Source organism: Sceloporus occidentalis, unplaced genomic scaffold (genome assembly GCF_023333645.1).
Source record: "Sceloporus occidentalis isolate IW3139 unplaced genomic scaffold, rSceOcc1.0.p SCAF_25, whole genome shotgun sequence".
NCBI classification, from domain to species: domain Eukaryota; kingdom Metazoa; phylum Chordata; class Lepidosauria; order Squamata; family Phrynosomatidae; genus Sceloporus; species Sceloporus occidentalis.
In genome coordinates this window covers 3,135,913-3,208,001 of record NW_028317005.1, presented here as the reverse complement: position 1 = coordinate 3,208,001, position 72,089 = coordinate 3,135,913, and the positions used below count along the sequence as shown (strand labels likewise).

The following is a 72,089-nucleotide window of genomic DNA, read 5'->3' as shown; positions in this document are numbered from 1 at the left end:
CAGAATGGGGGAACGGAGCATTGGCCCACCCTGCTCTCCAATTGCTCCAAAAGCAAAAAGTAGATTTACTGTTTGAAGTATATCTGCCATGGAAGGTGTTTCAGCTTTCTGAGGGTTATAGAAATGTAGTTCACAAATAGCTAATGATCCATATTTGGACAGTCCTTTAAGCCATGTTTTCATTATGGCAATCATCACTAATAGAGTTAAAGTTAGCATTTATTTTTACAAAAAAAGATTTTAAAGTACAAGACCAGTAAGAACAGTAAGCTCATTTGAGCAGGGCCCTCCTCACTTGTTTCTATATGTCATCTTGTTATGTCCTGTCTATCCTTTGTACAGTGCTGCAAAATAACACAATAAATAATACAAATAAAAAATAAAAAAAATAAGGTACACATAATTTTAGAGTTAAAATATAGGATGCAAACAACTGAAATGCTGTCATCAGTCATTTAACAATTTTAGTATTCAGTATAAATTTGTTAGTTTGTTCCTTTTTGTCAATTAAATAGACATTACTGAAAAAATGTTTTTAGTTTAGTTGTTTGATATTAAATTCAATGCTGCTCCCCAGTGGAGGATTGAAGAATTGAAAATAATTATTCTCTGTTTTTTTGTGAAGGTATGTTTTACTCTAAAATTATATATATATTGTATATATAAACACTTAGTAATATAGTTTTCTGTTTTATGTTGAAACAGAGGAGGATTATATATCAAATCTGCCTCAAGTTAGAACTTACAATTTTTGACTGAATTGAACCATTGCATTGGCTGCTATGGAGATGTTATGTATATGTGTGTTGGTGTCGGTGTGACAGAGCCTGTCCTGGTGTGAGTCTGGGTGCCGGTGCGGCAGAACATGTCCTGATGTGTGTGTGTGTTTGGGTGTCTGTGTGGCAGAGCCTGTCTTGGTGTGTGTGTCTGGGTGTCAGTGTGGCAGATCCTGCCCTGGTGTGTGTGTTTGGGTGTCGGTGTGGCAGAGCCTGTCCTGGTGTGTGTTTGGGTGTCGGTGTGGCAGAGCCTGTCCTGGTATGTGTGTCTGGGTGTCGGTGTTTCAGAGCCTGTCCTGATGTATGTATATCTGGGTGTCGGTGTGGCAGAGCCTGTACTGGTGTGTCGGCGTTGCAGAGCTTGTGCGTTTGTTTGGGTGTCGGTGTGGCAGAACCTGTCCTGATGTGTATGTGTTTGGGTGTCTGTGTGGCAGAGCCTGTCCTGGTGTGTATGTCTGGGTGTCGGTGTGGCAGATCCTGCCCTGGTGTGTATGTTTGGGTGTCGGTGTGGCAGAGCCTGTCCTGGTGTGTGTCTGGGTGTCGGTGTGGCAGAGCCTGTCCTGGCATGTGTGTGTTTGGTTGTCGGTGTGGCAGAACCTGTCCCGATGTATGTATATCTGGGTTTCGGTTTGGCAAAGCCTGTCCTGGTGTGTATGTTAGGGTGTCGATGTGGCAGAGCCTGTCCTGGTGTGTGTGTTTGGTCATCTGTTTCCTGGCACTTTACTTACCGTATGAATAAAATGAACTATTTAATTTTTACTTATCCAGAGATAAAACACCCTCCTTAATTTGTAGTCACTTCAGAGGACAAAACATTATACGCCCTGAAATCAGTGAGAGGAAAAGTAAAGGTTTTGTGTTATTTACTCTATTTCAATCTGCCAATTTTATTAAAAAGGATTAATGGCACTAAATTGGGGCTTCAGGTGTATTATGACTTTTTTACAGTACTGATGTACTCTCAATTCCATCACATAAGATACTATCTTATACTATCTGCCTAGCACTGATGTTATCTTTATCCAGCACACATGGATGCAGAGGAGTTAAGATTCTGTCTATTCCCAGCAGTGGCATCGCTACAGGGGGGCAAGGGGGGGGAAATTGCCCCCCCTAGGTTATTCCTTGCCCCCCGTTGCCCCCCGCCGAATTTTTAACCACCCAGGAGAGTCCCGCAATGGGACTTTAACCCCTTGACTGCTAACGACGGCATGGTGCCGTCGCTAGCAGTCCCAGTCAGGTGCTAAAGACGGCACCATGCTGTCACTAGCACTACCTTACCTTGATGGAGGTCTGTGGACCACCTACCCCGGCGATCTGCCCCTCAAACTGAAGGGCATCACTGGGGCCACCCGATCTGCCCGGTGACGTCTTGCGCAATGACGCGATGACGTCACCGCGCAACTTTATTAATAACTGACAATTGTCAGTTAAAGAGGTATGGGGGCATGCTGCTTAGATGCCTGTATCTCAGGCATCTAAGCAGCTACATACCCCCAACATATACCGTTGGAAAGGAAATCGCCTCGCGATTGTAAAAAAATAATAAAAAATATTAAGTTAAAAAAATAAAAATGTAAAACAAATGATTTGGGGGTCTCTAAAGGCAGATAAAAAAGATCAAAATTGCCTAGAGACCCCCAAATTAAATTATTTAAACATAAAGTAGTTTAACTTTAAAAAAAAAAAGTTTAAAGTATTCTAGCTAAATGATCACTGTGGTAGCCAATGTTACCACAGCGATCATATAGCTAGAAAAAGTCACATTCCCTTTTTAAAAATGGCTGATACTAATTTTTAATCCTATGATCCCTTTGATCATGGGGTTAAATTTAGCCAACGGTAGATGGAGGCAATTTTTGAAATCCTGATGAACTGAAAATATTATTAAAATCAGCCATTTAGCCTGTGCGGTACGTGAGTAACCATATCATCCCTGGAGAGCCTTGCATTTTTACTGCAAAACTTATTTTTGCTGTAAAAGTGATTTTTTTTTCTCCCTTTACCATAATTTCTTTGGGATTGTAAGGGGAAATAATGGTGTGTGCTTCTGTGAGTGAATGTATTTAAAGTATGGTGTGTGTGCTTCTGCGAGTGAATGGAGATATGAAAGGCGTGTGAATGATCAGTAATTAGGGTTGAAGCCTTGACGTGGCATTACTGCTCACGTAGGAAGTTAAATTCTGGCACAAAAAGTACACATTTGCAAAAACTACATCCCTTGGCGCATCAAATGAGGGGCTGCATGTGTTTCTAGTACAAACCTGGAGTGTGCAAGACACAAATAAGCATGTCACTATGGTTAGAAAAAACATATTTTCAAGCCAAAGCGACATATTCCATCATTATTTGTGCACTCAACTTTTGTCCTAGAAATACATATAGCCCCTCATTTGAAGCTCCAAGGGGTGTAGTTTCTTAAAATGGATGAATTGTCTGAATGAGGGAGAGCATGAGTTAATATGTGGATGAATTGTCTGAATGAGGGAGAGCATGAGTTAATATGTGGATGAATTGTCTGAATGAGGGAGAGCATGAGTTAATATGTGGATGATTTGTCTGAATGAGGGAGAGCATGAGTTAATGTGATTGTGCGTATCATAGATGTATAATTGTGGAAGGGCAAAGATGGCACTAGCAGGATGTTTGAGCCTTGGGGACCAAGATGGCACAGGCAGGGTGTATATGGGACAAAGATGGCAAATCGTATGTGTGTTATCTGGGTGTGCAACCTGTGATCTATCCCTGTAATTTAGGGGGTTTTAAATATACCTTTAATGCCGTGTTTTTATGTGAATTCCAATTGATCTGTACCGGCAAAGCTTGGTTTGTGTGTTCTTCTGTAGATCCATTTCTGCTATGGTATGTTTCCATACATTATTTATGTATACCTGCAAATACAGGGTTTGTATGTCTTGTTCAGTTGATTAATACCTGCAATGCTGTTTCCATGTATTTATTTGATCTATACCTGCAATGCTACATTTCATATATTATTATTGTATACCTGCAAATACAGGATTTGTATGTCTGATTCTGTTTATTTGATATATACCTTCAGTGCTGAGATCACAAGTGAATTTCAATTGATCTATACATGCAAAGCTGGGTTTGTGTGTTAATGTGTCTAATATTTATATATATTTATATATATATCGGCAGCAGGGACTAATATTAATATATATATAACGGCAACTGGGGCTAATATTAATATATTTGGGCACCAGGGGCTAATATATATATATCAGCAGCAGGATCTAATATTAGGCCCTGAAATGATTTAGTGCAAAAGTTAAGGTATTGTGTTGTTTAAAGGATTTCAAGGATTAGTCTTACTAAATTGTGGCTTCAGGCTTCCCATGTTAAATAATCAAGTATTGTATTGTCCAATAACAAAAGTATCATTCCATAGCACATTACTTTTGGCAATATCCATATATATATATATATATATATATATATATATATATATATATATATATATATATATATATACAGGGGCGTACCTAGAGTATTTGGCATCTGGGGCGGATCCTGTATCTGGCACACACACTTTAAAACTGCATAGCGTCTACTGTTATATACCGGCGCAGACACTGAAGGTGGTACAGCATAACACTTACTGTTATCATTATATACTGAGGCAGACATTGACGGTGGTACAGCATAACACTTATCACTATATACTGAGGCAGACATTGACGGTTGTACAGCATAACACCTACCACTATATACTGAGGCAGACAATGACGGTGGTACAACATAACACCTATCACTATATACTGAGGCACACATTGACGGTGGTACAGCGTAATCCCTATCGCTATACATTGAGCCAGACATTTACAATAGTGCAGCATAACTCCTATCACTATATACTAACCCAAACGTTGATGTGGTGTAGGCCTACCACTTAATTAGTAGTAGGGATGCACCGAAACGAATTCTGGACTGAAAACGAAAATGCAGCATTTACCTGGCCGAAACCGAATATGACCCCCCCACACACCATAAAAAAAAATCTAACACTTTTATTTCAAGTAAGTAACACACCAAAATAGGACAAAACAATTAAATAACAATATTAATATATATATATATATATATATATATATATATATATATATGATTGTTAACAGCAATCACATTTCTATCATGCCCAGGCATACCCAGATTCCAGGATGTACTCGCAGACTTGGCATGATAGGAGTATGATTGCCCTATCTACCCCTTCTCACTCCCTTTTGTCCTACCTACACCTTCTCACTCCCTTTTGTCCTACCTACCCCTTCTCACTCCCTTCTCCCTATCTACCCCCTATCCCCCCGTCTCACTCCCTTCTCCCTATCTACCCCCTCCTAACTATCTACCCTCTCCCACTTTGAAGTTCACTTACCTTTCAGGAGTCCTGCGGTGGGGGTGCAAGGCCTCTGTCTCCCAGCTCTGCCACTGTATGGAACAGTATAGAGTGATGGGAGTTATGATGTACTAGAGCATAATTATATAATGAAAAATACATTGGAAATGGTACAGCATAACACCCATCACTCTCACACATTTACCAATCCGCACATATACCAATCCACACACACCAATCCACACACACACCAATCCACACACACACCAATCCGCACACACACACACCAATACACACATATACCAATCCACATATATACCAATCCACATATATACCAATCCACACATACCAATCCACACATATACCAATCCACACACATACCAATCCACATACATACCAACCCACACACATACCAATCCACACATATACCAATCCAGACATATACCAATCCAGACATATACCAATCCAGACATATACTAATCCACACATACCAATCCATATATACCAATCCACACATATACCAATCCACACATATACCAATCCACACATACCAATCCACACATATACTAATCCACACATATACTAATCCACACATACCAATCCACACATATACCAATCCACACATATACCAATCCACACATATACCAATCCACTCTCACTCACTGAATGCTTCCCTACCTTTCCTCTTTTCTCCTTACAGCTTCTTTTCCTCCTTCCTCCTTCCTCCTTCGCCAGTTCTTCTGTCTTCTTCCGGGTCAGAGGGCACGGACGGCAGTGGGCGCGGCTTCAGGGTTGTGCGCCGGGATCTGACAACAAATCCCGGCGCACAGCAGCTGTTGCCGCGCGGATTGCAAGGGAGCGATATCGGAGGTCTTTAACAGACCTCCGGCTCCCTTGAGTGGTTTTAAGCCGGGTTCAAGGGTTGAACCTGGCTTAAAATCACTCAAGGGAGCCGGAGGTCTGCTAAAGACCTCCGATATCGCTCCCTTGCGAGCCTGCTCCTCCAGCGGCGGACATTACTGTCCATCTCTGGAGGGGTGCCGGGTGCCGGCAAGTTGGCACTCCCCTGATGAGCGGTACCCGGGGCGGATTGCCCCCCCCCGCCCCCCGCTAGGTACGCTACTGTATATATATATGTGTGTGTGTGTTTTCAGTGGTATGATTTAATGGTGGAAATTATTAATGCCCCCCCAGTTTGACTGTGGTATCTTGTGTGCCCCCCCCAATATATTATTTCTAGAGTTGCCACTGATTCCCAGGTACTTATATGGGCGTTTTAACACTTTTTTGTTCCTGGGAATTTAATAATAATAATGTGGTATTCTGTTATCATAAAGCAACAATTTAATATAGTTTTAAAAATAATGATTTAAAGCTATTTGGAGGGTGAATAGTGTGGCTCAGGTAAGCATGCGTAAGGGGTGTGGCAAAAGGGCACAAGAGCTTGACCACTTAATACAATACATGGGGCTAGTGTAAAAATATTTCCAGGGCTGCTTTTCATTGCCAGTCCAGCCTTGGATATTGAATCTGTTTGGTCGCATTGCGGCCGTTCTCCTGTGTGTCTCCATGTTTGTTGTGCCTAACACTGCCTATTAGCCAAAAAAATAATAGCCTAAATTGAGATCCATACCAGTGACATCTATTGCGCCAAAATAGTCTAAACTGAGATCCAGACCAGGGACACCTATTAGGCCAAAATAGCCTAAATTGAGATCCAGACCAGTGACACCCATTGGGCCAAAGTAGCCTAAATATGGGGGTAGGTAATATATGTATATGTATATATATATATATATATATATATATATATATATACACACACACTGGCCACTTTATTAGGTACACCTGTTCAATTGCTTGTTAACAGAAATAGCTAATCAGCAACTCAATGCATTTAGGTATGATGCGTGATGCCATCATGACCATTTGGACCAAAATCTCTGAGGAATGTTTCCAACACCGTGTAGGCAGTTATGAAGGCAAATTGTGTTATGAAATGTTTATTAATAAAAAAAAATGTTCTGGTCTTTACTACAGTCTTTACATGAGTTGAACTAGCCTTACAACCATATGGATGGGCGTGATTTTTCTTTCTGCCCCGGGCGACTGCAATTCTGGTTACATTGGTCTGGAGCAACGCTAAATTATTCTTGAAAATGTGTGTTGTATTTACAAAATTTCTATAAATTTATGAGCATTTTTGCCACTTGGTGGCAGTACAAAGCTAAAATTTTTAATTGTTCTTTGAAATCACATATTCAAACAATTTAACAGTCAACAACATCAACAGAAGTGACTTATTGCTTCATGTGCAGTATAGAATAGAAAGTAGCATATGGAATAAAGCATGTCCTATCAAAGTAATGGAAATCAGATGTTATATTTGGAAAGTTATGAAGCTTCCAGCACTACAGTTACAAATTACATTGTTTTATGTATGAGTGAGATACAAAAGTATGTGACTGAACACGTTTTTATGGATTTGCTGACTACAGTATATTAATTAAAGGGCAAAGTTAAAAATATTCTCACACCCTCAGTGACATTATGCAACTAGCCTATTTATTCTTCATTCCCGCCCGCTGCTGCCACATATGTGGTCAATCACGCCCACCTCCTTACCTGATCCTGCTCCCTCACAACATCTCTTCTCTTGTTCTGCCCAGGCACACAGCGGAGTCACGGGAAGAGACGTCCCATCACGTGACTCCGCTGGGTTCCTGGGCGGAACAAGAGAAGAGACGCTGTGAGGGAGCAGCGCGAAGGCAGCCTTGCGGGACTGCGCGGGATTACCGGGACCCGCAGGTACAGTGTTTGACCACCTGCTCACGCCCGCAACAGCAGCAAGACCGCCCGCCCGTGCCCGTAAGTTTTTTTGGTGGGTCCTGCAGGACCTGCCCAGGACCTGCAGGACCTGTATCCCAATGCAGTCCTCTACTATGTACTATTATGTTAGTTAACACTCATTTATTAGGTTCATATGAGTTGCAATTTAAACAACATTTGCATATTTTGCCAATTCATGACCTCCCGGTTAACTTATATGTGCAACCTGGGTGCTGAACAATTCTTATTGATGCAACTTGTGTGCTGGGCAAGTCCTGGAATCTGGAATCCTACCAGAATGCATAGTGCCTACTGTAACATTTGGTGGATGAGGGATAATGGTCTGGGACTGTTTTTCAGGGTTTGGGTCAGGCCCTTTATTTCTATTGAAGGGTAATGTTAATGCTAATTCATAAATATTAGCATTTATGAGTGCAATCCAGGTGCTGGACAAGTCATTTGGATGCGATCTGGGCACTGGGCAAGTGATTCAGATGTAAGTTGTGTGCGGAGCAAGTCCTGTACATGCTATCTGGGGTTTAGTGATTGCCTTTGGGGTATGCGAATTGTGATCTTTGCCTGCTATATAGGTCAATGAATACTAACGTGCATTTTTCACTTGATCGCATTTTTCTGGGTTTTTATTTTTTACATACAAATTTATTTTGTTGATCTGTAATGAATCAATGTTCATATTCTTAATTTTGCATTCTGGTAGACCAGCCTTTTATAGTATCTTCTAGATCTAGCTGGTCCCTTTGTATATATAGATATGTATACTGGCTCTTCATAATGTATAATTATTGGACACATGTTTTACCTAAAGCAATGGCCCAGCGCATATAATTAAAAAGTGATATTAATATATTGATGTGATATTGGGGAGTTATGCTGCACCACTGTTAGTGTCTGGCTCAGACACTGTATATACAGTTAGGTCTGGAAATATTTGGCTCATTACGCCACCTCTTTCATTGGGGCTCAAGGCTACATGCAGGCCACTCAAGGCTACATGCAGGCCACTCAAGTTCCTCCACACCAATGTCCACTCATGTCTCTATGTACTTTGCTTTGTGCATAGCAGAGACATGCTTGAACAGGAAAATTACTTCTCCAAACTAGCGTCACAAAGTTACAAGTTTACAAAATATTTATATTATTATATTTATGCATTAGCATTAACATTACCCTTCAATAGAAATAAAGGGCCTGACCCAAACCCTGAAAAACAGTCCCAGACCATTATCCCTCATCCACCAAATGTTACAGTAGGCACTATGCATTCTGGTAGGAAGTGTTCTCCTGGCACCCAGATAGTGAATCATGATCTCATTAATTCATGAACTCTGCTGTGAGTAATGCTACAGAGGACAGATACATTGTATACACTACAGCCTCAGCACTTGGCAGCCCCACTCTGTAAGTGTACGTGGTCCACAGCTTTGGGGCTGAACTGTAGTTACTTCTAGACCAGGGGTGTCCAAGTTTTTTCTGCAGTGGGCCACTTCATCAGAATTGTATACGTGCGAGGGCCACACTCATTTTTCACTGAGAGAAAATATAGCCTTTAATAAGATATGCAGATTAAAATAAAGTAAATTACACAAAACCTTTACTTTTCCTCTCACTGATTTCTGGGATTTCTGGGCCTACAAATTCAGGATTCTGGATAAGTAAAAATAAAATAGTTCTATTTATTTTAGGGATGCACTAAAATGAAAATTCTGGACCAAAACCAAAAATTCAGGGTTCACTTAGCCGAAACTGAAAGTGACCCCCCACACACCAAAATTGTACAAAAAAAATATATATTACGATTGTTAACAGCAATGTCAGGCATACCCAGATTCCAGCATGTACTGGTTGGCTGGGCATTGTATTTTTTGTCCAATTTTAGTGTGTAACCACACTTTTATTAAAAGTAACACACCAAAATTGGACAAAAAAACCCAACAATATGACTTGGCATGATAGGAGTGTGATTGCTAACAGCAAACACACTCTTTTTCTACCCAGGCAACCAGTGAATGCTGGAACCTAGGCATGATGAGACTGTGATTGCTGTTAGCAGATTGCTGTTAGCTGTTAGCAATCACACTCCTATCATCCCAAATCAGCCAATACATGCTGGTACAGGGTGGCTGTGAGTGCAGACCCCATACTGCTGGCAGCCTCAATACACAAGGGGGGAAGCTAGCCAGGTTTCAGCATGTACTGGCTGACTTGGCATGATAGGAGTGTGATTGCTAACAGCAATCACAGTCCCATCATGCCTAGGTTCCAGGACTTACACATCCATGCTATCACACACACACAAATTCATTCATTCACAGATTAATTCCCTCAGTCAGACATACTCATTCACACAACCTACCCCACCCCCTTAACTGCTCTACAGCTCTCGATGCTGCTCACAGACTTCAGCAGGGGGCGCGGCCTCCCTCGTTCTCCCCACAGAGGAAGCAGGACTGAAGCAGAGAATAGACCCTCCCACAAGTAAGCAGCAGGGCTCTTATGATCCTGGCTGCCGATCTCACCCGGGCCGCACCTCGAGGTTCCGCGGGCCGCATTTGGCCAAGTCAGCCAGTACATGCTGAAACCTGGCTAGCTGCCCCCCTTGTGTATTGATGCTGCCAGTAGTATGGGGTCTGCACTTACAGCCACCCTGTACCAGCACGTATTGGCTGACTTGGGATGATAGGAGTGTGATTGCTAACAGCAATCTGCTAACAGCAATCACAGTCCCATCATGCCTAGGTTCCAGCATTTACTGGTTGTCTGGGTATAAAAAGAGTGTGTTTGCTGTTAGCAATCACACTCCTATCATGCCAAGTCAGCCAGTACATGCTGAAACCTGGCTAGCTGCCCCCCTTGTGTATTGAGGCTGCCAGCAGTATGGGGTCTGCACTCACAGCCACCCTGTACCAGAATGTATTGGCTGACTTGGGATGATAGGAGTGTGATTGCTAACAGCTAACAGCAATGTGCTAACAGCAATCACTGTCTCATCATGCCTAGGTTCCAGCATTCACTGGTTGCCTGGGTAAAAAAAGAGTGTGTTTGCTGTTAGCAATCACACTCCTATCATGCCAAGTCATATTGTTGATTTTTTTTGTCCAATTTTGGTGTGTTACTTTTAATAAAAGTGTGGTTACACACTAAAATTGGACAAAAAATACAATACCCAGCCAACTAGTACATGCTGGAATCTGGGTATGCCTAAGATTGCTGTTAACAATCATAATATATAATTTTTTTGTACAATTTTGGTGTGTAACTTACTTTTATTAAAAGTGTGTGTGGGGGGGTCACTTTCAGTTTTGGCTACGTGAACCCTGAATTTTTGGGTTTGGTCCAGAATTTTCATTTTAGTGCATCCCTAAAATAAATAGAACTATTTTATTTTTACTTATCCAGAATCCTGAATTTGTAGGCCCAGAAATCCCATAAATCAGTGAGAGGAAAAGTAAAGGTTTTGTGTCATTTACTTTATTTTAATCTGCATATTTTATTAAAGGCCATATTTTCTCTCAGTGAAAAATGAGTGCGGCCCTCGCACGTATACAATTCTGATGAAGTGGCCCACTGCAGAAAAAACTTGGACACCCCTGACATATATATTACATATCCCCTTGTAAACAGTTAAAAGTTTTACAAAAGTTAAAATATCCTGCATATTGTGGGAATCCTTAAACGTCTTGGCAGTAAAAAAACAAAATAGTTTGTGAAATGAACAGCTGTGTGGTTTGGAATGGTGCAGTGTTTTTTCTTCCAAACATGACTGCAGGCATTTAAATTGACCAGATTTAAACAAAGGGATTTTCAGAGAGCAATACATAGCAAGCAGTACACAATCCCAATGTCATTTATTACTAACAAACTGTTTTGCAAGCAGATATAAATTGTTCAAATACTAGCTTAATGAAGGACAATGTAAACAACACAAGGATATATTTGTGTAAGGTTTTCGTAAAATATAAATAATATATAATTGGATTGATTTATTTGCAAAAAATACTGCCCTATTCATTCTCCCTCCTCAGTACAGGTTGTGTTTGAATGGTTTCCCAGTAGTAGGTATGGGTTCTCTCATTGCTCCCTTGGTATGGAAAGCTCTAGGCTTTTTTTCACAATAGATCTGTTTTCCAAAAATGTAAGACTTTCCATGACTTTTTTTTTCTACAGAAATAAAGAAAGCAGAAATCAATTTTACTTTGGCACAAAACTACAGCAAAAAACACTTCTCTCTTTTTATGGATAGAAACACAAACACAGTCTAAATCTTAGCGGTTGGAATGATGGTTCATAGCCGAATTATTTTTTTTTATTAGACTTGGGCACCAGGGGGCTCTTCGTCTTCGTGCTCGTCTTCGGCCAAAAAAAATCTTCGTATTCCGCGAATATTCGCCCATTCCTGTCCCATCCCGGGCGAATATTCGTGGACATTCTTCGTTTTCGTTTTTTCGTCGTTTTTTCCGGTTAAGGGGTTAATACGGGGTTAACACGGCTCTGGCGCCAAGAGTTTAAATGTCCGTATGAGCAACTCTATTGGTTGCCATCAGGGGGCTTCCTGCTGGCGACCAATGAGAGACTACCATATATGGCTAATATATTCTCGGGCAGAATGCTGCCCTCTATTGGTAAGATACATTGAGTAGCATTGTTCCATATGCTTGAAATCCAAAGTTATTATGCTACTCAATGTATCTTACCAATAGAGGGCAGCATTCTGCCCGAAGTTATATTAGCCAAATATGGTAGTGTGATCATTTTCATTTATTAATTATTCAAATAAAATATATTCCCATGATCCGCTGGTCTCCCCGCTGCAACAGTTGCAAACTTTTTTTTTATTAATTTTGGGGGGGGTTTTGTATTAAACTGTTAGACTAAAGGATCATGGGAATATATTTTATTTGAATAAATGCAATCTTTGTGATCGTTTTCATGTTCGCCAGAAGACGAATGCACTAGTCTATTTTTTATTGACCCATGATATAGTCAAGCAATGGTGCATAGATGTATAGATTTAATATTTTAATATTAGGTGAAAATCTTTAAAGTGACACTCCAGCTCTCATTTTCATTTTAATATATATGATAGCTGATAAATTTTTTGGCACTCTCCCCTTAAAAAAATATGGGAGGTTATTAATGTAAGAAATTTTTCTTTTGTATGTTTAACTAATGTATACAAAAGTACTCACAAAGTACATTTAATGCACATTATTTTTGACTTTCTAGGACACTGGAATGTACCATTTAATGTATCCAAATGATATAGTGTAACATATAGACTTGTGCACTTGGATTCATACGAATTTTAATTTTAACAAAATTTGCCTGAATGTCTGAAAAGGACTACAAATTTGTTTGAATTTTGTTGGTTTCACATTGTCTATTTGTACTCCTTTAACCTAGAATCCCAGAGTGCTTCTGCAAAAGGGCAGAGTCTGTGTTCATATCCCCCCAAAGGCAGAATATTGGAGATATAGTTGCATAAAAAGGAAAAATTCAGACACAGTTCTCTTTCTCTGCCAATCTGAGAGGAGTGTTAAACTAGAGAGGATGATTTGAAGGTAGAGGAAGGAAGTTTGATAGGTAATGTGAGAAAATACTACTTTACAGAAAGAGTACTAGATACCTAGAATATTTTAGAAATACAAATGCATTACATGCTATTACACCATAATTTGGGTCATTTTTTTTCTCATGGAGCATAAATACAGTGACTTTCCCAGCTCAAATACCAAACTCAGCTGATTCCTTATAACAATTCTAGCAAAGTGTGTTTCTCCATAAACCTTTGTAAGTCAGAGCCTCTGACTTGGTGATTAAAACTAAGCCATTCTGTTTACCACAAGAATCAGGCTGCTTGTGTAGCTGAGATAACATAGCTAGTACAAATATATACAGCTAATATGCATTTGTCTGAAAACATTATATTATGCAAAAACTAGGACTGTTTAATAAAAGCACAATATATTGAAGTTAAAAATTGCATTTTTAACTTTCTAAGGAGGAGAAATCAATAAGGTGAAAGATGCCAGTCTGTGAATAGCAACATTAAAGAAATGGAAGTAGGTTATACTACGGTAGTTTCATAGTGGGTCTTAATGTAATGACTTTTTATTTTTTCTTCTCCTCAATTTTTAAGACACACTTAAATGTGAATATGACACCAAAATGGAAACGGATACATCAAATGGCATTTAGACACAACAGGTTTAGTTTGTAAATATTTCTTTTTTTCTGTGTTTTTCTTTTAATTAATTCCATAAGAGCATCATATTCAAAATATTCTGCTTTCATTGAAGAAGACAAAAACTAGGTTTAAATTAACATTTATTCATAAACATCTGACATCTCACCGACACATCAGAATGAGTTACTGAATATTTTGTTCAAGTACTGCAAAAAATACAGAAAAAATTACTGATCCCAATCAAAAATCATTTATATCTCTAATAATATAGAAGTCACTTCATCTGACAAACCCTTTACAAAAAAAAGTTCTCTACAAACAATTCAAGTCATCTTTATTCTTCAAAAATACATTTAGCCCATGAAATGTGAGAGGGCTTCACACAGTATTAAAAAAGCACCTGGCAAACAAAGGGTCAAATTGCACAATATATGCAGATGTTTATAAAATCTGACTGCCCTATTTCCATTGGAAAATCTCCCAAACATATAAAATAAATGTCCAGTTAAAAAAAGTCCCTTGTCATGTATACAATGAAATTATCCTTCCATAATGAAAGATATAAAAAAGCACATTTCTTCATAGCACTCCTTAAAAAATACTATTTACATAAATCATCAATCCTGATGGATTTGAATTGCTAAAAATCATAACAACTAAAACATACTTTCATATATGGAAGGAGTATTTGAAATGTTTGATTCTCTAGGACCGGTGAGTAGGGGGTTTGGGGAGTGGCACTTAGCTTTACTCACTTCGTAGATATTCCATGCTTTGAATATAATTTAAAGCAAAGGATTCATTTTACAATCTATAAGTCTGTAACATTATATAAGCATATCTGAGAACTTGGAGGCAGGCCCAGACTATTGAGCAAGCAGCCCGCTATATAAAAAGGTTTCAGTTTTGTTCAAAGATACATGAAAATGAATAGACTTTTGTTTTTCCCATGTTACTTTGGAAAGCCTGTACCACATTTAACTTTCTCCTCATTTTTTTAATAGAGCTATCTTGGTACTTTTTAAAAATGATACCCTTTTTGTGATAATAAGGTATAATTTGTGTGATCACATATGATAGGATGTTATACTGTAGATATACTAGCTCTTCAAAGTACAGATTCATTTGACACTAGATGTTTTATGTGTGTAGAGTGGGTCTGGATATATATATATATATATATATATATATATATATATATATATATATATATATATACACACATATTTATATAGGAAAACTTGAGTGCAGAAATTCTTGCTCAAAACACTTCTGCATCAATTCTCTTTATTATAATTTGTATAATTAGTATTAACTAAAAGCAGAGTGATTTACAGCAATTGAATACTACATGGGAATAGCTGCTAGGAGGGTTGGCCTCCTAAACATTCTATTTTGTGGGCCATGTGAGGGGCATAATACACAATGAATAGGGTTTTAACATATGATTAACAAAAAAATGACATTTAATTAGATTATTTGTAACAGTGATTTTCTTTTTAAGTATTTTATTTGCTGGATTAACACAGATTTTATTTTTTTTATTTAAAATTTAAACATTGACAAATATTTCGATTTGGTACAAATTCTATAAATAGACATCTGTCATAAAAAAGGTAATATCTTGGTCATCATGGGTCTGGAGTTTGTTATACAGAGGCTTAAGGGTCAATAAAAGATACTGCAATATATCGCGTTCCATTGGTAACAGGAAGTCCTTCATGCAAATGTGTGAGTCTTCCTGGGTGCATAAAGCTCCAGCCTTTCCTTGGTGACTCAATGGAGCAGTTGTATCTAGTGAATTTACATCCTCCTCCCTGCAAGAAGAGAGACAAATCTGCATCATTATTGTTCAACATTTTTTTCAACCAGTGAGTGGACATTTAATCCTTTAAAAGGTGAATGTGTAACTAGGCAAGTACAAGCCAAGATGCACATTCTCTAAAACAATATAAGTAAACTAAAAAAAACCCTAATGCCCTCAAGTACTGTCTAAATCGAGCCATAGTGGACCATGTGTATAAAAAAAAAATGGACCAATATTAAAAGAACAAAAAATGGCAAAGGCTATAAGGACACACAAAATTATATAATTTCCTAAACCTAACTCCAATGGCCAAGGAGCTGGTGGGAGATCCACCAAGGATCAAGACCTGATTAGGAGACATCCAGATCCTCCCAATTTGACAGACAAGTTGTCAAGGAGGGGAGAGTGTATCATTTCAGCATATACCAGCCTGCCTCTGGGCAGGGCAAAAAAAAAAAGACGACATAAGCTTTTGGTAAGCTAACATAGGTTATATCCCTAGGAAGTTAAAGGTAGAAAAGCAGTAAAAAATGTATGTCAAAAGGAACAATAAGAATGTAAAAGACATTTAAGGCCGTATGTACAAAATTACCAATCCTTGAACAATGCATAAGAGTTTTTCTACTAGTTAGTACTTTGCCCATTAATTGCTCCTGGTTGGTAACCTAAAGTAGTCAGCAAAAACTCCTAATTGATTGCTAATTGAATTGATCCAATTTTGATTTATATAGTTTTTATCCTATACAGATATGCCCCTTGATTTAAGAAAAAATAAAATATAAAACTACCTCCCCAGTATAGAAAGGGTCTTGCTGCCTAATGAAAATTAGAAAACTGTAAATTACTGACATAGTTCAGAACAATTATGTGTTGTAACAGCAGCTTTAAAATATACTTAAGTATGGGTAAACTGCTAACAGAAAACCACTTTATTGAACAACAGTCTAAGAAATAAAGTCATGTGCAGGTCTGGGTTATGAAACCCTAATAGTAACAGGGTAATTGCAAACTATACCACATAAGATACATTAAAATAAAGTTCAGATATGTGACATACCCAAAAGTCTGCATTCTTTTTGTTGAGGGCTATGTTGATGGTAAAGGTTGAAGCATCATGATGAGGACGTAGGTATGACTGACGATCTGGGGTATATTTGACCACAAAATTAAGCAAAGCATGTCCCTTAAAAAAAAAATAAAAAAATGTTGATACATCACAAGAGCAGAAGATTAGCAGTTGCATGGAAAGTTTGACAACAAGAAGCATTCTTACTTTGGTGTAATAGCCAGCAAATACTTTTAAAGTTACTGGAGCAATGTATTCTCTGATGAAATGAAGCCACTCTGTATCCATCCCGATCTGTCCCATGTGTATATCATCCGTTGGCACGTTCTCGTACCCACCAGCAATACGTTTATCCTAATTACAAGTAAAAGAATTAAAATGTAGGCATAACCAGAATTTCAAAACAAATCCTGTAATTAGGGTACTGTAAAAACTAAGTCTAAAATATTCAGAGATACAAGGCTAATGATAGTTTCACTGCTTAGCCAATACCAAGGACAAGTATGTTCTTTATTTCTGATCAATTAACAAACATGCCTCTTCATGCACATATGACTTCCATGTAATTATTTGTTATAACATGGATGATTCCTCAACCCAAATCACTGTCAATTGTTACCTTTATCTGTTTTTTTGGGTTTTTTTTAAATGCTTTGCTTACCGTATTTTTTGAACCAGACCATTGTCCAAAGTGCTCCATTTCCTGTACAAGTTCATCACAAGCTTTTTCAGAAAGCACGGGGAACCAAAACACATCTGGACAAGGCTACAAAAATAGGTATAATGAGGTGATTTATTCAAAACCTGCTGAAGTATTGTTTGGGCCATAGTTATGGCTATTTAAATGACAATAAATATAGGTATATGATCTGTGAGTTAAACTGTGTGTTATGTACATAGCTAGTTTAAACAGCAGATGGCAGAAAATAATTTGTTTCTACGTGTATGTTAAAGATGCTCTTTCACCTATTACTGATTGTAACTTTTTTGTAAATTAAATGTAGCATTAGTCATCATTCATAATAACCAAACCTTTCCTATAAATATTTCTGTGAATTTATTTGTGTAAAAATTACTTATTTGAGATTTTGTTGCCAGAGAAACTACAGAGAAATTACAAGATTTGTAAAACTTTTATGTGAGTAAACCTTTAGACAGAAGATTATAATGGCACGTGTGATAAAGTTTATTTGCTTAGCATACTAGAGTGCAATTAGTGTTATAACTTATGAGACTGTTGCCTAAATTCAGTAAAGGTGTTTCTAGGTCCTTTTGCATTTATTCACTAGCTTTACATAAATTGTTCTGATATCCAGCAAATTAGGAAAACATTTTTATTATAAACTTATGTCACAAATCAGAAGTTAGTTTCTTACTGGGATTGGCCTACTCAATAACTGCCTTAAATATGAAATAATCTTACCTGCTCAACTATGTTTTCAGTGAAGATCTTTGAGTAGTTTGGATTGATGTATTTTTCTTTCCAATCCTGGAAAATAGATTTAGGTTTTATTGTAGGTATACTGTTACTTATGATACTACATCAAAGAAGATACACAATGCATATACTGCTCAACATCTGAATGCAGCATGTGAAATTTAGTTTCTGTCAGTTCTAATAACACGCAAAAAATTTTTAAAAAAAAAACAAATATCTTAGTGCATGTGGGTATTTCTGTAAGAAAGATTATGTTGGGAACAGAAAAGGAATTCTCTATTATCACTGGGTTATAAACCCATCTTTTATAGTGGAAGCGATACACGGTAATAAATTATGGATAAATTTAATAGAAAAAACGTGCATAATAACAAATAATAAATTTAGGTATAATAAGCTACAGGTTAGGTATTGTAAATTAGACATCCAGAAAACATATCCTTACAGAGGAGTTGGCAGCTGAGTAGAAATTGTGCACGTACATGCATAAAAAAAAACATGCAATATGACGCCACCAAGTGCCTTCCTCACGGCTACAGTAACCTGCACAGCTACTGTTATTCAGCCGGAGGTGGTGTGTTGGCAGGTTATCCATTAAAGCACCAGGTCCTCTAGGGCTTGAAGTCTCCTAAGAATTTGACTAGTGTGCCCAGAGCCGGCCTTAGGCGTTGTGGCGCCCTGTGCGGACTACTCCTCTGGCGCCCCCCTCACTGCCCCTTCAAACTACCCCCCCATGCCCCTCAAACTACCCCTCCCCTCTGCCCCTTCAAACTACCCCCCCTGTCCATTCAAACTACACCCCCCTGTCCCTTCAAACTACACCCCCCCTCTGCCCCTTCAAACTACACCCCCCCCTCTGCCCCTTCAAACTACACCCTTCAAACTACACCCCCCCCCACTTACCTTGTTGCCGGAGTCCTGCGGTGAGAGCGGGAGGCATCCGTCTTCTCTCTCTGCCGCGGTGCCGGCATTTCATGTTGAGAGCCGGAATAGTCCGGCGCTCAACATGAGATGCCGGCACAGCGACGGAGTCACGGAGAGTAAGGGGCGCCGAGCGGTTGCCGAGAACTTCACGAGCAACCGCTCGGCGCCCCTGACCGGGACTTAGATTTAAGCATCGTTTTTTTTTTAAACTTTATTTAACATGAATGATGTTAAATAAAGTTTTAAAAAAAACACAAAAAAAAACAAAACGATGCTTTAATCTAAGTCCCAGTCAGGCGCCCCTGCAACCATGGCGCCCTGTGCGGTCGCACAGGTCGCACACCCCTAAGGCCGGCCCTGAGTGTGCCTAAGGGATGATGAACCACCGTGAGAGCATAAGTGTACTTTTTAAGGCTTGAAAGTTTTATTAGGTTACCCAGTCATTCCCCACATAATGGGATAAGAAACATTTTTTTCACCTGGTATTTTTTTTTTTTTGAGCATGCATACCTTTCATTACACCTAAAACAGTTGAAGAATACGTTTTCATTGCATAATTAGTGCTAAGTTGTTAACAGGTATTAATACTAGGCCTCAACTCACCCCTCGCCCAAAAACTGTACATTAGAACATTAGAACTCCCAACACTCGCTTTCTCTCCCTCTGACCGAATCTACTTTTTCACAGTTACTGTATTACATTATACAGACTTTCCTAACCAGATCCAATCCACTTACAAATTAGTGACAGAACGGCCAACAGACCAAAGGAGGTTCAATATTCCTACCAGAGGCTATTACATGTGATCCTCGCATACATGCAACTGCAATGTACATGTTCAATCAAGAGCACAGGAAACAAAACACAAAGGTTTTTGCTTAATACGTACCGCAGGGTTTTCAAATATTTGCCAGAGGTCATTATTATAGTGAGTAGTATTGTAATTGGCAGTCGAAATAAGTCTTCCAAATTCATGTCTGTTTGTAATGTACATGAAGACACCCTAAGGCAGACAATTAAGAATATATGAGAGGGATTGTAATTTCAAGAGAATACAATTAACAGCTTTGAAAGTGACATAGTATAGTGCTGTCACTGAAATCCCCATCCTATAAGAGAAGAAAAGGAAAGTCATTGTGTAAGAAAATATAATGTTAAAAGGTTTAAGTGGTTTTCGTCCTCTGTAAACAATCCAAGTGGTTAAAAAAAATGTATCTGAAAGAAAACTTAAGTACTTGTTACATACATGAAATTAAAGCCTCTTATAGTTAAGAAAATGAGCTTCTAAAGAAAAATGTTATGCTTGTAGCACAAAGTAAATGGGCATCTTGAAAAAAATAAAGATTTAAAAAAATACAAACTCAGGTTACTTTAAATTACTAAATCAGTATGTATATATACAGGGGAGGGCTGGCAGCCTGAGGCCTGGGGGGCAAGTCAAGTGAAGTGGCTCCGCCCCTCGCACTCACCTTTCACCCCTCACGCTGCTCCCATCACTATGCGGCCATCAGACTGCTGGAAAACTTATCTAAACGGCCGCTGGGTGCTGATGCCACCGGCTTTAGCTACTTTAATCCTTTTTTTTATTTATTTAATATGCCGGATCGGCTTGCCATATTATAAATAAATAAAGTATTAAAGTAGCGCCGGCCAGCAGCATCAGTACCCAGCGACCGTTTAGATTAGATTTCCAACAATCTGATGGCCGCATAGTGATGGGAGCAGCGTGAGGGGTGAAAGGTGAGTGCGAGGGGACCGAGCTTTCACCCCTCACACTGCTCCGATCACTTGGCGGCCATCGCATAAGGCCGCTGGGTGCTGATGCCACCGGCCGGCGCTGCTTTAATACTATTTTTTTTTTCATTTAATAGCCGATCCAGCTTGCCATATTAAATTTTAAAAAAAAGTATTAAAGTAGCGCCGGCTGGCAGCATCAGCACCCAGCGGCCGTTTAGATTAGATTTCGGGCGGCCTGGGGGGCAATTGCCCCCCAGCCCAGCCCGCCCCTGTATATATATATATATATATATATTTATTTTTCATTGTCGAGTACATTTTAGATCTGAAAAAAATATCAATGTGCCTTAGTTAATTATGAAGAAAAAAAAAGGAGGCAGAAGAATATTTTGTCAAAGCATGTTTCCCAATGAAGAAATACAACACCCTTATGCTGCCAGAAGGATAATTGTGTTTTTTAAAGAAACTGGGTTTTTTACAATAAGCAGATGAGTTGTATGGCCAATATAAATTACTCCAGTTTCAAACCAAATGTAGTTATGGGGAAAAAGGCCCCATAACTGGCATCTCATTTTTTGTTGGCATTTTTCTATCCCACATGTAAGAAAATGGTCTTAAGTTAGAGCCAAACGTACTTCCATCTCCAAAAAGAGGCATTTAATTCTTCTTGTTCTGGTTCCGTAACCGTGCATTCTAGTAATAGAGCTTTTTATGTTTCACTGGTTAAAAATGGTCCAAGCTCTTGTAAGAAATTATTATTTTGAAAACCAAAATAAAACAAAAAAATGGAACAAACAAAGAGGTAAATACACGTTTACAGGAATGCAATGCCTTGTTCACCTCTTTTTGATGCTAATGTAACCAATGGTTCTCATCTATTGCCCGAAGACTTTTTAAATCCTGGTCTTATACCTTGCTGCAGATGCCAAGGACATTACAATTGTATGCAGTGGTGACTGCTAAATAACAAATAATAGACATTCCCATTTATGTAATCTTATAATATAACATTAAATAAAACAAGTTATATTAACGGGAATTGTGTGATGGGTCGTTATTATTAATGTTATTTGTTAGGTGAGACTAATTACTTGCTTGCATAATAAATATGTCTAATTTACATAGAAGTAAAGTTTCTGTGTTTATGGAGAAAAATATGCTATGTACAACTAGGTTAAAATGTAATGCTTATACATATAACTGCTACTGATCGAGTTTTAGAGGTTTCCTAACGTCAATCAGCTAATCATTAGGTTGGGATGGTGAATGGAGACATATTTGTCAAACAGTACTCTTTGTTTCCTCTACATGTTAATACTCTAAGAGGGCTCCGTATAGAACCTGTGAGCTCTCCATAGAGTAACAACTGATTCTACATAGCTACATAACCTCTTTAAAATGGGTCACCTTAGAAGGTAAATCCTCCCTTTTTTAGATGCTAAGAAAGTATGTCCACTGTGAAAGGATATTGAAAATGGAAGAGAGCAGAGTATAAAAAGTATAAAAATAAAATGAAACCTTCGGGGCTCTGAGCATATGGAAATTTTCCGAAGATGGGGAGTCTCTTTCTCTTTGTAAACTCTAAAATGAAGAAGCATCAGATAAGTTGACTTGCATATCACTTTTTTCTTGCACTCTAATTTTGCCTAGATTAACTGTGGAAATATGAAAAATATAAATTGAAAAAATAACAGCCAAACCATAAAGATAAGGAGTCTTTTTTTAGACAACGTGCGGCTTCAAGCAAAAGCAGGACATAAAGGATGACTTGTCATGCTCATTTGCCAGATGGTTGGATATAGGTCAAAAATGTTTATCAACATAAATGAATTTGAAAAGTGCCAGAAAAAAATCAAGTCTTCCCCTGACCACATTCTCAGCCGAGCATTCCAAAGTCAAGGAGTTAGTAACAACTGAAATCACGGATGCAGAGAGTTACAAAAAAGGAAGTTTGGAGGACTGCCACGTAGGAGATATGCAGATGATCAAGAAGCCAGGCCTTTAGCTGGAAAGAGTAATATAATGTAGAAATACTTGCCAACTTTTATTGTGCATTTCAATAAAGCAGTTTCAAAAATAACAAATATCTGGAAATATTAGTGGCTCAACAGTAAATTGTTTCTCTTCTCTAACTACACACAATTAATGGGAACTTCTATCTAATAAAGCTGAACATTTAGTATGACATACGAAAAGAAATATAAAAGACAAAATCAGCAAGTATACATTCTGTCAGTTTTAAGTAATGCTATATATACATACAATGTAAAACTATATGTGGCTTTCCTGGAATTCAGCATTTGTATGAGTATATGTAATCGGTGTACATATATATAAGAGCCCAGCAGCTGTTCTGTATGAAAGGGGCCCCCTGGACCAATAGGGGGGGGTCATGACTGTTGGCCCATGCCCAAGGCATTGGTGGGTAGCTGCAACATTGTTGCAGCTATAAGGGTTATATTGGGGGTGACTCTTACCTCTTTCTCCTTTTTCACCTGCAACCTTCAGACGCTCCCCGCCCGCCCTATTTTTTGTGTTTGACACCTAATGGTTTTGTTGCACTACTTTTGGTCTGCTCATGTTATTTATATGTTTGTTACCTTTCTTTTTCCATCTTGTTTGATTGTCACAGCTGCGGTCTGGGTACCCTGGCCAGCGCAGATCACAAATAAGCATGGTATGTTTGCCCCTAATGGTCTTGGGGAAGTGTGTCCCATGGGCGGCTTATGGCACCTACGGGGCTAGGACTCTTGGCTTGTTGGGGTAATTATCTGCCTGTTGGGCTTAGTGCTTAACAGCTGGCAGGTCATTTTAGGATTGGTTTTGTGTTTTACCGCTGGCCTGGGGAATGTTTATGTAAATTCTAATAAAGCTGTGGCCAAAAGCCCTACCCCACTAATGGTGTCCTGTGTCTTTGTTTGGGGGAAGGTGGGGTGGTTAATCTTGGTATTGGTATCGGGCTGTGGGCTTAAGCAGTCAAGTAAATAAAAATGAGCAAACCTAATTTTGTAAAAAAAAAAAAAAAAAGCCTAGTACTCAAAAACATAGAAACACACACAAACAAATTATTAGAGTGGCAAAAAAGTGCTAACAATGTTGTAAATTCTAGTTTACCAAACCTGCACCAAAATCGTACCATTTCCCTTGCATTTCGGCACAGTGCCATGTCTGGATCTAGCCTGTTCATAACAAAATGGTTTCTCTCCTTTAATTCAGACCTAAGTGTCTGTCCTTTAATCAAATACACATTGGCCATGTATGGAACATTCCAAACGCCTCTGTAGAAAAAAAAACATAATATTTAGTGAACTGATTTTCTTTATTGGGGGTGTCACACTCCAGGCCTCAAGGTCCCGAAAGATAACAGGATTTTTGTACCACTTTGGGCAAAACAATTGAAATTGATTTAATCTCCCAATCGCTCAAATCATTTCGGTCCAAAGTTTTACATCCGTCCTCCATATTCATTTTAAAAAATAAGTAAATAAGTATTTTTTTGTGTGTTTATAAACATCTTAAAGTTAGACCTTAAGAGAATGAAAAATAACCATAATGATGCAATTTACTTTCCAGATGCCAGTGAACTGAAGAATTAGGTAAAGAATATGCTCCATTAAATTCTAATATCTGTAATCTAAACAAGATTTCCCATAAAACTAGTATTAATAATATTAATAACAGGGGCGAGTTAATTTTATATTAGACATGACTGTTCCTTTCATTACCTAATAGAGGTTTTTATGATGCACAGCTACGCATCTAGTAAGACAACTACACTGAAGTATCACGGTATATAGTTTGCAGAAATGTACAGTACTGCAACCACAAACAATGGTGGTGGGCCACAGATTTTCTCGAGGGTATGAATTATGGTAAGATTACACTTACACTCTAGTGCCTTGTACAATGTCCACATAATCTTCCGACCTTGCATAATATCCATCTGGACTCAAGGCACCCCAGAAATTAGACCACAATTTCCCATGTCGTGTTACAAGAGGAGCAAGGATCTTTCTGTAAAAAAAACAACAAAACAACAATTTTTAAACAGTCCCAGTTTTTACATAAGTAGTTATTTGTAGATGTGTGTGTGTGTGTGTGTGTATATATATATATATATATATATATATATATATATAATAATCTAGCTCTGTTATTGTAATCCAGTCTACAAGACAAACAAACTCCGTATCACTCCCTTTCGGCAAAGGAAACAATGGCTTTTTAATCACCCAGACTGCCACTCTTGCCATAAAGCATTGCCATAAATAGCTCAGTGTGTTGATTCAGCAGAGGAAGTCACCCAAAATATCACATGATAGGTTTGCATGTAAAGAACAAAATTAAATAAAAACAGTTCTCAAATACTAAACTATATTACCATATTCAGCACTAAATTTATTCTATAAATTCTACACATCATGAATAGCCCACCTACCTGTTTTGCTCAATTAGTAGTTTTAATGTTTTGGGGTTTGTCAATACAACATCTGCATCTATGCTAAAGTAATAATCACATTCTTTATTCTGACGGCAGGTGTCCCTAAAAAACAAAAATGGGAAAAAAATGTAAGTTCAGTTAGATTTATCTCAACTTATATGCATAATATAAGTCTGGAAGTATGATGCCCCCATAGGAGACTGTAATAGAATGGCACATGTACAACATAGTATAGTATAGTATACATAGATAGATATACAACATTCACACATAAGCATGCTGCGTTAAATTCGCACTGATAGGAACAGGAAGTCAAATAGTTGAATCTTTTAAAAATTAACATCTGAACATCAACATCCCGCTGGGCCTCCAGAAGTCAAGAAACAAATTTATGTCTCTCTATTCTGTGACATCATGGTTTAAGAATGTTGTGAATGTGTGTTTTCTTAAGCTCTTCTAAAGAGGAACAGCCTTAGCGCTGACCCAACAAGATCTCATTTTCACTTTTCTATTCAATTACAATTACTTGCTGGGAGCAAGAGATTTGTGCCGACTTACAGAGTTGTCTAATGCCAAAATATCTGTTAGCGAATAAAATGTCTATACAGTTTTGTTATAGTTCAAGCAGCAGCACTCAACGTTGTTGCCCTCCCGATATATGAAACTTATAAAGGGCTCTAACTATTTGTATGAAGAGTCTGCCCTGTACACCATAATAGAAAAGGCTGGTACTTCACAAACAAACAATCTGATCTGGGAAGTCTCTAGATTTGGAGGCACAATATACAACGGTCCCTGTTGACACAATGTACCAAAGTGAAAAACACACAGTAAGGATGTAATATTTATTACATTCCCATGTTCCTAGCTTCTGCTTGAGAGATTGTCTCCTCCGGTCCCACAACTTTCAGATTTCCAATAACACCTTTGGCATCTTCCCAAAACTTTTGAATGTGTTTTTCGTGATAAACTTCCTATAATGGAAAAAAAGTGTTATTAGGAAAGTACAAAATCATGAATGGATGGAACAAAGAGTACAGTTCTAAAGGGGAAATTTAATGACAAAAACACACACTTGCATTAATAACAAGAGTATAGGCCCCCATGTGTACCTTAAATGATTAATGTAATGGTTACTAAATGCAATGCCCCCCCATCTTCAGTTTAGAGTGCACCACAATAATTCCTACATTGGCAATCATTAATAAAATGATGTTAAATAACAGACAAACTAGACAGGTATCATACAGCTTTCTCCATCAGGCACGGAACAACTGGATCCCTGGTGATGTCCTTTTACGTACATTATTACTTCCTGAAAAAGGTCATCAGAATGATCTTAGGATGTAATAGTACATCCTGTGCTTTTCAAATTTTCTTCTGATGTGTGGGGGATGCAAGCATAACTGAAGCCAATATAGCTACATTACACTACACTGGTATTAGGGCAAACAATGTATCAAAAAATACCCCCTAATTACATGATTCATGTATGGGGTCTACAAAAAGTAAAATAAAAATTGAATTTCTTTAATGTTCACTTTTAATAATATTTGCCAATTTTTTTCATTCATACGAATTTCTGAAAAAGAGGAGAGCCCAATGAAATAGATAAAAATGAAAGAGAAAGCTCCTAATTTGCATTTCCTTTTACTCTCACTTTCTCACACTAACTCTTATGTTCTCTCACACTCTCTCTATCTACCTTCTCCCTCAACTATGATCCTGTTTCCTTTCCACAGTTCCGCTTCTTGTTTTGCCTCTTCTTGTTCTTCTGTTGTCTTTGTTGGTCTGTTTTACCCCACTATCCACTCAGTTAACCTGCCCTCCTGGAGTACTTCCACAACAGGGCAGAGTCTTGGCATACACCACAGGGAAAACCTCACTCGTAATTGGAGGAGTGGAGGAGAGGCTCTCCCCTTGGTGCATACTGTGGCCTCCAGGAGGCCAGAAAAATGCAGACGGGTTCCCAGAGATAGCGAAGTGCAGAAACATGTCTCCTTCTCTGTGGATCTGTCTGCATTGTTCTGGCTTCTTGGAGTACTTTTGCAAAAAGAGAGAGCTTTTGGAGGTCTGGATAACACAACGGATAGTGGGGAGAAATGGATCAAAAAAGAAGACAGAAGAAAAAACACAGAAGAAAAGACACAAAGCTGCAGAAAAGAAGACTGGGACACAAAAGCCCATGCATTTAGGGACTTATTGTACTCAGGTTATGCTGTTTAGCATAATTTGGTTTTGTTTCAGTAGTCGTTCCTATACTGTGTTAAAGTTTTAACCACAAACATCACAAAAAAATATGCTCGTACCTAACAGCACCAGGACTAGGTAAGTGGTCATACAATCTTTCCGCACAGTTGACATGGATTTCTATGACTTTCAAAGGCTAAAGAGTTACCCTCAGCAGTGCTATAAGAATACCTTTGTATTTTTTGCTATGGAACCTTAAATAAGTTTAAAAAATACACTAGTAGCAATGTTAAAATACTATTTAGATCTCAGTATAACAAATGCCATTTGTTTACTTCCACTGCTTTCAAAAACCACAAATGCAAAAGTAAAATACTCACACTGTTATGGATGAACAAAAAGAGATTTTCCTTTGGATAATCTAGAGCCATCAATCTGTTGAAAAAATCAGGCAGGAATGGTGTTGGTTGTTCAATAAAGATTCCAACTGTTACTTTTGGATACTCCTAAAAACAAAAAAAGATACAATATTAATAACTAATTACCAAGAAGGGGCCTCATTCACTTTTATCACATGCAATGATTCATTGTAAATGTATTTACCAACCCTGTAAAATGTACATCATTGTAAAACATGTTGATGCCTTGTAATTAATAGTCAAAAATCGAACTGCCATTGGTAATATTACTGATATAGTACAATATAGAGCCCTAAATGCATGTTCACTTGATGGTTTCCAAGCTTAAACTTCGTCTAGTGAGTTTGAAAATAAACATTACTTTTTAAGGGACCTAGATCATATGGATATGTCAGAAGAAGATTTTAAGCCTCTTTTCTGTTCCACCCTAGAGCCAGTTGCATCCATTATGTATCTTGCTAATAGAAACAATTAAATGCAATGGAATATTACACATCTGGATGTCAAAATCACAAGCCATTCAAACGTTAAATTTTTTTTTCTTGGATAAAGTGCAAGTTCATGTTATTAAGCAGGAACTATTTATGTTTAAGTCAGTTCTCCAGAACAGCTTTCCTTGAAGGAAATATGCTGCTCCGACCAAGAAAAAGAAGAAGAAGAAGGTGAAGATGGGAAAAACACACTTTAGGTGAAAAGGTCAATAAAGTTAAATATCAGGAAATATACAAATAAATAAAAAACATTCACCAAAATAATATACATTTTTAATAAGAGATAAGTATAATGAACATGTATTCTTTGTTGTTATGTTCTGGATTTCATTACTTCTCATGAGGTATTCCGTCCAAGTTTAAGCACCCTAAGTAACTTGCCACTGTTTGTCAATGTTCCAAACTCATTTACTTTTGTTTGTGTAACTATAAACCAGAATGCAATCCTTGTTTGAATACAATGGATAATTTACTTTCTAAACATAAAAACATGACTTCATGTGCACTAAACAAATATTCCTCAATGTACAAGAATAGATTTATTTCAACTCTTACACTTTTCACAAGTTTTTTGTTGAGGTGGACAAATTCATAGCCCATATGCGTTATTTTATAATCCTCAATATGACTGAACGCAAATCTACTCTTCTCAGTTACAATCCCATAAATACAACCTCTCATTTAAAATTGTATATTTATGATGCCAAAGGACTGTTACTGAATATTAAAATATGACTCACATTTAAACAAATTATAGTTTTACACTTTTATAAATTTTAATCCAGTGTGACCAGCTCCAGCTAATGCTAACAATGATCTGCAAACAACATATAGTGAATTATATAATGTCACTTAGGCCCATCTAATCTGCCCATTTTTCCTGATGTAAAGACTCAGAGGATAATCAATCCTTAGTCTCATATTAAATTCAGGATAGTTTTATCACTATCATTCTAACACATTTCATACAAACAAATATCTAACACATACATACTAACACACAGCCAATCTAAAACTACAACTTACACATACATACACACTCACCCTATTGCCACACACTTACACATGAATATATCCAAACATACCCAGTCACTCTAACACTACACATTTATACATACATACGTATATACATACACATATGCACACAGCCAACCCATTCTAGCACAATACATTTATATTTACAGTACATACATACACTTACACATACATACATACACTCACAATCACTATAACAACCATACACTTACACATATATACATACATGCACTCAATCCCTCTGATCGCCCATGCAGCCCACACACTTCCACATACCTCTTAAATTTTTAGCTCTAATTTTTAGGAGAGCTACAGGTTTGTGTGCAAGTAAAGTTAAAAATACTAGAAGTGGTTGCATGCATGATAGATGGTGGTTTGCAGACAGCTTCAGCTGTTTAATGAAAGCTACAAGAGGGGAAAGAGAGAGGTAGATAAGAGAAGATAACTTTCAGATTAAGAAAAGGGGGCTGGGTTATAGCTGTAGGAGGCCAGAGGAGGAAGGGATCAAGACAAAGAAATGTACTTTCCCAAAGTAAAGACCACTTGGCTAATGGCACAACTGTGTTTGGTCATAGCAAGGGTTAATCTCCAGAAAATTCCAAAGTGATCGCATTTTTATTCTGCTAAAAATTGAATTAATATTTCTAACTGAACCTGTATAATTATTTGTAATGTTACCTTTCATCTGTTTAGCCATGATGAGCTCAATAGACAGAGCTGTATATTGACTGAGTTCACCAACATATTTACTCTATACCCACCCTTACCTCACATCCATACACTCAGCTCAGCAGAGACAGTTATTTAGGCAATATGCTGACAATTGTTTGTATAAATAGCACAGCTTTGCCATATTCTTCAGTTTCAGAATATTCCCCACATGGCAATAGGGGCGAAGGCTAAAAAACTAGTGGCTCAAGAGAAAAATCTGGAAAGCCTAGGGATGCATTAGTTAAATATGTTGTGACTAAACAGATAAACTAACTGCTGCATGACATCAGGCAGCTGTTGGGTAAGGAGCTGAAACACTGACTGGATTTCACTACAGAAGGCACGGTAAGAGAGAAACAAAGAAAGGGAAACGTATAAAGGGGAGTGGGTGTATTTTATTATTATCATTAACACTCTTGCAGAATGAACTTACTGTAGCTGCAGATAAATTAATTGTATCCAAATCACAAGTTCCACATGGAGTTTCAGGTGTCCAGACATTGGGTATATAATTTCCAAAGAAGTTCAGCTGAACCTGAAAGAAATATTAAACTTTGATTACTAATGTATGATACAGATCTGTTTAATATGCTGCAATTTATTTGCAGGAATAAGTACTTTTTGCAATTAAAAAAAGATGTCATGTTGCAACAGACCATGGACGCATGCAGAAGAAAATCCCTTTAATATTTCCAAAATCTGCATCTACAGAGGCACCATATGTGAAGGTAAATTTCAAAAAGCGCTCCCTCAGCCCATGTAGGGGTAGAAGCATTAGTCTACATAGCTGTGGGGCCCTGTTTAGCATCAGGTCCAAAATGTGTTGTGTTGCAACTCATTGCCAACTCACACAAACTCAACTGCAGGAGTCTCAGCATGACCTTACCTTTTGTAAACTTAAAGGTCCATCTTTAACTAAAGAGAACACTTTGTGTCTGTCTAGCTCATGGCCGTAATCCATCCAAGTTATAGAAACATTCATATATATGGAAATAAATATAAAAAACCTGCAACACCATTTTTCACTTTCATTCCCAGATTTTCAAAATGGAATATCTGAACTCATAAATCAGGTTTTTTTGTCTTCTCATGTGGAAGCATTAGACTATAAAAATAATTTTATAGCTTAAAAGTACTGTTCCTGTACAGCCTGGAAAAAAGTTAAATGTTTCACATTCTCCATGGTTTCATTCATTTCTATGATATTTTTTTTACCATGAAACAAAAAGATAGTGGAGGGGAAACAAGTTGGAAATCAAAGGATTCAGGAAATGGCTCTACCACTTTAGAATTAAACATGCCAGAATGGTTTTTCATTTCACAAATGTTCCTGTTATTCATAAATTCTCCATTTGTGGGTCTTATGTTGGGTAACTGATGGTCAGAAGTTGTCAGGACCCGGGCGAGCAGGTCTGGTAGGAGTCCATGTGCAGGGGATCCAGGGGACTCTGTCTGTACTCCTTTATGCATGGTGACAGAGAGATAGGTACAGACAGAGTAGCAGAACTGGAAAGGACGGGAGCTGAGGCAGAGAGACGGGTGCAGGTGCAGGCACAGGCTCGGGTGCAGGTGCAGGCACAGGCTCGGGTGCAGGTGCAGGCACAGGCTCGGGTGCAGGTGCAGGCACAGGCTCGGGTGCAGGTGCAGGCACAGGCTCGGGTGCAGGTGCAGGCACAGGCTCGGGTGCAGGTGCAGGCACAGGCTCGGGTGTGGGCCCACTGTCAGGTAAGCCCACAGTCAGGTTCAGGCACAGGTACAGGCTCGGGTGCGGGCCCACTGGCAGGTAAGCCCACAGGCAGGTTCAGGCACAGGTACAGGCTCGGGTGCGGGCCCACTGGCAGGTAAGCCCACAGTCAGGTTCAGGCACAGGTACAGGCTCGGGTGCGGGCCCACTGGCAGGTAAGCCCACAGGCAGGTTCAGGCACAGGTACAGGCTCGGGTGCGGGCCCACTGGCAGGTAAGCCCACAGGCAGGTTCAGGCACAGGTACAGGCTCGGGTGCGGGCCCACTGGCAGGTAAGCCCACAGGCAGGTTTAGGCACAGGTACAGGTACAGGCTCGGGTGCGGGTACAGGTACAGGCTCAGGTGCAGGTACAGGTACAGCCCACTGGCAGGGCGGCCGGGAACGGAGGCCCACTGGCAGGGCGGCCGGGAACGGAGGCCCACTGGCAGGGCGGCCGGGAACGGAGGCCCACTGGCAGGGCGGCCGGGAACGGAGGCCCACTGGCAGGGCGGCCGGGAACGGAGTACTACCGGGCCAGGCACGTGTACAGGTTCATGCACGGGTACGGACTTACGCTCGGGTACTGGATCATGCACGAGTACCGGCTCAGGCAGGTACGGGAACGGGAACGGGCACGGGTAGCGGTAGCGGTAGCGGTAGCGGTAGCGGTAGCGGTAGCGGCTCAGAGCAAAGGCAGTCCTACAACTACAATGCCAAGGCCCTGACTGAAGGGCAGGGCCGGTCTTTTAAAGGCAGGGCTTCACTCAATTCATGAGGCGCAGCTGTACCTGATAATCAGGTTCAGATCACTCAAGAGGGAGGAGGGTGGCCACTAGTGGTAGCAGATGTATTAGCCTGAAGTATAATTCAGCCATGGTTCAGGCAGCAGTGAGTGGATCCTGACAGAAGTGCACAAATCATCCTTGTCTTTCTCTCTTAGATGAAAGCATGAACACTTTTATTTCACAATTATAGAGCACAGGGGATTACTGAGAAGACCGGCAACATCAATGAAGGCCACACAAATATACCATTTAAAAAATGTACGGAGTTCCAAGATATTTGAATAGACATAATAAAATGAGGGTGGGTCATGGACAATTTTTAAAATGTCACTGTTTTATTAATTTATTTTACTTTTAAATTTATAAAACTGTGTTGAGAATGTTATTCCATTCAAAAACTGAATTGTTGATGCTGTTATCCATGTGTTTATATATACAGCAAGTATATGTTATTTTACTATATGTCTATTGCATTTAGCTGGACAGTTTCTCTGAAAATGTTAAACTTATGACAAGGAATACCAAGCCTGATGCCAAGTCTGATGTGGCACCAACTGGTACAAGCTCATGAATGATCCACTTTATACTCCAATACACAGACAAAGGAAAGTGGCAAGTTGGATTTACATGATTGAGATGCAAGAACATGTGCAAGAACATTACAAGCTTTAAACAGTTAACAGTGAAATGTATGTACTATGTAAAGCATCTGTGTATCCTATTCAAATTCCAATCCCAGTTTCTTATTTCCATCTTAATATTCTTGAATTTGTGGTCTCGGGGTCAGCTCCCTAGAGATCATTCGGTATTTATATAAACATGACTTCAGGGGAAACCTTCTCACAGAGCTCACACATAGCTTGCCAAGTTTAGAAATTGCTTCAGTTTATATCCTGTAAAAAATATCCTACGCATAGAGGCAAAACACTGTACCTCTAACATATCTAAAGACAGTGCTCTTTTGTTACAGGGAGAGTGGTTGGAGGACTAGCTAGGGGGGCATGTAACTTATTGATATCCGATTATGCAATTAAGGAAAGTTATTTTAAGTATGTTTACAAATCAAATGTATAAACAAGACGTTCTGGTTTTTTTCCTAAATACATTGTGACTTTTAGCAATTCAGAACACTTTTATACACTCTGAAGTCAAAAAAGATGGATAGTGGGGGATAAAACATGTTGTGACCAGCATTTAAAATAAATAAATAAATAAAATAAGCTTCCCTAGTCCTCTGGACAATGAAGTGAATTATGGACAGAAACTCCCTCCTACAGAGAGACACTTTTTTTTCCTACAGAGAGACACTTATTCTGTTCATTCATTCGTTACATAAACCTTGTTTACATGATATAATGTCTAATATAGAGTCAGCTCTTGGGAGCAGGAAGTTTCCACAGAAAGAGAAAGTGCATGGAAAGAGATTACAATACTTACAGAAGTTGCTTTACAGGCTGATTTTACAAGATTCCATTTACAGAGTGATGCACCCTCTATTCTCATCATTACTTTTCCCTCATTTAGATTTTATCATTAGCAATTTATATCATGAGCAAATAAGCACATTAATAGCAAACAACATTAGAAAAATAACTTTAACAAGATCCTTTCATGGTATTTTATTGCCATTATAATGTGTGATTAGCTTATGTGGAGGAACTGTAAAAAAAAAAGTAAAAGGTATGATGATGAGACAGAAACCGCAAACTAGCTTGCAATGAAGGCAGCAAATGCTTTCCAGATGACATCAGTCTGACAGTCTAGCCTGTCTCATGTAAGGCAGTTTTTCCTCCTTTCAAACATTTTTTCCAGTGTTTCCTGACAAAAGTAAATCGTCAGGGAATATAAGACAATGTAAATGGATGCTTTAACCCATAAAGTGCTGTCCACAGCATGGCCCCAAAAGAACTTATGTTACAAGATGCAAGCCCACATAAATCTCACTAATAACCAAAGACTGAAGCCCAAACCTGAATTAGCCAGTGAGTCATCCTGCACAGAAAAAGTAGAAATATGACGCAGTGTTTCCAAATAAAAATACATTTCCGTGTGTCTTGTCTTTCATTTAAAAAAGATTATAAGGTACATAGAGGTTAAAATAGTTCCTAAACTCTAGAGGATTTAATTACAATAATTATGGAGAGATTGGGGTATTTCAGTAATATAGAACTTTTTTCTGCTTGGAAACTATTTGCTTCTGGTTAATTGATAAATATGCGAGCAATTCATAAAAACTTCAAATACACAAAAAAAAGTACACCTTCTGATTACATCAACTGCTGTGCAGATCTCACTGAATGGTTTTGACTAGATTATTTTTTTACTTCACAATATATGAGAAGTAAATCTGCCCTTAAAATAAATTTATACTCCCCAACATTCCAGGAGTCCAAATCACAACACTTGTGGGTGTGAAAAGAGGTGGGAAGGTGGCCCTGGAGGGAGGGCTGGGAGCCATGATTCCATCCCAGGGGAGCAATGTTGGAGCTGCGTTTGAGGTCTGTGCTGTAAAACTGGAAGAGGGCCAGTGTGGCCTGTTATAGAGGATATGGCCATGGGCCTCATTTTGTAAGACTCTTTGGCAAAAGAACGCATGTGATATATTTTAAATTACTGTTCCTTTACAGCTTCTCCAGGGTCTGGGCCCTCACTACTCAACGCCTGGATTTGTGCAGCTAAGTGTTTTTAGTAATAACAGACAACTATATAAATGTCAGTTAAAGATTTCTTGAAAGTATAACAGAAATAATATGTCCTTTACTGTACCTTTGTTGGTCCATTCCCATGTATTAAGACTGGAAATGTGTCATATTGAGAATTTTTTGCTCTAGCTTTGCCCTGTTCAAACTGTAACGTAACTTCATCTGCAATAAAAATGAAAAATAAAAAATAAACATCAACACCACATATTATGGTTATTCAGATAATTATGACAATCAATGGGACACTGGTGTCACACAAAACAACTTTTGGCTACAAAGAAAGGTGTGTGTGAGATCCATGTGTCAGTAACATGGTAGCATTCATTACTCCTCTGGAATACTATCCTTAAGACTGATTTTGATTTTTTTTTTATTTTTTTTTCTTCAACTATTTACATAAACCTCTGATATGCACATTAACTAAATGGCTCCGTTCACCAGGAGGATAAGTAGTATATAATAAAATGCATTATCTTATTTACATTACTATGATTTAGAGCAGAGTGGTACCATTGCACTTTTAAATCTAAGTTATGGCATAGCTGGTAAATTATATTGAGTATGCACGTAGCCCACAGATGTGCCCCAGGAAACAGGTTGTCCTGAGGTTAATTCCTTGTGAAACAGCATCTTTTTAGCAGACGTAAACACCATAATTCAACTAATCTCATTTGACTGTTCACATAATCTTGGTTATTTCTGTAGTTGTGCAGCCAATGGTCAGCTCTCCAGATGTTTAGCTTCATATGTTTTTAATTGCCTGCATTCTGGCTTAAAAGCATTGGATAGGTTAAGCAAACTACAAAAGGCCTCTAAAATACCCCTATTAGAGAGGTGCTACAGAACACCTTTGCTAAAATTCTGTTTTATAATGGCCGCAACATTTATTTTAAACTCAAACCCTAATGCTGGTAAATAAAAGAAAACGCCTATTATATTGCTCACTTATTTCAATTACACATTTTGGCGGTTGTTAAATATACTTGGGGATTTTACTATATGGCTTGAGAGGATATGATGAAACATATGGTACGTTTTAGGATATTAAACTGAAGCAAGATTTGGCAACAATTAGACAGCTAGTGTTAAATATGTTTTGTTAATCCATATCCATTGTGTTCCAGTAAAAAAAAAAACATTCACACATTTTCTTAGATATGAATAATATATTGTTACATTTCACCAAAAAATCTTTATTTGGGAAAGTACTAATGTAGTTGGAGTTTGGACAGAACTAAGTAACAAGGTTCCCTCAAGTTTTGAGTGTTCCTAATCAGTGAGTGACTTAGAGAGGACAATCCATGTGTTGCAGAAGTACTTGCAGGTGCTTGTCCTCTTAGACTTATCTGCAACAAACAATTCTCAATACCTACAGGATACTTTAAAATACAGATTGATTTTTACTAAGTATGGGTCACAGTTACTATTTTAAGATTTTTTATAACAACATGAGTTAGATTTAAGTGATAGGTATTTTATTTTTCACCTAATAGCTATGGTGTTGTCAAAAATAAGGTTCAGATGTTTTTTTTCACATAGATATATTATATATATATATTTATATATATATATATATATATATATATATATATATATATATATATATAATGTAATTGATCATACCAACTGCTCCATTCAGATTCTGGAAAATTCTACACTTGTGATCCAAGGTAATATTGATATGTTCCTAAAAAGACAAAAAGGCATGTTTGAATCAACAAATAACTTTTGGAAAGCCCTGTTACAAAAGGACACATGTTTTTGTCTTTATTAAAAAGCTGACATACAATAGTAGGAGGGATTTTTTCCCCTTAGAAAACATATACCAATATTTAACTTCTGTAACCCTGCATCCATATATCTTACTCATTGACATCTTTTGTTAGAGCAAAGACATTTGATACTAACTACATATCATAACTGACTTCAAAGTAAGCTGATCTTAATGTGATATCCTTGTCTAATGTAAACTTTTCTATCTATACAGTGTATGACTGATTTTGTTTCTGTAAGAATGCCATATGAATGTATCAACTTTTATCTCCTGCTCAGAGAAATAATTATTGTGTTTGCCTTAGTATCAAAAACAATGGAATTCTTTTTAACCAACGTCAATGTTCCTTATACCAGATTTCGATCTACACAACTGAGAATCTTTTAAAAATATGAACATATGCATTCTACTTGGTTTATCATAAGATTTAACAAAATATAATACCCATAACAAATTCTTTATTAGGTTCCTTAAAATTTTAAACTTAAAAAAAATGCTTCAGTTTTGCAGACACACAATTTCAAATGGAACATCGATGTGTCTGTATTTCAGACTAGACTAAAGTGATGAAACTACATGGAACAGTATAAAATACAGATGGGGAATTTGGGGATTAAAGCAAAACTCAATTTGGTCACAGCTGCCTATTCAGTTAATCCATATTTGTCCTCTTCATCTAAGACTAAAAAAGTACTCACTTATGGTTTTCATTATTTACCGTATTTACCCCATGAATTAAGCCACCTATTGGGATATATGTATCGTAAAGACTTTAGCGTAGCCAAAAAGGAATAGAACTCTTTGCATGAAATATAACAAAACAATATTTTTAGTATTATTGTCTAATCTAACCAACCCAAGCTAAGTATATTACATTATTTGTACAAAACAAAAGGAATCCTATCATAAAAAAATAAATATTTAGATATCCCACTAAAACATTCAAGTAATCAAGATATCAGGAGAAGAGATAAAACTTTGATTAAACTACTACATTAACTCAAAAATATATAAATATGATTAAATTAACTGGCAGTCCATGAGCTATTAGAGGTAGTAGTCACAGGGGTCACCAATTCACACCTTACTCTAACCTTGGTATAGTCATTGCTAGATGATGGTGGACACTATGCCTTCACTATGCTATTCCCAAGGCATTTAGAATCCCCAAGTGATACAGTAGATTGAGCCTGTAGAAACATGGGTCGGGCACATTATTAGGAATTTGGCTAAGAGGATTAGAATGTTGGTTTCTCCTTTCCCTCAGGTTATGTTCTTAAAGGCATAGTGTCAAGCATCATTTAGCCAGGACTATTACCTCTAATAGCTCTTGGACTTCCAGTTAATTTAGTAATTTTAATCATATTTATCTCTTTTCATGTTAATCTAGTAATTTAATCAAATATGTATCTCTTTTCATACTACATTGATTATTTGGTATTTAAGTGGGATATATATATATTAAAAGTTTAGTTTTTTTATATGATTCATTTTGTTTTGTACAAATAATTTTTGTGTTAGGGTTTGATTACCCCTGGGAATGCCTATAATATAGAATTTACTGGTGAACCAAGAACTCTGTAATTAAGTATATTACATTAAGAATGCTCTACTTACCCTTTGAGGGTTATCTATGAAGATTTTTGTGTAGAAGAGTTGATCATCATCATTATCTTGCAAATTCCATTGTTGGACAATTTGCTTAATATTTGCCAGGTATCCCATAAATCCTGCAATCAGACAAAGCAATTAAAAAACAACACAGAAAAAAAACATTCTAAACAATTATGTTTTTAAAATATTTTTTTTAATACATTGAGTGTAGAGCACTCTGGAACAGTGGAAACATGTTCTGCAGAGTGAGGAAATACGCTTCTCTGTTTGGCAGTCTGATGGGTGAGCCTGGGTTTGGCAGATGACAGGAGAACATTACCTGCCTGACTGCATTGTGCCAAATGTAAAGTTTTGTGGAGGAGGGACAATGGTATGGGGCTGTTTTTCAGGGGTTGGGCCACTTACTTCCAATGAAGGGAAATCTTAATGCTTCAGCATACCAAGACATTTTGGACAATGCTATGCTTCCAACTTCGTGGGAGCAGTTTGGGGAAGGCCCTTTTTCTATTCCAGCATAACTGTGCCCCAGTAAACAAAGCATGGTCCATGAAGACATGGTTGGATGATTTTTGGTGTGGAAGTACTTGACTAGCCCGCACATAGCCCTGACCTCAATCCTATTCTTGTCCAACATCAGTGCCTGACCTCACAAATGGTCTACTGGATACATTCGCAAAAATTCCAGCAGAAACACTACAAAATATTGTGGAAAGCCTTCCCAGAAAAGTAGAAGCTGTTATAGCTGCAAAGTAGAGACCAGCTACATATTAATGTCTATGTACTTAAAATGCAATGTCATAAAAGTCTTTATTGGTGTAATGGTCAGGTGTCTCAATACTTTTGTCCATATAGTATAGGTACAAGACAAAGTATGAATATAAAGCAAAACATAGAATGGGATTAGAGATTGAAAGACATATTGGTTAAAGAAGACTCATCATGACAGAGATAGCAAATAAAAAAGCAATGTTTAGTGTTTTTTTTCAGGAAGCAATCCCCACATGAAAATGCTTTTTAAGATTATGAGCCAACATCAGTACTATTATTTTTCCTTACATTACATATAAATCACTGACCCTTTAGTGTTAGATTATAACATATTGTTCTAACAGTGTTTCTCCTTTGAAACAAACTCCCTCATGTACTTTTTTAAATCCTTATTTAACTTGTTCAGTCCTCTTATGACATAACTGTCCATCATTAAAACCTGTGCCATGAAGCACATTAGAACATATTAGTACATGACTTTGTCGGAGCGACAGGGACGTCTCCTTTGACTGCCTGGACTCTTCCTTGTCAGAAGAAGCCAGCATTATTGGCTTTTAGCTGACCAATTGTGTGTGACAGCACAAGCGCTGGTACACCGCTAGTGCTGACCACCACTGGAAGTTCACTTAAGGAGAGGAAAGGCTCAGCATGTTTTTTCTAGAAAATTGCAAAACATTATCGATTATTATTTTTCATTTGATTTTAGTTTAAGTTTTTAGTTTTTAAGTTTGATTTTAAGAAGGTCCTACTTTTCTTGAATAAAATCATGTATAATTTGCACAGGTTCATCATATATGGAAAAGGGGAATCATGGTTTTACAAACATATGGAAAAAATTACAAAAAAAAATCTGGTCCTTAGGTTATGAAAACCCCCAGGCCTGAAGGAATTAAATGTTTCTATCACATCTCCTCTTTTGATTTCTTTCCTCCAAGCGATAAATATTGAGTCAACAATTCTAAAAGTGATCACCAAGACCAGATTAAGCATGGTAAATTGAACAAAGCAGCTATGACAGTCTCTGCATCTACTGCCACAGTCTTGAGCAAAAGGTCAGCAAGACTGATTGCAGGTTGAGGATTTCTACACAGCACTGTGAGTGCCTTTGGCTTGAGTGGGTTCCAAATTTAGTTTATAACTTCCCACCAAGCAATTGTAAAGTGGGGGTATTTGCAAAGAACATGTAATCTGTAACTGGTCCTCCTCATATTAAGTTTCACGTTACCTCTGGCCTTAATTATATCGTGGCATATCGTAACCAAACAAAATAATACTTTCTGTAAAAGGGAATATGCAAATTGTTTCATTCTCAATGGTAATCTCCATATTTAGAGCTGTCATTCGGCAGCGCAATGAATAAAATGGGCTCCACAGAAAGAAATGAACATCACAGACTATTTACTAAAATTAGTTTTTATGGTCAAACAAATGTAGGTATTAATAACAGTTTATTCCAGGATGAAAAAAAGTGAAATATTTTCTAAACAGCACTTCATTAGAACATGGGTGCAAATATCTGTGGCCACTTTTCTAACAGTGGGCAATTTTTTAACAGCCTATTTTTATTTTAAGAAAAAGAGGAGAAAGCAATATCCAAGAAAAAGTTACATGAACAAATTGATTTTTAGTTGGTTTTTTTTTCAATTTTTTTTTTTTTTAGTAATGCTAAAACACTGCAAAAATAGCAGAAATATTATAGAGCTACTGATATAAAAATAATAATGTATGCAATTATTAAACTATACTGAAATATAATTTTGAACAGCTATCATTTTGAAAAGGTTAACAGAAATATGTTAAATTGTCCAGTGTAAACCATTAAAATCCTCTGAAATTCTGTAAATATCTGATTTAAAAATGAATTATCTTACCTCCTGAATTAAGGAATCGTTTCCCACTTCTCACAACAGGATATTTTTCAACTAATCGTTTATCTGGCCATATTAAGCCATCGGCCGAAAAAATAACTTTATGGTTGGCTTGCTGGAACTTTTTGAGCAATTCTTCTGGGCCTCCAGCAAACAGGACATCATAGCTACAAGAAAACACCAGTTGACAATTCTATGAAATGCTATGCATACTTAATATGGTACATAAATTATATTTTTTTTATAAAATATATTTTCTATTGTAAAAAATCCAAAACCACTCTAACTTGGCTATGGTGTACTTAAATGTGAAATTGTTAAAACGTTTTATAAATGTGTTCCAGTATCTGGCCAGCATTGTGAAAATGGAATATTGAGGTATAGCAAATGTTTCTTTCTAAAAAAATGTCTGACCTTTCTCTCTTGTCAACCCAGGGAAGAAAACAAAGCTAAATCTTCTGTCTAACAGACAGAAACCAGATAACCAGCATGTGCTTACAAAGCAAATACAGCAGCTTAAAGTCTATTGATGGTCAAAAGGGGACTTACAGTAAAAACAACAAACAAAAAAACATTCACGCTGTCGCCGAAACATCTACAATAACATGCATGCTAGGTCAAGTAAATTGGTTATTCTCCCGAATCCTGGATGTGTAAGGGGGTAACAATATGACATTTATAGAATAGTTCAGAGATTACAAAGCATCCCTATGAAGAGTATGATGTAACCTCCCTATACTTACCTGCATGGAGCTCCATTAGTAAAATAATTATCCAAGAAATTTAGGTGGCCAAAATGAAAAAAATATATATCTGCCATTTTTTTGATGATGATACCCACCCATTTCTAAAGAAGAAACTCTAAAGCCACATTCGAATTACTCATATAATACTCATGCTTTAATTGGATTATAACCACAATGTTAAGAGATAAGGATTTGCCGAGACAGATCATTTATAACTTTTTTTTTAAACACACTGGTTATTCCAGTTACTGTGTGTGTGTGTGTGTGTGTGTGTCTATTTGATGTGATAGACTGAGATATAGCAATGTTTGTGAACCCAGATTATAGTTAAAAACAAGATAGTTAAAAACAAGATAAATCACAATGTATCCTTTCTGGTAAAATTTATTACAAATAAATAAATATATTCATGCACATCACATATTAGCAACTACTATAGAAAGTAAGAGATAATATCATTTATTTAAATAGAGATAATCTGGCAGGAGTGCCTTGGGCACCCAAAGGGCCAAACATATCTGAGTACTTGCTAAAACAGAAAGGTAGGGACACAGATTTGTAAATGTCAACAAAAAAGGATATTAATTACAAATAAGTAAAAATGTTAAGTGTTCCTTGTAATAGTGTCATGTATATTTTTAAACCCCATCTGATGTAAAAAGTCAAGGGAATTCTGATTGATTAGTACAAGAAAATGTAGGTGAGGTTTGAGTATAGGGAAAGCTTATTCCCCCAACACCAGATGTTTAAATTACTTTTAATCTAAACACTACTGCCAGAGGCATTCCCATTTCCATGTGTCTGTATGATGGAATACATCTGTTTCAGTAAAAAGAAATATACAACCTCCACTATTAAATGCTGTATTATCACACATCAAACATTATATTACATTTATTGATCATGAGGAGTGTGATATTTCCAAAAATAATTAGGATTCTAGAATTAGGATATCAACCAATAATTCGCACCTGAAGTGAAGTTGCATTTCTTATGTCTGTGGGATTTATTCACTAAACTGTGAGTGCTTGCAAGTTTGTAAAAAAAGTTTGCAGCCAATCGCAAGAACTGTACAACAAATTTACTAAGCTAACTCTCATTTGAACAGAAAATATGGTCCAAGGTGACTCACTAGTGTCCTGCAAAAAGCAGTTGAATTAGAAAATGATTAATTTATTAATTTAGGGGGCCACAGGTATATTTGGGCCTACACCCGTACCTGACAACTCTTCAGGTTTCAGTGTGCTCTTTTATTGGGGTACGGGAATTGTGTTTAGCCAGACCCATTTTCAAAACTACACACACACACACTATATCCTATCACAAGGCTTATTTTATTATTCCCATACCCCAAAAATCTGTGTTTTAAGAATGCAACCTCAGTTGGGTCTGGCAAAACTAGTCAACCCAAGAGATATCAGCAATCCCAGGTCCCAGGGGCAACTAGGAATCTGAATACCAAATTTTGTCTTTTTTTTTTTTTTAGAAATATTTAAAATGCTTCTGTCATTACAAAAATGACAAGGTGTCACTTTGAGGGGACAACTTATCATCTATATGTCTGCGTAGCCAATTTTCTAAGAAATGTATGGGGGTTGAAGTTTTTTTTTAAATCTGAAATATTCCTCTTTTTTAAGTTTATGCCAACATTAATCCAGCATTGGGATAAAAACGTGAGTGTCCACATGTGCACCCAGAATCCTCTCCACTATGAGTAGTTTAGTGCACATGCATGCGCAGCACCCAGGTAGCCATACTTAAGCCTCCAGGAACTGGCACCAGCAACACATAGTTTATACATACACACATGCTGATTATCTCACCAGCACAATGTATGCATAATGTGTCATATGTACCTGCAGTGGACCCCATTATCTGAGCCCATGACAGGTCCACTTTAAGTCTCATTTTTTTAGCATGTCTAATTAAAAAAAAAACATGCTAGGATTTTATCTAGTTCAGTAAGTTTTATGACATATATAGGTTTCTTTTATTTCACTTATCCTAGTAGAATATCTGCTATCATATTAAAATATTCCAGGAATGCCAATGTTTTCTTAAGTTAAGAGAACAAATATAACTGAAAAGTGAACAAGTTAAAGGAACAATATATAAAATTTGATTCACTAGGTGGTAAAAGACCTAGAATGATTTATGTAGCATACTTGAACATTTTAAACTGCAGCTGTATGTGCAGGGCCGGCCCAAGGCAAAATGCCGCCTGGGGCGAATTTTAAAATGCCCCCCCCCCTTCCTCTCCCTCCGTCCCTGCCGCCCCCCCCATTATCTACCCTTCCTCTCCCTCCGTCCCTGCCCCCCCCATTATCTACCCTTCCTCTCCCTCCGTCCCTGCCCCCCCCATTATCTACCCTTCCTCTCCCTCCGTCCCCCCCCCCTTGTACTTACCTTTCAGCAGTCCTGCGGCGAGTCTCCCTGTTCGGTCTCGGTGCCGGCTTGTAATGCTGAGCGCCGGAAATCTTCCGGCACTCAGCATTACAAGCCGGCACCGAGACCGAACAGGGAGACTCGCCGCAGAGGAGAGAGAGAGGGGCGCCTTTCTCTCTTTCGCTTTTTTAAAAAAAAAAAAGGGATTGGGGCGGCAAAGTGCCCTGTGTATGTGGTTTCATTGCCCTACTTTAAATCCTGACTCTTAATTAAAATACTATTTGTTCATGGAAATCAAATAATGGGAATCAAAGGGACTTTGCTTAATTCTGTACTATTTCCACACTCTATATAGTATTTGTTTTAATTTAGTTAGTGAATGACTAGGTCCAGTTTTGTTTAAGTTACATCATCATACTGATAAGCCTATTGATGTAGTTCCTACAGCAGCCTGGGAAATTCATGAAATGGCTCCCAAAAAAATAAATATATGAATACATTAATATAAATAAATGAATATAGGATTCATTAATTATTGGAACTTGAGCCTCTTTAAATAACCTCTTAAAAATCTCTCTTAAAAAATACACGGAGGGATTTTGCAGAATCCCCTCCCCCAAGCATTTGCCTCTTTCTCCATCACCTCAATGGAAGTAGGTTCCAGAGATATGGGGCAGCAGGAGCAAAGTCTTGTAGACAGGAAAGGGAATAGGTGATAAGTGAGAAGGAGAGCCTTAGCCCACGGGAAGAACGTAAAGATCGAGAAGGGGAATATTTGTTTATGAGAGCAGAAATGTATGGAGGAGCAGTGTTATGGAGAGCCTTATATATTAGTACAAGGATTTTAAATTTAATTCTAAAAGTAATTGGGAGCAACTGGAAAATTTCAGAGTGGGAAAGCAGAAGAAAAGCAGTGTGCAAGGAAAAAAAGTCTAGCTGCAGCATTTAGGAAAGACTGCAGAGGAGAGAGTCGAGACAGCGGAATGCCAACCAGAAGAGTGTTGCAATAGTTAAGACGGGAAATGATAAGTGAATGTTGTTTAGGTGCAAGCCGCAGGATCTGGTGAGGGACTGAATGTGAGGGATAAAGGCAGGGCCGGCCCAAGACAAAATGCCGCCTGGGACGAAGTTTAAAATGCCGTGCCCCCCCCATTATCTACCCTTCCTCTCCCTGCCACTCCCCCCATTAGCTACCCTTCCTCTCCCTGCCTCCCCCCATTATCTACCCTTCCTCTCCCTGCCGCCCCCCATTATCTACCCTTCCTCCCCCCCATTATCTACCCTTCCTCTCCCTGCCGACCCCATTATCTACCCTTCCTCCCCCCCATTATCTACCCTTCCTCTCCCTGCCGCCCCCCCATTATCTACCCTTCCTCTCCCTGCCCCCCCCCCCATTATATACCCTTCCTCTCCTTACCTTTCAGCAGTCCTGCGGGGAGTCTCCCTGCTCGGTCTCGGCTTGTAATGCTGAGCGCCAGAAATGACGTCATCTTCCGGTGCTCAACATTACAAGCCGGCACCCGAGACCGAGCTAGAGGGCTCGCAGAGGAGAGAGTGAGGGACGTCGAGCAGGTACTGACAACTTGGTAAGATAAAACCACTCGGCGCCCTCTCTCTTCTCGGCTTTAAAAAAAAAAGGCAACGTGCGGCTCCATTGTCGGTCCGGCCCTGGATAAAGGAGAGTTTTGAGTCAAGGATGACCCCAAGGCATTGGGCCTGGTTAGTAGGAGAGATGGTCGTGTTGTTAATGCCCACTTCAGCCCACTTCTGCCCGTGACTCAAAACAGGGGTCAGGGGAAGCAAGCAAACTATATGAGAAGCTATGAGAAACATGTATCACTTTACATCTATAATCTACAAAGCAGTATGCTTTTTTAAGGTTTGGATTTTGATATTCTATAACTCTTAAGATGACCTCATTCTGGCAGCAATATCAAACACATGTATGAGTGCTGGGTCTGTATAGTATCAACAGCTGTTCTTTATCACATCGTCAAATGAATATCAAAATAGTTAAACACAGATCACAAAATCATACCCAAAATCGAGAGTTCAAAACTTTTTTCAACACTTCTTCAACAAATGACCAACATTTATTTGCCAACTAAACTTACTACTACTTATAGAAATGCATTTGCAGGATGCACGCCTCATTTAGAAATATTTTTCTATTCATTAAAGATACATTCCAGCCACTGTATGCACTTTAACATATACAGTATATGACGTCAATAGGAATTCTTTCTTGCCAATGACGGGCTACTTCAAACAGCCACAGCTCGCACACAAAGTCAGACTGCAGTGGTGCAGCTTCTCCAAAATGTAAGTAATGTAAGATTCTTTAGAATCCCCTAACAATTGCCATCTTCCAAAATCCTCAGCTAAATGCCCTGAAAGGGGATTAGTTTGGCGAACACATCTACCTAGATATAATACACTCACCTACAGTGAGCTTGAGTGCTGGTAATACTGTGTGCTGTTCAGACCCGTGTACGTGTGTGTGGTAAGTTCTGCCATTGACTGACTACTGGAGAAGGGCTACTGCTTGCATTGCATTGTGAATGCATTGTAAAGTACGTACAAAGCACACTACAATAAAATACATCATAATATTTAAAAAGTAAATACAATACATACTATCATAAAAAGTTAATTTGTAAAGACATACTGTTTGAGCCAGTTAACTCACTTGTAAACATAAATACATCTACAGTTAAATGGAGCTTGGCTTTATGATATATTCTTAATAGGAAACAAACTGACGATAAATCCTTTACAACACTTACAAGAAAGCCACTTTTGCTTTGATAACTGAACCCCCCATTAAATTTAATACAATGCAAGCAATAATAATAAGCTGTCTCTCTGTGAGTGTGAATGATAGATTAGTACTTTATATTGAACAGCCAAACACATGCACTTAATTATTCCTTCGTAGGTCGAAGGGTTACCTGTCTGTAACAAGAACTACAAGATCCTCTTGGTCAGCAAAGCTTTCCAAAGCTTCTTTTAACAAACGGACTTTCTGCCCTCCACCTATTGAATTGGCTACATCACCACCTTTCCATTCCATTCCGCTGCCAAGAACCTATGGAAAGATTACAGTTAAAAGGGTATTACATTATTATGTGTTAGTTTATTGCAAAAACGTCCACCATTGTAAAATAAAAAAACAGATTTGAGATCTACATTCAAAGAAATCTGGGGGAAAACCCTTTTCATCTTTATAAAGATTTCTGCTCATTCGAAAACACAACAGACTAACAGATTTGAGAAAGATTATCTGGTTTTAAAAAACAAAAAATTACTTTAACTTAGGGTATCAAACCATTTAGGTAAAGTTCTAGTATGTATATAGAGTAATGTTACCTTTAGTTACTTTACACAGATATTGTAACATTTAAATATTTTGTTTTCTATAAACAGAAATAATTTGGGACACTAATCAAAACATTGAAAGAAAATTAAATTCATATTTTAAGAAAATTTGCAAAAATGAATAACCTTTACACACAGTTTCCATACCAGCCAAGATAAGTGGCCGAACAGTCACATTTCAAAATGATAGCGCAAAGAAAAGTCTCACCCTTGATGGCGTTTATGAAATATTTCTTTGGTGATCTTCAACCTCATCACTTACTTATCCCTTGTCTAACACGTTTGTCTACGGCAATTGGTCCTAAAGTCCTTTTTCCGAAAATGTAACTTTATAACACAATAATAATTTATTTCTAACTAATAATGGTTATATTTTACAAGGCTCTTTGGCCTACAATGGTTTGTACAGTATGCTCACTTGAATTAAGGAATCTAATATCTGTATATAAAGTCCAAAAATAGTTACCGGCACTCCTAATATCTGTATATATATATATATATATATATATATATATATACCGTATTGGCTCGAATATAGGCCGCACTTTTCTTTAAAGTGGGGGTGCGGCCTATATTCGGGGTCTAGCGCCCGACGGCCGGGACATGCAGCGGGGTTAGGATACAGATCCACCGCAGCGGTGCAGACAGCCTCCCCTGTCAGCACTTTCCACAGGGGGGGGTGCCGGCACGGGAGGTTGTCCCCTCCGATACGCTCAGACAGCCTCCCCTGCCAGCACTTTTCACGGGGGGGGTGCCGGCATGGGAGGTTGTCTAAGCACATCGTGCGGACGGTCACCGGGTTGTTTACCCACATCGCCGCAGCCGGTGACCGTCCGCAGAATGCGTTTTACCTTTGCCCCCAAGACTTACCAGAGCAGACTCCCGGGTGTCTTGCGGGGCCGGCGGGGGACATCTACGCAATACGCGTATACAACTTCCGGTGCCGGCACATCCGCTGAGTGCCGGCACCGGAAGTTGTATACGCGTATTGCATAGATGTCCCCCGCCGGCCCCGCAAGACACCCGGGAGTCTGCTCTGGTAAGTCGGGGGGGCACAGTGGCAGCATATCTGGGGGGGGGGGACAGTGGCAGCATATCTGGGGGGGGAGGAGGAGGACAGTGGCAGCATATCTCGGGGGGGGAGGAGGAGGACAGTGGCAGCATATCTCGGGCGGGGAGGAGGAGGACAGTGGCAGCATATCTGGGGGGGGACAGTGGCAGCATATCTCGGGGGGGAGGAGGAGGAGGACAGTGGCAGCATATCTCGGGGGGGGAGGACAGTGGCAGCATATCTCGGGGGGGAGACAGAGTGGCACCATATTTTTTTGGTGCTTTTTTAAAGATAAAAACGTTTTCTTTAAAAAAGTGCTTTTTTAAAGATAAAAACTTTTTCTTTAAAAAAGCACCAAACTTTTAGGGTGCGGCCTATATACGGGGGCGCCCTATATCCGAGCCAATACGGTATATATATATATATATATATATATATATATATATATATATATATAGCTAGCTTTAAACAAAATTAGGTTTTCCTGCTTTCACTTAATTATTCCAAGATTAGATTAAAGTAAGTCATTAGGCAACAACACTTGGTAATGTGTCTCTGCAGTTACAATAAGAATTATAGGTCTATACTATACATTATACAAAAGTACATACCTTAACATTATAGTTGAAAAACTTTGCGGACTGCATAAACCGGTGAAAGCCATCTGTTTCTTGTGTTGCTACTGTCAAAACCAACAGTTTTTCTAGAGGGGAAAAATCAGGAAATAATGCCAATCATTTGTCTGTAAAGTCTTTTTACACAGACATAGACAAATTATTTTACATTAAGCCTGCTTAAACACTATCAATCTAGGAGTGCCAACAGCTAATTCTTAAAATCTTGTTAAAATAATACATGTTTCAGCAAGAAGTGATATTGCCTTTAATGGTATGTAAGTAATGTATATATGGTAAAGTAAGCGCTGGTGTTCCTTTCAAACACACAGTGTTATAGTACTGGGAGTATTCTAACATTCAGGTAAATAATTAACCACCAGATGTTACTATGCTTTCAGGTAGCATATATCATTTTAATTTCTACAAAAAAATAAAATAAATGATAAAATGAATTGACTCAATTAGGAAAGGAACACATTGAGAATATGTTCTACATTTCACCCACAAAATATCTTTACTAAACCATAAAGATTCACTTGTACTGATAATTTAACTTCTGGTATTTTTACAGTATTGATTATTACATTTAGCATACAAAAAAATCATAACATTCAGTCCCTCAGCAAAAAAGGAAAGCATATTGAAAATATATTCTACATTCCAAACAAAAAAAAAATCTTTACAGAACCATGGGCTGCATTCCTTTGCTTATAAAATCTTATTTTACATAAATTCTTATGATCCAAATGGGAGAGGCATTGAAAGGCATTTAAAAAATCTGGCATCTCTCCAGGGCCAAGGACAGGAACTTGAATAATCCCTTTATAAATCTTCACTAGTCTAGTCAGACACAAATGTGTGCTTAAACGCTCTTCACGATGGAGATGGAAACAGCCAGCGATAGAAGCAATATTTTTAATGGAGAGAATTACTCTTATGGGATAAAACAAATAAACTAAAAAGGTTCCCTGTACCTTGATCATAACTTTAAAATGTAGCAAATATCCATATTAAAAGATTAATTTCTGCTACTAAACAAATATATGTCTTTAATATAAGGTTATCCAAAGAAAGAACATACAAAACAACATAATTCTGAAGCTTTTTTTAACAATTTATTTCACAAGTAGAACTTTGGAACTGCCCGTTTCTTTGATTACAATTGTTAGTTCATATGGTAAACCCAAACAGAAGTGTAGATTTTTTTCTGGAATATAATGAACTGTATTCTGTATTATAAAGTGATATAAGAGGAGATAACGTGCATCATATAAATTTATGGTGTCAGCTTTAAGTTACGGACAAACTATTTATTTTCTGTTCTCTACATTAAAATATATTTCTTGAATATGAGTAAAAGATGTAATATATACTGGGTGATATCACCAACCATTCTAAATGTCTACATCTGGTCGCTCAAACCCGAATCTAAATTAAATCCTTTAAGATACTTCTAATTACAGGCAACCAACCACATTGATTTAGTAATGTCTGCCACAGAAGTGGTCTGGTGCATGAAATTAAACTGTTCCTTAAATGAATGGGTGTTCTTGCAAAAGTTAAAATCTCTTCCCATCAACATAAACATTTTGCTTAATCACCACTTTTTGTGACAGCTGCAAAATAGTTCTATATTATTTTGCTGATTAAGCTGGAGAGAAATAAGACCATTGCCTAAAATATACAAACCTTGCAAACCCTGCCGTATTAATGGTAGACTTGTGCATTCAGATTTGTACAAATTTAAAATTTAACAAAATAGTCCACTTGAACTCATCCATTCTGCACTGAGATAGCCCTGTATGAACTCCGGCCAAAATGGTGGATTTTCTGGTGATGTCCTATCCCCTAATTGGGGGATCGAGGTAAAGAATGTCACCATAAGCTCTAATGTAACCTTGTGTAAGGATCGTCTTACCAGAAGGAATCCGGGATGCAGGAAAGGAACACGCTTGCTCAGTACAGGACACGCACAAGGGGCCTGAGGTGGATAACAGGGCACTTGGCGGTGTTGCTGTAAGCACGGGTGATCAGGACAGCGCCGTTAAGCAGACCAGGGTCAGGATACCGGAGGTTCTCAGAGTCGTTAGGAAAGCCAGGGTCAGGATACCAGAAATACACAGGAGCCGAATCGAAAGCCGAGGTCAGGATGCCAGAGATACACAATAACCGTTTAGCGGACCGGGGTCAGGATGCCAGAGATACACAAGTCGTAAGAATAGCCAGGGTCAGGATTCCAGAAGTTCACGATAGCCGTTTGAGCAGACCAGGGTCAGGATACCAGCAATAGTAACAAGATACAGGAAAAATACGAGGGGCTCAATAGGTACGGAAGCACCAGTACAACTGAGCACCGGTGGATAGGTTTGAGAAGTTTAAATAGCCCGGGGAGGCGTTCCCCGGCGTCCCTGACGTAACCGCGCCCACCGTCGCCATAGCGACGCAGCGGAATCCAGGCGGCGGTCAGCCGCATAAATATTCATGAAGCGGCCGCGCGTGCGAGCGGCTGCTTCATGTAGCAGGGAACGGTGCCGGCGTTTCTGCCGGGAGGATGGAGAGGAACTTCCCCGCGTCTGCCAGGTAAGTGCCTTACACCTTGTGTGAACATTTTGGCGGAGCTTTTGGGGACGTGGCTTCTTAGTCATACATGTCTCATTTACTCACTTACATAATCCTCTCACTTATTCCCTAATGACCCGTTTCTGATTTATATCATTTACCACTGCTGGGCCTGTTTTCATGAGCATGTGACATTGCATATGGACATCCATGCCCTTACGTCAAGACAATCTTTAACATGACTATTCTTTTAAAACTATACTGCAGAGCATGTATACAGTAGTAGTGAAGAGGATAACATTGAATACATTTTTCACATATTGTCAGGAACCACTTTTTCACTGCCTGAACCATCACTTTTTCATACCTGTTGTATAGAACTCTGCTACCACTAGTGGCCACCCTCCGCCCTCTGGAGCACTCAGAACTCAATTACTGGGATCAGGTGTGCCTTGTTACCTGGGTTGAGCCCTAGTCCATACATCCAGCTGGGCCTTGTTATCTGGATTACCCTGCCTTTATGAACCTGCCCTGCCCTTTGTATTGAAGTCTATGGACCTTCCTGCTGTGGCTCTGCACCTGTACTGTTCCTGGTTCCCTGCTTTGTGTCCTGATCAAGTGGACTCCCTGCTTTGTGTCCTTCCAAGCGGGCTGTGTGCCTTTTGTACCCTTCCAAGCAGGCTGTGTGCCTTTTGTACCCTTCCAAGCGTGCTCCCTGCCAAAAGACTTATTACCGGTATTTATTTTGCCATACGTCCGGTTTCTTGCTTTGACTGTATTACCCTTATTTGCTGGTCCTGTTATATACATAAAATACACTGCATTATCTGGAATTCTGCTTGTGGTGTCTTTGTTTGCATAATCATGCACCGTGGGTTACATACTAAACCCCAAGTATCCCCTGCGCATGGGCTCCTACCCGACCTGATCACCCGAGTCCTGACACATATTCTATACTTATGTAACATTTAAATTACCGTAATTAAACATACTTTAAAGTAAAAGCTGTGTCCCATACAGCCACAGCAATTAAGAATGCATATTTAAGTACTTTGCCCCACCATGCTCTGCTATTCAGGCCAGGTCTGATTGCTTAAAGCAGCCAATTACTGGCAATAGTTGATCTCAATGGGAAAATACACAGCACAGGGGATATCATATAGTTTACAGGTAATTATGCTGTATAGATGTAAAATAAATACAACATATGTCTCCAGTGTTCCTTGTAAAGTTGCCTTGCCAACTGCTCCTCGCAGTGTTAAGGACCTAATGTGGCAGCTAGAAAGGACAGGTACCACATGCTCAACACAAAAGTAAATTTAATAGCAACAAAGGATAGTAAAAAAAACGCAAAACCTAATGTCCCCCTGATGCTCAGCCAGGTAAATGTCCCCCATGCTACTGGCTGAGAATTATGGGACGTATAGCACACAGCAGCAGGGAAAGTGTTTTAAGGCTAATATGAGTACCCTACCAGGATCAAGTGGGCCCATACTGTCTCAAATATTAATTCCCTGGAAGAGCTGATTGGGGACAGAGGTGATACTGGAGAGCTGAATGGGGACAGTAATGATATGGGGGGCTGAATGGGGACAGAGGTAACACTGGAGAGCTGAATGGGGATAGAGGTGACACGGGGGCTTAATGGGCACTGGGAGGGGCTGATTGGGGACAGAGGTGAAACTGGAGAGCTGAATGGGGACAGCAATGACATGGGGGGCTGAATGGGTACAGAGGTGACACTGGAGAGCTGAATGGAGATAGTAATGACACTGGGAGGGGCTGATTGTGGACAGAGGTGACACCGGGAGAGTATGATTGGGGACACAGGTAACACTGGGGAGCTGAATGTGGACAGCAATGACATGGGGGTGCTGAATGCAGACAAAGGTGACACTGGGAGGGGCTGATTGGGGACAGAGGTGATACTAGAGAGCTGAATAGGGACAGCAATTACATGGGGGGGCTGATTGGGGACAGAGGTGACACTGGGAGGGGCTGATTGGGAACACAGGTGACACTGGAGAGCTGAATGGGGACAGTAATGACATGGGGGGCTGATTGGGGACAGAGGTGACACTGGAGAGCTGAATGGGGAAAGTAATGACATGGGGGGCTGAAAGGGGACAGCGGTGACACTGGGAGGGGCTGATTGGGGACAAAGGTGACACTGGAGAGCTGAATGGGGATAGTAATGACATGGGGGCTGAAAGGGGACAGAGGTGACACTGGGAGAGGCTGATTGGGGACAGAGGTGACACTGGAGAGCTGAATGGGGATAGTAATGACATGGGGGCTGAAAGGGGACAGAGGTGACACTGGGAGAGGCTGATTGGGGACAGAGGTGACACTGGAGAGCTGAATGGGGACAGTAATGACATGGGGGCTGAAAGGGGACAGAGGTGACACTGGGAGGGGCTGATTGGGGACAGAGGTGACACTGGAGAGCTGAATGGGGACCGTAATGACATGGGGGGCTGAAAGGGGACAGAGGTGACACTGGGAGGGGCTGATTGGGGACAGAGGTGACACTGGAGAGCTGAATGGGGACAGTAATGACATGGGGGGCTGAAAGGGGACAGAGGTGACACTGGGAGGGGCTGATTGGGGACAGAGGTGACACTGGAGAGCTGAATGGGGACAGTAATGACATGGGCAGATTGGGGACAGAGGTGACACTGGTTGGGGCTGATGGGGGACAGCATTGACATGGGGAGCTGAAAGGGGACAGAGGTGACACTGGGAGGGGTTAATTGGGGACAGAGGTGACACTACCTTTTTTTTTTTTTACCGAATACAAAAGAATAATATATAATTTCCACTTTTTCGTCTAGGCCTCCGTCTCCTCGTAGCTGCAGACTGCCGTTTCTACTTTGTGTCACTAACATCCGGTGCTCCAGCAGTCTGAGCGCGAGGGGGCGGAGCTTTCACTCCTGACGCTGCCCCCATCATCACTAGGCGGCCAATCTAATCTAAACGGCCGATGCGTGCTGCTGATGCCGCCGGCCGGAGCTTCTTTAATACTTTTTTTTTTTTTTATTTATTATGGCAAGCCAATCCGGCTTGCCATATTAAATAAAAAAAAAATAATTAAAGTAGCGCCGGCCGGCGGCATCAGCAGCACGCATCGGCCGTTTAAATTGGATTGGCCGCATAGTGATGGGAGCAGCGTGAGGGGTGAAAGCTCCGTGCGAGGGGGCGGAGCTTTCAACCCTCACGCTGGCACTGCTCCCATCACTAGGCGGCCATCGCACACGGCCGCTGGGTGCTGATGCTGCCGGCCGGTTCTGCTTTAATAACTTTTTTTAAAGGATCGGCTTGCCGCTTGCCATAGTAAGTAAGTAAAAAAAAAAAAGTATTATAGTAGCACCGGCCGGCGGCATCAGCACCCAGCGGCCGTTTAGATTAGATTTCGGGCGGCCTGGGGGGCAATTGCCCCCCGGCCCAGCCCGCCCCTGGATAAAGATATGTATTAGCCATGTTGCCATGGAATGTATAGCCGACCTCTTGCTGTTAGCTTTGCTGGCTGAGGAACAGATCACAGTCTTACATAATGCTACACACACTGTTTGTGCTTCTGAGGTGTTTAATTTTAAGTTACAATTTTAGTAGCGCAAAGTATATTTTAGTAGGAGAGCCAGAAACTCTGACACTGGATTACTTTAGGTTACCTTTTTTGACCCAAAAAATTTTCAATATTTCAAAATAGTCAAAATTCTAATTTTTTTTCAGAGTAGCAGAAAATGATTACTTTGGAATAAGATATCAATCTCAGCATCTGATCTAAAACCTTTTGGATAAAAAACAAATTACATTAGCAAGGCTTCATAAAATCTAAAAGAATCTAGATCAAGTCAAAAGTAAGGCAACGGTATGTCTGAATTAAAATATATATATATACGGTATATATATATATATATAAAGCTATATAGATATATATGTGTGTGTGTGTTTTGCTCGCTGGTATTTAATACTAGCTGCGTGTATATGAATTTGCCTAAACATTTCTTGCCAAGTGCCACGTAGTATAAGGGAGTTAGAAGAAACTTCTGTTTTTAAACCAAAGCATCACTTTATACAAACATTATTTTCATTTTCCGGCCAAGCCCCATAATTACAGTAAACTGTGTAGTTACATTGGATCAGATAAAACGTGCAGAATACAGGCGCCCTACTCTGATGCACTATCATTCTGTGAAATAATACCCTGGAATACTGTGTCTCTAGCAAAGCTAGTGTTAACACACTAACGCACTACACTCTGTAACCATGTTCTGTGTAGCTTCTCTGTGTGGCTGCCACATTTTTGGGGGGAGGGGGTTGCACGTATGTGGTTATGTAAAAGTACATCTAAAAATAATACACATAAAAAAGTTAAAATATACTGTTAAGGCTTAAAGTTTCATTTTTCTTCCAATGTGATTTCATTGTAGCTCTTAAAATAACCATAAGTAGTTTTAATTATATAAATGTTGGGGGCCCTTTATTTAGATCATGTGCTACTAGAATGTCCAGATGTGTGAAGTGCAAAGAAATATACCATTATTTTATTCCCTTTGACTTTTAACAACTTGAATGTGAAGGGGCATTATATTAAACTTGCTAATTCTCCAAACTAGATTTTGTATTTACAAGGGGCATTTATAAGGAAGACATATGAAGGGTAGCTTTAAAATGAATGAAGTTGAAAATATATTTTTTACTAAAACCAACCTCCCAGTTAAAGGGGAAAATAGCATCCTTATAACACATACATGCTTGTTTTGTTGTAATGAGTATGAACGTGCATTCAAACTATGCAGCCACCTAATAAAACAAATATTATTCACTAAAAGGACAGTTGACAGTGAGTCAGCAGAAGAGTTGCAGTTTCATCTACCTCACTTCACTATTCATAATGAAGAGCCAACCCTAGTGAGCTTCTGTTGTGAAAACACTTGGCTGGTCCTGTATAATGCATAGCTAAAACACTGAGATTTCTTCACTGTCTGCTCACCCATAAAACTATTCATTATGCAGGGCCAGCTCAGTCTTCAAGCTGGAGGAACCTGCCAGTCTTGCTCCTCCATAGTAAATGAGGGACCTGAAACCACAACTGTCCTTTAAACTCTCCAGTCAGCTCTTACTTGAATGAATAAACATCAAAGAAATGTGGCATCTCAATATAGCTTCTAGTGGTTTTATGGAAAAACAAAACAGACATGCAAAACAAAATCAACTGAGAAGGAACTCGGGAAATCATATACAGTATTATAATACCAGCATGGAAGGTTATGTCAAACGTTTGTGGCAGCTATGCTTACAGTGATGCACAAATTAAATTCAGTTGATTTCTGTATGTGCACTTAACAGTATAACCCAAATAGTGTATGAAATTAAACAGATATCTCATTAAAGCCAAGAAGAATTCTTGTGTGATTGTGTTATTGAATATATGTGGTATCACCATTAAGAAATATTACATGTTATGTATGTATTTATTGATTAATTGCTGTGGCCAGTACGTTGGGAGGTCCCTTTCAAGTAAGTTATGACTTTTTACTACTGCTGCTTTGGAAACAAAGAATACTTTTTCTTATGGCATTAAAAAGAAAACATGTTGGCAAAGCAATTAATTGAGGCACTACTATTGGATCACTGTTATGATTTCATTTCCAAGATGAGATCTATGCATCATATATATGCCAGGAAGGAAATTGTAACTGCAATGATATCTTTACTTTGGCCAGTAATGACTAATACACATGGTTTGATTCTCTATGCTAATGGCTGGAATTTACTGACTGCCCCAAACCATTTTAGCAGTTGGATAGGAATTTGGACCTTTCCCTGGCTGAGGTGCACTGTAAGACAGAAATTTATTAGCCATAAAAGGGAAGACCTAACTGCCACTGAGTGATAGCTTAACCAGTGGCAAGTAATTTTGGGTTATGGAGGTAAAAAGATGTCAGGTGTGTCACACAGTACTTTTATATGCATTTTTCTATAGTAGGGTAGTCAGTGGTATTACATTGTGTCTTCAAGGAATAATTTCTATTCTCTGATATCAACATTATTTATTATATTTTCCTCATAGAAACAATCATATTCCCTAGATTGTGCACTTGCCAGCAGTGTCATTACATAACATATTGGTTTGTCTTAGTCTATTTATTCATGTTTTATTGTATCCTCCCAATGGATGCAGTGGAGGGCAACACCTGGAGCTGCTGTCCTCTAGGCAAGGTAGGTGGTGGCGTTGAGTGCAGATCTATATAAGGGTGCCAGATAGACTGCCTGCCGCTGGAGGGAGCACGGGGTTCAGACCTCTGTCTCCCTGTTCACTTGGTATGCTGCTTGTGATTGATGCTCAGTGCCAGGATATGATGTCATATCCCGGCGCTCAGCAATAAAGCGGCGCACACTTCGAAGGAGCAGTGAGACAGAGGTCTTGTGCTCCCACCACAGGACTTCAGCAAGTGATGGAGAGAAATGAGAGATAGAGATAGGATGTGAGAAATGGGATAGATAAATGGTGAGAAAGGGGAGAGATAGTAAGGAAATGGACAGAAAAAGAGAAAAATCTAGAGAGGTAATCAGGAGGAGAGAGAGAAGGGGGATATAATGAGAAAAAAGAGAGATGGGACGAAAGAGAGATGGGAGAGATATAAGATACATTAGAGATAATGAATAAGGGGAGATATAGGGACAAAGGGGAGAGATAAAGAGAAAGAAGAGAGATAGAGATAAAGAAGAGATATAGAGTACAAAGAGAGATAATGAGAAAAGGTACAGATTTAGAGAAAAGGGAGCGATGAAGAGGAGAGATGGGAAAAAACAGAGAGAAAATGAAGCAGTAAAAAAGAAAAGAGAGATAAAGTGAACTAGGAGGAGAGATGATGAGAAATGGGAGAGATGAGATAAAGATTTGTGGAGATGTGGACAAAGATAGAAGATAAAAGAGAGAAGATAGAAGATCAAGACAATGTGGAAGCAGAAGTGGCGAGTGCTGGCTTGGCAGGCCATGTAGGTCTAACAAGACCAGAAACAAATCAGCTCCCATCTTACTTTGAAGAATACCCCTGTGAACATGTGCAGGAACTGCTGATTTCAATGGAAGCATTTTCCTGCTACAGATTGGTTGCTTGAGACCACGGAGGAGGCATTGCACTGCAGCTTCTCCTTAAGATAAGTGCTTCATTTATTTTATGTTTTGAACAACACATATTAAAGTACTCACAGAGTAATTTAATATGTAGTCTTCATTAGTTCGGCTGCATGAGACACTAATGTATATTTTTAATAAAAAAAATTTGTTTACAATTTTCAATTGCATGAAAATGTTCATACAACTGCCAGTCTTTAATATTATTAGAGTATTTTTATGTAGACTCTGGCTAAGTCTGTATATTCCATGTGAAAAAGATCAGCATTTCCTTCCATGTTAGTAGGTTTTTCTAAAAGGTGTAATGGATACTTATTACATGGAAAGGAAACTTTTATTTTCAGTTGAAGAAAAGCTGGCTGACAACATATGAGATTAAATTACATTGTACTAATAGCCCGGGTAAACTGTACTCACAATACTAGTAAATTTTTTTGTAGGGTCTGTAGTTAGCCAGTCCACACCATAGCCAAAGACTTCAGTCAGGATTTCCCCTTGGCTCGGCAAGAATGAAGTCATAAAAACGGTGTAATACATTTTCTGGTGTGTATTTAGGAAAATTCAGTAAGAAGCTCAAATTCTATTATATATATTTGCCAGTAGATGGGTAAGAATGCAAGCATAGAATAAATTAACTCAACAAAACATCTGCAATATTAATCACTGTGAAAAAAAAATCTCATGTTAGGTGTGTGACCTAAAGAACATTCTTCTTAATAACACAGAAGTTGTTTGTAAACTTAAATGTTTCATAACAATTGCATAAAGCAGTGGATTTATTAAGTGAAAATAAAAAGGGCTGCATCTCTAATACCCTTGTCTTCTGATCACATACAAATATTATTAGAACTAATAAATCTTAATAAATTCAATGAGGACTGGGCTCAGGAGCCCAGCTGGTATGATCAGTTTATGACCAGAGTGGTTAATCTGCTTGCCAAATTCAATTATGTGGATAGATATCAGTACTTTGCCACCCAACATCCAATACCTTGGATAAACTGGAGACCCAAAGTTTAAAGTCTGAGCTGTGAAGTTGTACAAAGTGGTACAGTAGTCATACAGCCATTAGGATCGGTATATTTGATTAATGATAAAAATAGGTATGCCTACATTATGGAAGAAGGTCTATACTGCACTAGGGTCAGTCAACAGTATAAAATTAGTTGGAAACATTACAAAATGCATTACAAACTAACCAATTAAGCAGCCTAGCACCAATGAAGTGAATCTTTCTTAGGAAGACTGTAAATAACAAAAATCTATTAAAATATGATATGGGTTTTGCCCAGGTTTGTCAAGTGGTACCAAACATACCAGTTTTCACTTACAGAACAAAAGGTAATGAGGGCATTTCATCTCTCTCTTTTTTTTTTTTTTTTTTTTTTTTTTTTTTACTTCTGACTGTATCTATACTCAGGCAATTTAGCCCCAATTCACACTATGTTAACCTTTTCACCTTCAGCTGTGAAAGTGACATTGCTTGATATACCTACAGCATTGTTTAGGGCAAATAATCCCACCCACCCTGAGTGCTGTGATTGACATAACCCAGCTGTTTAAATGGTTACAAACTAGAACAGGAAGCAGATGATAGGGAGGTTTTAAAAAAACATTGCATACAACATTGTGTAACATAAAGAAAATGATTAAAAAATACAAAAAAGTAAAGTGTGCATTATGAAAAAAAAATTATTTGGTACTTCTGAGATATATGAATGACAGAAGTAAAGTTTATTTAGGTGATAAAGTAAATATTTAGTGCTATTGTTGTGTTTTCCCTACTGCTTGCATTTTGAAGCTTCCAGCTGTTCCCATATGCATGTCAGTCTTGGGGCTAATTGGAAACTGTTCCCATAATTGGAAACATTCCCATGTAAACTGGGACTGTTATAAGAGAGGTCTATTGATAGCTAACTATTGAAACAGCAAACTAAGACATTTAAACAAATGTGATTTGTTAACATGCTAGAGACCACGTTGCATGCAGGTAAGCTGCCAGCTTTCAATTCTTTTTTTATATATGTATATATATATATATATATATATATACATATACACAAGGGACATTCAAAAAGTTTCACAGTTTTATATTTGCGTTGGAAATGGTGAAGGCGGGAGGAGTAGTAATTGATATGTCTGGCAAGCCGACTGCCCTTGCAGTGAAGATGACTGCGAAACTTATAAATTGCACCAAAGAGGAACGGCGTTCTGTCATGTGCTTTTGGTGGGCAGAAGGTTTGCCGGGAGCACAAATTCATCTTTGCATGTGTGCTCAGTTGAAGAGGTTGCAGCAAAGCCGAATGTGAGTGTTGGATCTGCCTCTGATTCATGACAGCCTTAAGTTCAGCATGTGCCAGGTGGGTGCCTAAGCAGCTGACAGAGGAGCATGAGTGCAAGCGCTTAGATGTTTGTTCCCAACACATGGCCTGTTATTGTGAAGAAGGTGATTATTTTCTGTGGAAGATGTGGGTTCCCCATTACAATCCAGAAAGCAAGCAGCAGAGTATGCAGTGGAAGAATCCATGATGCATAATGCTGATGGCATTAAAAAATTGGTACAACGTTGGGAAAATTGCATCGCAAAGGAAGATGACTATGTAGAAAAGTGATGTCATTTGTTTTTGATGTCATTTGTTTTGAAATAAATAGAGTTTTAAAAAAGTGTGGAAACTTTTTGAAAGTCCCTCGTATATATATTGTGTGTATATATATATATATATATATATACGAGTAGATTTAGTTTTCAGGAAATGAGATGACTGCTCCTTTGGGATCCTGACTGTGTCAGTTGTATACAATGCTATCTGTTGCCAAGGCTTTTATTTAGACAGCTGCCTGTCCACTGGAATCGCTAAGAATCACACCAGGGGTTCATACCTCCAGGTGATTTCATAAATACTACGTGTGACAGGTTTAAGGTGCTATTTAGCTATAGCTGAAGTAAAAGTGTCAGAGCTATTTAAAATGTTTTATGGCCTCTTAACCTACTGTTTATATTGTTTACACAAGTGAATAGATTGTTAGAAAGTTTGGTCTAATGTGGACCAATATAGTGTCATCTCTGCTATTACACAGTAGGGTGTAGTGCATAAATAGAACATTTTCCCTTAACATACAAAAATTTTGATTTTTCATTTATACTATGCACAAACAGCAATATTCCAATAAAGGCACATCACAACATTATGTGTAAAATCTGAGTTTTAGTGTAGTTTACAGCTTTTGTGATTTGTTAGTTTTTGCTATCCAATATTGGATTTCCAATAAATCATGTCTGACAGTCACGAATTAATAAAGTCTTTATATATATATATATATATATATATATATATATATATATATATATATATACACACACACACACACACACTATGAATCTTAAAAGAGCGAGCCCTTATATAAAAGTTAGTTATACCTACAAAAACTATTTTTAGGATTTTCCTTTCGAGGGTATAAAGAGCTACTACTAATCTGAAAGAGATGTAATAGGCTAGACTATGTTACTAACTCTGAAATGTGTTTCAGGGACATAAGTAAACTGCAGCTGAAAAATAAGATATTAATACCGCCTTATTAAGTTATTCAGAAATAATTAAGGTAGGTCAATGTATTATATTAGATAATAAAACTAACTATGCATTAGACAACCTAAAACTGCAGCAAAATGTATCTAATGTCACTGCTCACACATAAACCAACTGTCTAATGAGGTTAAAACCCCATTCAATCAAAAGGAGGTTTGTATTGCCTAAAGTCATGTAAAAGTTCAGCAACCGTGTTATTACCCTCCTGTTAAACTGATGCATTCAATAACAACACAACTCATAAAATGTAGAAGCCCTTAGGCAAAACGTTTGGACCATAGGAAACTGTTACTTTTTTTCTTAAAATATAAAGGAAATGTTATTATATACAGCAGTATTCATTGTATACTGCTTAACATGCATTTCTGACAAACTAACCTGAATTCCTATTTATGCTGGAGGCTTATTACAAAATTTAAAAAATTGCAACAGGCAAGGATACATTGACCTAGTGTGTGGGTACAACTACTAATCTGTATTCGTCCTATTGCAGATCTCAGTAAAATTTAAAAGGAGCAGTCTTGATGAACGCGTATATATATATATATATATTTATGTATACATACTTGCAGACAAATTGTCTGTAGTTTAATTGTATTGTTTTATACAATGTTTTTATTTTGTTTATATATATATAAACTACAGCATATAGTAGCTTTGTCTGCAAATGTTAGAAAAGGCTGGCATTATGCCAGCAAAGACAGAATATATATATATATATATATATATATATATATATATATATCCTAACTTGCACACAGAAGCAGTGCTGTTACCTAGACTGGTAAGTCTTAAGGTAGAGGATAGGTTAAATAAAATGTAATCTCATAAAATAATAAGCAATCTCACATTCCAGAAACAAAAGAGCTCACGTTAGCAGCATGTCTCCTACCCAGTGTAAGCTTGAGGAACAAAGAGTTTAGAAGAAGAACTAAAATATATATTATTAACCACTTTGGTGTCTTAAACAATCGAAGCGTTTTATTAGAGAAGTACTGTGGCCATGGAGGATGCTTGTACGTGCCTGAGAATGCGTAGGATCAACAAGTCTCAAGTCTGGGACCATGAAGCAATCAGCAGGGTTTGCTTCTCAATGAATCACTGTCTGAACACCTTACAAGGGAGTCAAAGAATCCTTCCAGACGCAACCAGCCAGCCACACTACAGAACTCTGACAAGTTACTGTTACAATCCAAACACTGCCTCTCCCTTCTTTAAATACCCCAGGGAGGCACCCAATATGGCACATTCAATGAGCTCACTTTTCTATTGCACTTTCATCAAGCTGGAGACTATTTTAATGTCAGATCACACTGGATAACCCTATACTGCAGATCATCTAGATCCTGTCGAGCAAAAATGAGATGAACTCAGACACTCCCGACAGAGAGCAGCCAAATGAAGTCTGGCTTGAATATAGCACTGTTCTGCATTGTTACATTTTAACTAAGTACTGTTAGTTATTAGTTCATATACAATACAGTTACCATCCCTGTCTGCCTGCTGTTGGTCATCAATTCCTTATAGAGCTTGTAAATCCCATATTACCCTTTAAATTGATTGTTTCCTTACCTCTAGGAATCAGGGGCTGATCTGTTTCCAATTCTGTGGCTGAAATACCCTGAAAGAACACGATAGGATAGAAGCATAATAGGAAGAAAAGAGGCGATCGTAAGTAGCCCAAAGGCATTTTCTCTGCAGTTCTGGAGAAGCAGCAGCAGCAGCAGAAGCAGAGAACTAAGCCTGGGGAGTGCAGAATTCAGCAAAATAGGCAGCAGCGCAGAGAACAGGCTCCTCCCATCTCCATCTATCAGCCACCAGTGTGATCAGGCTTACCCTGGCCACGAAAAGGGGGGTGCTGATTCAATTAACCCCTTCTTTGCCACGTTTACAATGGAAGTCACAGGGAATTTCCAGAAAATCCAAATATCAGATCAACTGCATTGGTAATGTGAATGTTTATTAGAGAATTTTAACTAAAAAGTGTTTTTATTTAATATTTTGGACATTTAAAACAGAACTGTCAATTTTCCAAAATCTTACATTTTATCGTCCTATGTGTAACAGAGTAAAATATTATGTATTTCTATATCACGTTTAGTTCCCTGTAAATTTCTAAACTTCTTGATTTTTGTATACGATAACCCAAAGGCTCGTTCAACCAGGGAAAATGAAGATCTGATTCTGGAAAAGCAAGTCCTGTTGTGCATTATGTTCTCAAACACAACAAAGGTTTTAGCAAAATTAAACATTTTGTTTTATGTTAGAACTTTTACCTTACTGTAAGTATAGTTTATGTTTATGTTTGTTTTATTTCAGCAGCACTAACCAACATTTTTTGCATAAATAATTACTTGACTTCTCTGTCCTGATCTCTCCTAATCCCTTCTATATAAAAGTGGAAATTCTTAGGAAAATAATTAAGACATTACCAGCAATGCCTTGGGAAACAAGAAATGTGGGGGAGAGAAAAAAAAAAGCTGAAAGGTGGAGAGATAAGAAAATAGTTCAAGAGAAAGCGGATTGTTAAACAACAGAACAAAGGAAAAGTGGTGTGTGAGTGTAAGAGTTAAGAGAGAAAGTCAGTAAAAGTAATAATGAAAGGCATACTCCAGTTTCACAGGCAAAATTCAGAACAAATACATTAAAGTTATTTGGAAGTAACCCCTTAAGGACCAGGGTTATTTTATGTTGTTTGTGCAACAACACCAGAGCAATTTTTGTGTTTTTGCTATGTCTTTAATCAACTGGGATTTCCCACTAGTTTACTAATTTCTCATAACTCATAATTTGTATTCAGCAACGCCCCTGTGTGCAGCAATACACCACATGAATGGGTATGGCATGTTTTCTGATGCTTCAGGGTCAAAATTGGAACACGTGCATTATTTTTTTTAAACTTGGAATTTTGACAGATCACCAACTCCAGAGAATCTGTACAATGCAACTGATTCCACACCAAAAAGGTTACTGATTAGTATTCAGTAACACCTCCCAGGTACAACAATATGCCATATGAATATGTCATGTTTTTCAGAGGTTGTAGGGTCAAATTTGGAACATGTGCATTTTAGTTTTCAAACTGATCCTCCAATCAGGGAGGATGTCACTGCAGTTTTTCTGTAGCTTGATATGTTTAGGGCTGCTGTCATGGTATAATGGTGGTTAGCTTCAAACTGCCAATCAGTGGCAAGAAATGTCACACCACAGAGGTAGAGAGCAACTGCAGAAACATGGCTACAACTTCTAGGTCAGGTACATGTTTTATTTATGTTTTTATTTTCTTTTTCGAAGAATATATATTGAAGCACTCATGGAGTACTAGTACCATTTCAGGACAAATTGTTTTAAAAAAATTGCTACAGGTAAACCAATTATGCTGTCAGTCATCTTTATAAGCTCAGACAGTGAAATCCTTAATTCAGATTTGTTCTTGGTACTAACATTTACATGTCTGGAAATAATTTCAGAGAAAGAAGCTGAGAAGCACATCAGAAAAAAGCCTTTTTAGCAACTCAAACATTTTAGCAACAAGAATCATATATTTAATAGATCAATTTTTATTTTAATGCACATTAGACTAGATTTTACATGGACTCTAGAACATTTTACTGCATGCACTTTGCTGCATGTGTTCCAGTTTATAGGAGTTGTAAAACAAGACATTATCTAATTTTCTGTCTGCTTCAACCATCCATGTTTGGAAGTAACTGCAACTTGCATATAGTAGTCTAGTAGTCCAGTAGTCAAGAAAGCCTTGAAACTTTAAGTCTAAGGGAATAAGTAACTGTGTAGTCAGGCTGTACAGACCATGCTTATATTACCAAAGTAAGTAGTTGTAACAATCCATAGAAAAGGATAGCATAGGGTTACGAAATAAGGAGCCATGTCCCTTTTTGTAGATAGGGGTTAGTAGAAGATATTTTTAGTATTTGTATTTATAGTTTTTTTAAGCTATACACATAAAAAGGGATTTAAATAAGCAATGTGTAAATTGTCGGCGCTATATAAATAAAATAATATAATAATAGGGTTTCACAAGATTTTGGTTTCATTAAGTAACTTGATGAAACCAAAATCTTGTTTCAATCCCTGAAGGACATCCAGGATATTATTATTAAACCGGCGGACAAGGGGGGTGCTGTTGTCATTATGAACACCACTGACTATATACATGAGGCAAATAGACAACTGTCAGATGAAAGACACTATGTGAAGCTACAGGATGATCCCACCAAGGAATTTACTAAAAAAACTCAATAGGATAATACAAAAACTGCCATACACCATTAAAGACCAGCTAAAACCACTAATACCTGAAGATCCAAAATTGGGCTCCTTCTACATGCTACCGAAAATACACAAAGAAGGCAACCCAGGGAGACCCATCATCTCAGGAATTGGTACACTGACATAGAATATATCTGGCTGGATAGAAAACACCCTGCAACCCCTGGTACAACGAACACCCAGCTTCCTGCAGGACACCACAGACCTCTTAAACAAACTGGCTGACCTGGGCCCACTTCCACATAACACTCTCCTGGCCACCATGGACGTTGAATCCCTATATACCAACATCCCACACAGAGATGGCATAGCAGCATGCCAGGAATACCTGAACCGACACAACATGGACAACGAATCAGTTACGCAGCTCATTCAATTTATACTTAACCACAACTATTTCAGGTTTGGACAGGACCTCTACATCCAGAAAACTGGGACTGCGATGGGTACTCGAATGGCGCCACAATACGCATACTTTATGGCAAAATTAGAAGAGGATTTCATATCCACCTGCCAAACAAAACCCCTGGTGTACCTTCGCTATATAGATGATATTCTAATCATCTGGACCGCCAGCAAAGAGGAACTTCTCACCTTCCACGGGAACTACAACGCATTTCACCCCACCATCAACCTCACAATCAGCCACTCACCCACAGAAATAAACTTCCTGGACACCACCATCAGCATTAAGAACAATACCATCCACACATCCCTGTATCGCAAACCAACAGACAGACCGACTTACCTTAAAAACAACAGCTTCCACCCTAAACATACAAAAAACTCTATCATATACAGCCAGGCCATAAGATACAACCGCATCTGTTCTGATACAGCAGATCGCGACAAACAGCTCCAGAAACTAAGGGGAGACTTTATGAACCAGGGCTACAATGCCAGGATAATTGACAACCAGATACAGAAGGCCACCAACATTCCCAGAAAAAAATTACTAAAGTACAAAGAACATCATACTGGAACCCGTGTGCCCCTGGTTGTCACTTACCACCCCCAGGTAGAAGCTCTACGCAAAATATCTAAAGAACTTCAAGCAACACTACACACGGATGACAGACTCAGGGAAATTTTTCCACAGCCTCCCCTACTCTCCTTCAGACAGCCCCTCAATCTTAAACAACTATTAACCAGGAGTGCCCTGAACAAGTCCACAAAAAATGGCACTTTCCCCTGCCTACAAGGAAGGTGTAAAACATGCGCACACATCCACACTGTGGACATGGTGCCTATACCAAATTCTAATACACTCCATAAGATCAATGGTGCCTTCTCCTGCAAATCTTCTAATGTGGTTTACCTTATTATGTGTGCAAAGTGTCCAACAGCCCTCTACGTGGGTGAAACAGGCCAGCCATTGCATAAAAGGTTTAATTCACACAGATTTAACATCAACAACAAGAGAGCAGAGACACCAGTGGGAGAACATTTTTGCCAAAATGGACATAGCATCAGTGACATCAGACTGGCTGTATTAATGGGACTGTTCAAAACTCAGAGGGAGAGAAAAATATGGGAGGTTAAATTAATACTTAAATTTAACTCTTTAAATACTGGCCTCAACCGGGATAGGGAATTTGTATCCCATTATCACTTTGTAGATAACAAACCAGACATGCACACAACCTGACCCCATTAGAGTTGTGAATACCTCCTGACACCTCCTTTTATGACTCCAATCCACCTCTGATTTTAACACTATTGACTGATCAAAGAACCTTGTCCTGGACATTTTGATGTTATCTGCTTCCCAATTGTAACCATACTGTTTGACTGATACTTAAAGAGAGGTTTTTCACATTATTGTATAACATGCCTGATGAAGGGACCTGAGAGGTCTTGAAAGCTTGCAATCTATATTTACTCAGTTAGCCAATAAAGGTATCATTCAAACTCCACTTGTCTCCTGTAATTCTACGGCTAACACGGTACCAACTCTCATCTTTTATTAAGTAACTTCTCATCCTTCCCCTATGGCTATACAATGATGTGTGTGGAGGTTGCCTTCATCTGGGTCTTCCTAAATAATATGTTGGTTGAATTCCTGACCTGGATATGGTCTTCTTGGACATTGTTGATGTTTTGACAATTATTTTTTTTATATTTTATGTCACAGCAGCAATAGGACCTGGAAAAATTGAAAAAAGATCTCTTTAGCAGTTAAGGAATGGAGTCTTCCCATCATTTCTACAAAGTGGATTGATTGACATAAATGCTACTACAGGCTATATAAGTCAGGCTATATATTGATGTCCTCTCATAGAGATACAACACAGCCAGGATGGATGACTGGGCTTTTAGGGATTGTAACAGCCCATGACTGGTTACAATGCAGATTTAGGTGGTGGATGCGAGTGTATAGTGCTGTCCTCATATGATGGTATCAGCAGCAAAAAAAACATTCATTGGAGAATGTCAGTGCATGGTAGCAGTTCTTTACATAATCAATTTTAATATATCTAATGTATTGTAAAGGCAATTTTAAGTATTTTTTTTTAATAAATGTTGTGGCCATTGTTACCCACATTTTTTAATCTGAATGGTGCATCAAGTGAGGTTTGTGTGGAGGATGACCTTAAGATGGAAGGGAAGTTGAGGATTTCAGTAGTTATATGTGGCAGCATATAACCAAGATAATGCAAAACCTCTACATTTCTAGCATACCAGAAAATATTATTTAAGAGCTATTCTAAAATTCTAGAGTTTTTATCCAGTGACTAGCCAGTTTCTTACTATCATACAGGTTTACAATGATTTCATTAAATGTAAACCTCCATTTTTCTTATTACTACCTTATGCTACATTTTCAGTATAGAAAATACAAGTAAGGATAAAAAAAACAGTTGGAATGTTAACGTTCAGGAAGACATATACTAGATTGCCATTTATCATTATTTCTAGTTTCTATGTAGAAATATTTATTATATTTTAAATACATTTTACATCTTAATTTCTTGAAGGTAAGCTGCAGCATAGATATCCAGTGTTATTTTCGTTTCTAAAGGTTGTGTGTTTGTAAACACACATTTGCACAAATATACAGTTCTGTGTGAAGGTTTCAGGCAGGTGTGAAAAAAGGCTGTAAAGTAAGAATGCTTTCAAAAATAAAAATGTTAATAGCCCATTTTTATCATTTATCATTTAACACAATTAAAAGTGAGTGAACAGGAGAAAAATCTAAATCAAATCAGTATTTAGTCTGACTGCCCTTTGTATTCAAAACAGCATCTATTGTTCTAGGCATAGTTGCACACAGATTTTTTAAGGAACTTGGCAGGTAGGTTGTTCAAAATATCTTGGAGAACTAACCACAGTTAATCTCTTTTTCTTCATGTAATCACAGGTAGACTCAATGATGTTGAGATCAGGGTTCTGTGGGGGCCATACTTCCAGGTCTCCTTTTCCATATGTATGCTGAATATTGTTCTTAATAACTTTGGCTATGTTTGAGGTTCTTGTTATGCTGCAGAGTACATTTTGGGCAAATCAGATGCCTCCCTGATAAGTATCTGCCTGTACTTCTCAGCATTGAGGAAAACGTTTAATTCCGACCAAATCCATAACTCAATTTGCAGAAGTTCCACCATGCAATACTGTTGCCTGCAAACACGCATCCTTGTGCTGCTCTCCAGACCTTTTGTGAATAAACAGCCTTCTGCTACAGCCAGATATTTTGTCAGTTCGGAGCAACTGCTGTAATTTTTATATAACCCAGTTCTTGTGTTTCTGAAATACAGGGTCACAGCTTTGTTTCCACATTGGAAGTAGGACTTTTTGGCCTCAAGTCTTCCATGAAGACCACTTCTAACCAGACTTAGAAGTGGTCTAACCAGACTTCTAACCAGACTTCCCCAGAAGTAGATGGGTGTACCAAAGTCCTACTGTTTTTTGCCAAAGCTGAGCTGGTGGCACACCTGGACATCCTCGAATTGCAAAGGGAAGTATACAAAATGTATCTTTCATCTGCTGCATTAAGTTTTCTTGGCCAACCTCTGTGTCTACAGCCCCCATTTATTTGTGCTTCTTCCAAAGAGCTTGGACAGAATATCTGGAAACCCTTCTATGCCTTGAAATTTCTGCCTGGAAGAGATCTTGCTGGTGCACTCAATTTGATGTGTCTTGTTGCTGTGCTCAGTCATGCCATGGTGACATGCCATGGTGCTATACAAAACAATAAATAATAATAAAGTCTATGGGCATATGAATGCACAACTCATTCACCTTTTTTTTGAAGTGGCAATATAGCTGTCATGCTGTGTTTTAAACTATATTCACGGCTGCAGCAAACTATTTTGATCCTTTCAGCTTCCATATGTGAATTAATGCTGTTTGACTTGTGTTTTGAATTTAACATAGCAACTGGGGAGGGGTACAAAGGGAAAACAGACTGCCCACTTGGAGCAAGGCAAGAAAATTCAGTGTTTGCCTGAGCTCCATTTGTTTTGAGGAATTCTCAAATGGAGCCAAAATGTCAGTTCAATCTAGTTCATAACAATAATAACTGTAGTTCTCAAGCTTATAATATCCCTATGTACTTTACAATATTTCTGGTCAGAGATGAGGTACAATGAGTGTGAAGCACTAATAATTCATTACTATAATTTAGAGAATCCACCAATCCTGACCCCAGGACATCTCCTGCCACTTATTATTA

At 38.4% G+C, this 72,089-nt stretch overlaps 1 protein-coding gene across 1 annotated transcript; it reads right to left on the bottom strand.

Annotated features, from left to right (window-relative positions):
* Positions 1-15,828: 15,828 nt before the first annotated feature.
* Positions 15,829-51,765, bottom strand: LOC149300268 (procollagen-lysine,2-oxoglutarate 5-dioxygenase 2-like). The gene is made up of 20 exons (XM_089485240.1): positions 51,756-51,765; positions 49,832-49,923; positions 47,743-47,879; positions 41,664-41,827; positions 39,028-39,140; positions 37,260-37,323; positions 35,701-35,798; positions 30,860-30,961; positions 28,151-28,276; positions 26,433-26,554; positions 25,578-25,682; positions 25,028-25,153; positions 24,276-24,417; positions 22,658-22,720; positions 20,292-20,405; positions 18,464-18,529; positions 17,702-17,806; positions 17,248-17,394; positions 17,032-17,157; positions 15,829-15,984 (listed from the first exon to the last, which is right to left on the bottom strand). Exons 2-20 carry the CDS (start codon positions 49,865-49,867, stop codon positions 15,829-15,831), a joined length of 2,112 nt encoding a protein of 703 aa, XP_089341366.1. The 5' UTR covers positions 49,868-49,923; positions 51,756-51,765.
* Positions 51,766-72,089: the final 20,324 nt, after the last annotated feature.

Excerpts from the sequence above, each read along its gene's own strand:
- LOC149300268 (XM_089485240.1), bottom strand. The coding sequence starts at position 49,867 with ATGCAGTCCGCAAAGTTTTTCAACTATAATGTTAAG. Across the intron at positions 20,406-22,657 it reads ATATGCTCAGAGCCCCGAAG|GGTGTCTTCATGTACATTAC; the intron begins GTTTCATTTTAT and ends TGTCTGCCTTAG. Across the intron at positions 17,807-18,463 it reads CTGAAAACATAGTTGAGCAG|CCTTGTCCAGATGTGTTTTG; the intron begins GTAAGATTATTT and ends CTATTTTTGTAG.